Genomic DNA, 64,369 nt, shown 5'->3' with positions numbered 1-64,369 from the left:
ACATTTTTTTCTTATTTATTGGCCTTAGCTAGATCTAGCTACCACGAATCAATGTCATTATATTTGACAATTTATTTAAGGAGCTTTGTCCGACAACAATTCTAGAAAAATCTCCCTCTCTCATCTATAAGATTAAAGAAAAAATTTAATGACGGCTAGTATTATAACTTGAAAACATTTGAAAGGTTACTTGAGAAAAAAAAATCAACAACTAATTACATAATTCCAACTGGAAGAATTGAATAGAAAAGAGTAGGTTGATATATACCAACACTTAGAAGGGAAGAGAGAGTGAAAATTCTAGCAGAGAATTCGAGTTTTATTTTTTTTTCTTGTTAAAAAGGAGAAAAAAAAAGTTGATTATCCTTAACCAATTCCTTGATGTATCATTATTATTATTTTTTTTACATAATGATGTTAGTTCATATGAAACAATAAGATTCATAAAAATGAAAATTTTTTTAATACAAAGTAGATTTGAAACTTAAGAAAATTTGAGGGATAAAAAATTAGTATTCTTTAGTTATTTGTAGATGACTTTTCATCGTGTAATTTGACCTATATGAATCAACACTATTCTATCTATTACACAGTTCCAATTGCTCCACTACCAAATAATCATAAATAGTAAAAAAAAGATAATCATAAATGGTATGAAAACCATATTTTACAAAAAAATTTCAAATTTTAATATATTTGACTATAAAAAATAAAAACGCCTCATAATGTTGTTTTCTTATTCATTTCTCTTCTTCCCCACCAATAAAACCATTTATTTGTAAAAATATACATATTTCTTTTCAATTAGGGGGGAAGAAATTGAAGGGTGAGGAAATCCAAGCCATGTGAACGGGAATCTTAGACAAATGTGAAAATAGCGTTGACAATTTACAACTGATAGCTTATATACTCGTGTCTTATAAAATAATTTTTTTTTATATTTATATTATATTTTATATAAAAATTATGTATTAACTTATATTAATATAAAATATATTTTTAAAATTTTATTAAATTTGTATAATTTTTATTAGAAATTTAATTTGTATCAATTTTATATTTTTTTACATTATTTTTTATCGTGTTTTAAATTATATACTTTAATCAACATGATATGGGAAGAAGAACAAAGCGGCTGTTGTGATGATGTGCACGTGTGTTCATACTTATCATCATGTCATGTGGAAATAGTGCATCGTTTGCCATCATTACATTACCCACCAATTTTTTTTTAGTATATATTTGATTGACTCAATGCCCCCAATGGCGTTGCCCGTTGCCCAGCCAACAGCGCAAAACAATCATTCATCACATCCATGGGGACCACTCTCTCACCCATTCATCAAACTCGCTCATTCATCCATGTATCTATACGTAGATTTAACGATTTTTGTTTTTATATTATATAAAATATTAAAATTTATATATTTATATTATATTTTATATAAAAATTATATATTATAATTTATATTGATAATAAAAATATAAAATATATTTTTTAAAAATTTAAATTATATTATTTTTATATTATATTTATATCATATTATTATATAATACTTTAAATTATCTATTACACTTACAATAGAACCCTCTTCTCTCCGTCAATATTTAAATCAACAAGCACATATTGAAATAAGAGACAATAGCATGAATAAACATGAACAATTAACAAAATAAATAAAATAATTTATTTTTTAAATATAATAAGTTTTGGGTATATAAATGGAAGTAATAACCACCAAACCTATTTACAGATAGGTTACCTCTCAAGGCTGTTAGCTTGCTTGACCGACTTAAGCCTAGCTTTAAGCATGCTTTTTTTTTTTTTTGGTCTCAAGCTCAGTTTAACTAGAGTTTTTATATTAAATATTTAATTTAACTTGCAAGTTTTTATTAATTATTATCAATTTCTCACTTTTGTGTTTAGTTGGTGCTTTGGTTACTTATTTTTTGTTATTTGTTTTTGCTTTTTAAAATATTGCTCTAAAAGCAGAAAAAGAAAGATAAAAAAAAAAGTAAAATCATAATTGATTTTAAAAAGGTGAGAAATTAAACTTTAAGATCAACTATAACATTAGTAGTTTATACATTGTTACCTAACAATGTGTATAATCCATTAAAAATATTATTTATTTTGTATGAAATCTGCTTTAAGAAATAAAAAAATAAACCAAATAGAGTATAAAAAGAATATTTAAATAGTCAAAAGAAGAGGCAGAAGTTGATAAGATTAGACAACCGGCCACTTACACTATAAAAATGTTGGGTTTTATTTTCCATTTGGTAAAGCAACAAAGAGAATGGTATCAAGTTTGAAATTGCAAAGCCAAAGAGACAGTGATATTAGGCAAACACACATTGCTACTAGAACCAATGATGCCACGTGTTAAAATGGCACTCTCCCATTTGGTAAACTTCCAAAGAGACCGACAAAAGTTTGATAGTTTGGCAACAAAACATAGAAGCTCAATGTCAATTAGATAATTAAATATAAAAGAATTAAGCTTTCTTAAACAAAATTTGACTAAATCAAAACAATAATGATCAAATTTACAAGTTACAGCAAAATATCTTGAAAAAACTTTTAAATATTTTTGCATACGCAAATCAAATGAATAAATAAATACTCGTTCAATTAAAATTTTATATTAATTTTATCTTGTATGTATTTGATTTAATTTTATATTAAATTTATATCAATTATATACTAATTACCAACTCATTAGTTTTTTCATTGATTTTTTTTCGTTAAAAAAATAATTGTATTTTATATGTTGAGAATTATTTGATTGTAATTAAAGTTTTAGTATAATTTCATAAAAAAATATTAAATATATATTTAAATATATTTTTGTAATAAAAAATAAAGCTAGTTAAATGTTTTTTTTTTTTTTTTTTAAGAATGAGAGCATAACTTCTTGCTAAATTTATTGTTTTAAATTATTTAATTTAAGAAATCTCACAAACTTTTAGTAAAGGATTTTAAAGTGAAAATTCTTCTCTCTAAAAGCATATCAATAGTTATCAACTTTCTAAAGTACATTGTTTCAAGTCAATTATGATTAGCATTAAAATTTAGATGAAGTTTTTTTAAATAAAATCTGTGAAATTATTTTTTAAAATTTGTTTAATATAAATTTTAATAAAAAATATAAATCAATAAATTATAAAATTTAATATAAAAATTACTAATATATAAAAAATTTTATTAAAAATATCGTTAATAATTTAAATTTAATCTATATTTATTTAATAATAAAAATTTTATCAAAATTTTTTATAAATAATATTTATCTAAAAAATATATCAAAATATATTTATTTTTAAAATTTTATAAACTTGATTTATATAATAAAATCTTTCAATTTATCATTTTAATTTTTGATTTTAATTTTTACTTAATAATTGTTAATAAAAAATTTTATAAACTTCATGTCAAACTCTATTTAAATCTTTCTTTATTATTAGTGGGCGTCAATTAATTAGAAATTTTTTATTTAATGCGTTGAGAATATCATGTGTTTGTAATAGAGCTGACAAATCTGATGGGAATTGCAAAATTTTGTTCACATTCGAATTTTATTTTTTATGGTAAGAAAAAATTTGAAAATAGATAAATTATTTAATTTTTTAGATTAGAATAAGATGTATCATATTTGATAATTTAAAATAAATAATTGTAAATTGTATATTTAAGATAACTTCAATAAATAACTACTGATAAGAGCTAAATCTCATATTTTTTCATCAAAAAGAACGTTTTTAATCAATTGAATCAATCATTTATTGATAAATTTAATTTTATTTGATTAAAAAATTAAAAAATTAAATTTATTTGATTCAAATTCTAAATAATTAACTTTAAATGATTTATATAAATTTACAATTTAAAATTTAAATTGTAAAAATTTAAAATCAAATAAATTTAATGTCAAATTTGAATAGATAAACACAAAATAATATAAATTCAAAATAATCAGAAATAACCTAAATTTTCTTCTATGGATGCAATCTAATCCAATGGGTTGGATTGTCAGCTCCTGTTCATAATTTACGGACATTTTTTAATATTTTCAATAAAATAATAATAGCAATCGCAATGCTTATAAACCAAAAAAAGAAAAAAAATTGTATATAGCATTTTGACAGCAGCAGCAGCTGTATATTTTAATATTAATTAATGGAGCATTATAAAAAAGCAGCTGCAAAATTTTTTTTGCTTTTTATTATTCAAGTAAAACGTGCTTTTATTAATGGGGTCTTCCTCTTGCTTTAACCTCTCCCAACATCAATACCTTCACCAACAACAGCAAAGGTCAAACAATTCTCAAATCTCAATAAATCCCATAACTCAACTCAAACCTCAACTCCGCCTTTCTCTCTCTCTTCAATGGCGGCCAACAACACCAACAAGAAGACTAGTAATCCGCCTCTTCTAACTGTGATTTAGTCCCTTTGACATTGTAGCCTACAAGAACTGCAGCTTTATCGGTCTTCTTTTCATTTATTCAAACAAAAACAATAACCCCCATTAAACCTCTCTCTCGTCTCTTTATATATTTTCTATTGGCTTCGTGTTCCATTTCCACTTTTTTAAGACCCATTTTTTTTTCTCTCTCTCAATCTTTCCCATTCCAAAGAAAAGCTCTCTGAAAGGTAGCAACTTGACATAAGAATCAACTTCAAGATCCAGTTTTTAACTTTGGGTTTTTGTTTTCTAGTTCAAAAGATTTTTTTTTTTGAGTCAAAATGGGTAGTAAATGGAGAAAAGCAAAGTTGGCTTTAGGCCTGAATCTCTGTGCTTATTTGCCTAGAACTTTAGATGATGATGATTATCGTTCACTTCCTTCTGGTGAAAGATTATCTGATGCTGCTTTGTTACCTCCTTCAAACTGGGAAAATATGTCTGCTTCTAGGCCAATGACTCCTTTGCCTTCTTCTCATGGTCTAAGGTTGCCTAAAAGTTTGTCTAGAAGCTTGTCTAGAAGTGCAAGCAAATCATCCAAGGTTTGGTTTTCTCCTTTCTTAAAAGTTCTTAGATTTTGTAAAAAAATTTTCTTTTTATTTTGCCTTTGAGTTGTTTGAGTGTGCTTTGTCTTCCCTTATGATAAGTGAGGATTTGTTGAAGCCATTAAAACTTTAGTATTTTTTTTTTCCTTTGGATGGATTCTAGTTGTGTGTTTGTATTTTTTTGGTTGTTGATAATGGAGGGAAAAAAAACAGAGAGCGGAGGAAATTTCTTAAACCAGGTTGTGGTTTGAATGGGTTTTTGCATTTTTTTTTTTGTGTTTGATTGCTTGTTATAAATTGTGGGGAGGTTGGATGAAGGAGATAAAAAATTTTGAATGTTGCTTTTATTTGTGTATTTTGATTTTGTTAGCTTTGTGTGTTTGAGGGCTTTTGGTCGTTTTAGGCCGTGTCGAATTTGTTGTTGGGAGATTGAGTTGGAAAAGGAGGGAAATGAAGTTTTCGCATTGGGGGTATTAGGCTTTCTATTGTTTTTCTACTAATAATTTATAAATTTGAGGGGGTACAGTTGTAGTTTTTGTTTGGTTCCTGAGAAAAAAACATGGGTTGGAAAGAAAAGGTTATGTAGTTTTTGGTAATTGGAATCGTGTTTATTGAGAAAATCGAAAGTTAAAGTCAGCTACCTAAGTTAACATAAATATTATATATCTGTCATTGTTATTAGTATTATTATATTATTATTTGCTGAGCTTGTGATTTTAATTATTGAGGCTGATGATGCTGATATTTTCCGCTTGTGGTTTGTTAGTTATTAAGAAAGAAAAAGGAAAAAGAATAATTTTTTCTGTTCCTTATTTGAATAATGAAGATCTCTACTTGGTTATGCTTTATTACCTAAACGATTGCTGGATTGGATTGGAGACTTTCTGTTTATCGGTTGCCAGAAGAAAATCTATCTGTTTATTTTCCAACACCAATTATATTTAGAGCATAGTTTGTTTATTTTCCCTTTGAAAGCGGTAGAGGTGAAGCCTCTGAAATTTCTCAATGTTCTCTTCATACTGTTTTTATTTTGAATGCCTGTTCCGTCAATTATGACCTTGTCTTTGTTTTTATCCACTGCTGATGCAATTGCATAAACTTTATTAATCCTTTCTTGTATGGTTGGCGCAATTGAAAACATATTTTCTTGTTTATCCAGCTATAACATCTTTTCCCTTTTATGTGTGTAGGAAAATGCCTAATTCAATAATTAAGGTTGTGCTGTGGTCTAATCATTCCCGTCTTATTTTAACGTTTATTGATGATTAAATGGGTTTATTGACCTAAGTAGTTGAGCTTTAGATTTTTTCGTGGTTAATGCACAAATCCCTTTCGGGACCACTTTTAATTGCCTTACTAGTAAAGGATGACTAACAAGATTAACCTTTGCCTTTTATCCTTCCCTTGTAAGGAAGAAAAAAGCAGCCTTGCTTGATGGACTCATCTGTTGACTGTTAAAATTGCAACCTTTCTAGCAGTTAATTTCTTCAAAGAAGTAAAGAAAAAGAATGGAAAAGAAATACCTAAAAGCGTAATATGAATTTTTTTTTTTTTTTTTATGGATGGGGCTTTCAATGTTTGTCCCCAGCTCTTCTAAAGATCTGGTTCATCTGTATAGGTGAATAGTTGCTTGATAATTTCTCAAAAGTTACTTCTTTGATTCTCAGCTTTATTTGCATGATATGCCCTTTATTTGTTGGATACCTAACATTGACTTCTTTTTTAGATTACTAGGCTGATTAGTTACTCCTCGATTTTTTGTCTCCCTTTTGTGGCGATGCTACTTTTAGGTCTGGCCCAAAGTAAAATTCATTCACACCTAAACCTTTATATTCCCAACAATTTTCGTTATTTCTTTTTGGCTAGAAAAAAAATGGTGATGATTTCTCTTTCACTATTTCTTATTGAAAACGAAAAAATAAAGGGCATACCTAATTCCTTCCATTGCTATCCTAGTATTTGTACAGTAGAACAGCAATAGGTGGTGTTGCTGCGTATAATTATCATTAGCACCCTGTATTGTGCCTTTTGGGTTTTTCATTCATTGATGATTAAAAATACAACACAGCAACTGTTGAAATGTGTTAGGTTTATATATATATTTTCTTTGCCTTTTCTTTTTTTTTTTTTCTGATTGGTTTCCAGAGATTTTCATTTAAAAAAAAAAATCCATTTTAGCATATGCTAATTTTGTTTGTTATATTTGTTTCAGCAAACATGTTCAATATGTTTGACCAAGATGAAACAAGGAGATGGTCATGCTATTTTCACTGCAGAGTGCTCACATTCTTTCCACTTCCATTGCATTGCTTCAAACGTAAAGCATGGTAATCAAATTTGTCCAGTTTGTAGAGCAAAATGGAAAGAAATCCCCATGCAGAGCCCTAGTTTGGATCCTCCCCCTGTCAGGGCAGCAATCAGCCCTGTAGGTTTGCCACAAAGTGATGATTTGATGACTGTAGTCCGCCGGTTGCCTCCACCTCGTAGAGATTTACGTCGGCGACATGTTGTACCATTATTTCAGGCTCCTGAACCAGGTGTTTTCAATGATGATGAATTGTTGGATCACCTACCTGTGAGTGATGAGAGTAGGATTTCCTCAGATAACTCGTCTCTTAGAACAATAGAGATCAAAACATACCCAGAGGTTTCAGCTGCACCAAGGTACAGTTCTTATGATAATTTCACAATTCTTGTTCATCTTAAAGCTGCTGCAACCGTTGCAGTTCAAAATCCCAGCAGAAATCATGCTAGCTTGCCACAATTTTCTCAAAATCCCCGTGCTCCTGTTGACCTAGTCACAGTGCTTGATATCAGTGGTAGCATGGCTGGCACCAAGCTTGCACTACTAAAACGGGCAATGGGGTTTGTAATACAAAACCTTGGCTGTAATGATAGACTTTCAGTCATTGCCTTCTCTTCAACAGCCCGCCGCCTCTTTCCCCTTCGTCGAATGTCTGACGTAGGGCGGCAGCAGGCACTTCAAGCTGTTAACTCTCTGGTTGCAAATGGTGGTACCAACATAGCTGAAGGCCTGAGGAAAGGTGCTAAGGTAATGGAAGACAGGAGGGAAAAGAATCCAGTTGCCAGCATAATACTTTTGTCGGATGGGCAGGATACTTATACTGTCAATGGTGCTGCTGCAAACAAGTCTCAACCAAATTACCAGTTGCTTGTCCCTCTGTCTATGCACGGGGGTGACAACCCAGGATTCCAGATTCCAGTGCATGCTTTTGGTTTTGGTGCAGATCATGATGCATCATCAATGCATTCAATTTCAGAGATCTCTGGGGGCACATTTTCTTTTATTGAAACAGAAGCTGTAATCCAGGATGCATTTGCACAATGCATTGGTGGCCTTTTAAGTGTTGTAGCTCAAGAGCTGCAAGTGGGTGTTGAGTGCATGAATCCAAGTCTCTGCCTTGGCCCACTTAAAGCAGGCAGTTATCCAAGCCGTGTGACAGCTGATGGAAAAACTGGATTTATTGAGGTTGGAGATCTCTATGCTGATGAAGAGAGGGATTTCTTGGTATCAGTTAAAGTACCATCAGAGTCCTCTGAACGTGAAACATCGTTGCTAAAGGTGAAATGTGTTTATAGGGATCCCTTGACTAATGAAATGACAACTTTGGAGAGTGATGTTGTTAGGATTCAAAGACTTGAAGTGGCTGGGCAGGAAGTAGTGTCAATTGAAGTAGACAGGCAACGCAACAGGTTCCAAGCAGCAGAAGCAATGGCAGAGGCAAGAACCACGGCTGAGCAGGGAGATCTAGCAGGTGCTGTTTCAATCCTTGAAAATTGTAGAAGGCTGTTGTCTGAGACTGTTTCAGCCAAATCTCATGACCGACTTTGTGTTGCATTGGATGCTGAGCTCAAGGAAATGCAAGAGAGGATGGCAAGCAGACATGTGTATGAGGCATCCGGGAGAGCATATATCCTCTCAGGACTGAGCTCACACTCGTGGCAAAGAGCGACTGCAAGAGGTGACTCCACTGATGGTTCAAGTCTGATTCAGGCATATCAAACTCCATCAATGGTTGAGATGCTTACTCGATCTCAGGCAATGTTACTGGGTAGTCCATCAACTCAAAGGCTTGTCCAACCACTATGGTCACTTGGATCACAACCGAAGCCAAGGTAATATTTTGAAAGTAATATGGCAACTATCATCAAATAGTTTTTCTGGAGCTTTTTCCCTATATTCTGCAAAATTTTGTTTGGGGAGGTGATAAAGTGGAGGGTCTTACATGTGAAAATGAATAAGAAATTGGGAAAAAGGCAGAAGAAAATATTTTGGGAGTAGAAAAGAGAAGCAAGAGTAGGTAGGGTTTACACCATTTTGTATTTTTGTTTGCGTTGTTGGGGGGTGTACATAAAGAGAAATGGCTTTTTCTCTCTGGGGTATATGTTTGTAATTGTTGAAATGATTGTGGTGAGCTCTTCACCTAATCTATAATTATCTGCAGCAATTCTTTTTACAAAGTCTTCTGTTACCATCTCCTTTGCTAATCTCTTTCTCTCTCTCTCCGACAACAACACGTATATTTATGATCTAGTGCATGAATCTAAGGTAACAGGAAGTTGATTCTGCCCCTGAACTGCAGTTTAGCAGACAAGATTTGTGCAAATGATGTATTCACCAAAGAGTGCCAGAATCGAACATGATCTAATGCTGTCTACTCATCAGTCTTGCATGGTCGAAAAACAACTTTATTTTCTTTGCTAAATGAAGGCCCTATCAGTATATTTGTTGCTTGTTTGTAGTTGAAATTTGAAAACTGCACCTAGATAAGAGAATAGATTTGAAATATATAATCAACGCCCTAAAGTGTCTGCAAATTGAGGTTCATGTCATCCCAGCCAGCACCAACCCATTTTCTCTTTTGGCACGGTTTTGTGTAAGGTTGCTATAAAGAAATAATTGAGTTTAAATCACCCTAAATGGCTAAACCCATTGTTAAATGCTCTCAACGAGAAGTTTGTATACTGAAAAAGCAAAAATTCACAAGAAAATCTCACATTTGATTACTCAGATCAGTACATATATTGGTTGAAAATAAAAAAAACATAACCAGGAAAAGCTAAAGACCAGCCTACTAATAAGCCCCACCCCCCCCCCCCCCCCCCCCCCAAAAAAAAAAAAAAGGCTCCAGCATGCTTTCCTGATGGTTATTGAAATGAAAACCAATCATAAATGATAGGGAAACACACTAATAGCAAGGTGTCGAAAAAGAACAACTTAAGCTAAACAATTCTTCCTGACCAAAAAACCAAACCTCAAATCTGTGATAAGCAGCACCCAAATCATTTTACCTCCCAAACTTCATAAAAAGATGGAACCACCAGGCACCGCCTGATGCTACACTGGCTCCACAAGATCCAACAGCTCCAGGACTTTATGGGCCCTTGCGGTCATGGGTAATAGTATGCTCATTGCTATCTTCCATTTTAACAACGGTTTCAAATCAGAAAAACTAATTGTGATTTGTGTCTTTCACTTCCGGCATCTGGTTTCAATGTTGCTATGGTCTATTCACAAGCTGTTATCCTGTGCTCTTCTTAAAAGCACTCCCTCCTCCCCTGTGACATCTTTGGTTACACATGCATGCATGGATCCTAAACTAATGCATCGTGCAATGACTTTGGGAAATTTAGATTAACATAGTGCCCTCTTTTAGTTTTCTGTTCTCGCTATTATGTACAATGAGCCTCTCTCTCTGAATAATGTATGCAACAGGCTTTGATAATTTAATAAGTTCTCAAAAAGAATACTAAATCATCGGCTACAATATCAATCTAAACTATAAAAACTGAGCAACATGAGTGACAGATTCCAACCAGATAACACCAAGTATTTTTCAAGATGTATCTACCAAAATACTAATGTTTATTGCAACTACCAAAAAAAAAACCTTTTGGATAGAGAGCCCAACGCTAGCGTGACTTGCCTTCATTTGGCCTAGGAATTCTTTTGTAGTCATAGTTGTTTATGTCAACGTTCTCTTGCAAAGCCTACAAAACAGAAGAAAAGGCTAGTAAGTTACAAATTGTCTTTTTTTTTTTTTTTTTTGGCCAATAAGTTACAAATTGTCATGAGCTTGAGGTTGCATATAAAACCACTATACCTTTAAGTCTTCCTCCAACGAAATCTTTTTTGGCTTATATGCATCGATGGGTCCTGTTCTTGATAATGCTTTCCTGGTCTCAATAATTTCCCAGTCTTGATCATCTTTCACCTTTGCAATATCCTTGCTGAACTACAAAGTACTATTATGTTTTAGAAGAACATGGAAAAGAGCAGCAGGAAGAGGAAAATCAGTAGCAAAAAGGTGATGATAACTATTACCATAGACTAGAGGTGTTGCAACAGTAATTGAAACTGATATTGCTATTACAAAATAAAAATCCAAATAATGATCAGAAATTCTCTAGTGAAGCATCAACGGAGGATACATACAAAGGTTCTTCATGTAAAGTCTAGATATACAGAACTTAAGCCATAATAAGTACTCTTCCTTCAAGCAATAAGGCTCTGGAAATATTAAGGCTTCAATATTGTTATCTACCTATAACTAGTGAAACTTTTAGATCAGATCAACGATATAAAATTCTAAAGCAAGGTAAACAACTTATTCCAGAACAAGGTTTCATTCTTGTAATACTACAGGTCCCTCTCCAATCATTAGGAACGGACCATGAACAGAACTAAGCCACTTATCTACAACATAACACAGTTTGTCCCTCAAAGTTAACATGACATTTGCTGTTCTCTACCCAGCAGATATGTTCACTCCCAGATGAAACAAAAGTCTCATCAGCTAAAGTGGTTCCAAAAATCTATTTGCAAATTAGGCAATTAATGGAGATCCAAGTGCCAGAACTAACCTGCCTTGCAAGAGATGACCGAGGCCGACTGCCCCAAACACAGTCAATGAAATCATTGGAAGCCCATATCTGATAAATGGATACTTCCTACCCCACCTTTTGAAGGATGAAGCTGAACTCTGAACATTAGCAGTTTTAGCAGCCAGATTACTAGTTTTCTGAGGCTGACTCATATTTCCCTCAATGGATGCCATTGTCGCAAATCATGAAACAACCTGTACAAGAGTGTCAGTTTCAAGAGAAGTTCATGCTATTTTGACTTGTCAATCCAGTTTAGATAGCCGAAAGGGACTAATTATATAGTTAGGTCTTTATTAAAGATGTAATATTCATTGCAAAATTTAAACTTTTTTCCTTGTAATTTGTATAGATAAGTGACTATTCTTGTTTTGATCACGTAGATAAGTGACTATTCAAGGAAAACATAGAAAATCTATCTAAATCCTAGGCACCAAGCACCCTTTAACATTTACATCTAACACAATATACCAAGCTTTTCCAAATTCAACTCTACTTCCAATGCAACCATATCGGATTAAGTTAACCAAGAATCAAAAAACCTCATGAGTTGAAACAAACTCCAACTGAAACATACAGGAAAAGATACAGACTTCAGTTGAGCTTATTGTTTTCTCAACAAACAATATAAAAACTAATTTAAAAGTTTGGATTTGAATCATAAGAATCACTTCAAATGTGACATCCTTTACCCATTAGGCTAAAACAAAAGCAAATTTTGAGTTAAAAACCATCCACAAGATTTCACCAATATTCTCTATAACATGAACCATCCACAAGATTTCACCAATATTCTCTATAACATAAACCATCCACAAGATTTCACCAATAATCTCTATAACATATTTTTACTTCTTATTTTGTAATAACAACCCAAATAATGGAAAAGAAAAAACAATTTCTTTTGTTCAACTAATCTCAAATTGCCCCTTTTCACATAGTAAATAAAAATTTACAACTTTTTGCTAAGTTGATATTTCTTATTCCCACGTTTCTCAACTCATCAACAAATTAAAAAACCAAATCGAATACTAAAAATTCCAATTTTTTAGAAAAAATAGAAAATAAACAAAATTTGAATATAACCTTTTCACATAATAAATCAATACACTAACACATTTTTAAAAAAGAAAAACAAATTGATTACTGAAAATTGCATTTTCAAGGGGAAAAAGATAAAATTTGTACATAGCAATATAAATAGAGATACAAGAAAAAAAAGGTATAGGATATGATTAGATACCTTCTTCTTTAGGTGGGTGTTTGGAATCTGCTAGGAGTTTCTTGATTAAAGTTTTGATTTCAAAAAACAGTTTAAAAGAAAAATCAAAGCTTGAAAGAGTTTCATTCGGGAGAGAAACGAAGAACAAGAAGAAGATTGAGACGCCGCCAGAAAGTCCCGTCCTTTTTTTGGTCACAAGCCCATTTTAAAATTAAAAGTCTAAGCCCAAAATCTAAAACCAGATTAACGACAGTCCTGTCCTTTTTATTAGTTAAATGCCCATTTTAAAATTAAAAGTCTAAGCCCAAAATCCAAAACCAGATTAACGACGTCGGTCCATTCAGTTCGTTTAGTTGAGAAATTTCTTTCTGACTTTCCCAATCATTTCCCCTCTTTTTTTATTGGGTTTAAGCTTATTTCTCTTTCTGTTATTAGTTTCTTGCAATTAAAACCCAAATGGATTTTTAACTCCAAAAAAAAAAAAACCAAATGGATCGTGAAAGTTGCTTTCGTTTAGGATTTGAAAAAGTGGGTTTGTTTTAAATTGTTCAAACGAGTCAACTTTTGATTTGGGTACTGAAAATGGAGTAATTTAAATGGCCCAGATTGTTTCAAAGAAGAAAATTTAACAATTTTGATTGATTACAATTTTTGCCGTGTGCAATTCCTTATATAAACCCCATAAAACAAGTGCATCTAGAACTAGGAATTGTTAAATCCAATTTGGATACACCTCCACAACTAATTTTGATTACCATAGATCAATTTGAACTCTCACAGTTCTGAAGGAATCACAGAGTGCTTAAACAAAGGACTACAAGCCGTATAAGAATTTTGAGCTCCATGGAGTTTCAAATATCTGCTTTAATGGTTAAAAATAACTGAGAAGAAGCTATCATGATCTAAAAATGTCTAAACAAAATTACAGCAACTATAAACTAACAAATCATGACTAGCTAGTATCCAGAAGGAAAGAGATGAAACATTAAACAAAAGGGCTTGCCCATTTCAGTTTTCTTTCAAAACTTGTAATCCAGACTCACCATTGTTGTGATTTTCTCTTCCATTTGTGAACGAAGCTGCTACTGATGTTTTGGAATCACAGGGCTTTGATTTTTTTGAATCAGAAGATTTTGCTGTTTTTGGATCAAAGGACTTATTAGACTTTGATCTAAAACCAAATTTTTTCAAGAAAATGTTCCCACCACCCTTTGTTTTCACCACCTTTTCAAGTTCTTCTTTCATGCTCAAACACTCTTTCTCAAGCTCGGAAACCCGCTTCATTATTTCATCTACTTCCACAAAGCGGTCTTCAGTAATGCCAACATGTGCAGACCCATTATTTCTGGAGATTCCAAGATTCTCACTTGGATTTTGTGAGTTTTCAAGGTTGTCAGAGACAAAGAAACAACCAGCAATGGAGGTGCGGAGACGGAGTTGTTCAAAGAATAGAACTTGGACAATGACTCGAAGTGGTAGCCTCTCATTCTGGGTTGCATGAGTTCTGGCTTCCAATGAGAGTTTCTGGCAGTTCATGAGGCAGCATATTTGTTCCTTCTCAGAGTCTGTCAGCCAGGGATGTGCCTGAAGTTGAGGAACACAGTATTATTTTGCAGGGAGAGTGGAAGGACTACTAGCCTAACATGCACTTTGAAGCATCTTCTGAGAAAAATGGGAAAAGAAACTACTTTTAATGGAAACTAAAACCTCTGTACCAGTCTTTTATCTTGAAAATGAGATGAACTGTAATGAAAATATCAAGATTATAAATAGTTTATTCTTTCATGGACTGTTTAATAAACAATCTGAGATAAGATGACAAATATTCTATGCCATTACCTCCGTTTCTTCTCTAAAACATCAATAAAAAGGTCTTTAAAATTCAAAGAATAAAGGACTGGAGAAATATGTCAAGAAAATTCACAATTGGGGGCATTAAAGGTATCTTTCCTTGATGCCATCCCCAACTGCAAACCATACTGACAGCAGTTCTCCCAATCATTGGTATGAATGCATAATTATGGTCCAAATGAATGATTGATTTTGGCAATGAATGAAGTACCAAGAAGAATCTTACCTTAAGGTATATGTCAATTGCACGGTAAATTCCATCATCTAATGGTCTGGCATAGTCAGGAATAGCAGCAGCAAGTGACCGAAATTTTGACAACTTCAGGTTAACATCAGGTGCCACTTCAGCCAGATATCCATCCACCAGGTTAGCTACCATTGTCATTGGGGTCAATGGATGGGAACCTCCCATCAGCTGCCCCTCACCACCTATATAATTAGAACTACAGTCAAGTGCCTCATGATCTACCCGAATAAAGTGATCAAGAATCCGCTGAAAGCAGTCAATGTCATAAAGGGTTTCCAAGGAGTATCCCACATTTGGTATCAGAAGATCTACCAAAGCAGCTTGATCTAACTGAGCCCCAATCTGTTTCTCTAACTTCTCTCGACATGATGGCATAGCATGCAAAATCATGGATGTTCGTAGAAGCCTCAACAAAAAATTTGTTGGGGTGGCACCCTTTTGATTCGGTATTAATGCCACTATTTCTTCGAGGAGATTTCTTTGATCTGCATGGGATTGGATAGACACAGGAGATCCAGGGCCAGCATGGTTCCCGCCCTGGAAGCTCAACTGCCTCCCCAACAAAGGAAGATGCCTCTTTGCATAGTGAACAAGAGAACCAGCAATCCTCTCTGGCTTTATGCCACTTGATTCAATGGCTAGAATCAACCTTTTATACAGAGATAATCTAAGGAAAGACACATCCTCATACCACCAATCCTCACTCAGTGCTCGTGGTTTGGCTACTGCACATAGTCCATTCCATAAGACGTGAGTGCCTTCTGCACTTTGTGCATTACCACTTCCTGATATAGGCCAACTGAAAAAACTCAGATCAGCACAAGCTTTCATTGCCAAGGAATTGATGCATCGTGAAATAATATGAAGCTCTTCTGCATATGGTAGAACTTCTTCGCAAGTTTCGAGAGCAGTGATTGTGTCTGTCCACTTACCAAAGATTTCATTCAGGAAATTTTCTGTTTGTGTTATGAGATTTCCTTCCCCATGATCTTCACTCATTTGAAGAAACTCTGCAGCACACCTAAGACTGACTATATTTAGTGCTGTGAGTTCTAATCTGATGCCATAGCAGAATTTGGCTACAAGCAAAAATGCTTTGGCTCCACCAGGTATGTCATGAAATTGCATAACACACTTTTTCTCATCCTCACCAGAATAGTCCTTAATAATATTCTCAATTACTCTGCTTCTTGACAGCAATGGAAACTGATAAACATGACAAAAAGGAGAAAAGGTAAAATACAATCTGATTAGCAAATAATAAGCATAAATCTTTCTCCTTTACTGAACAATGCCTAAAATAAAATAACAAGAAGCAACTAAGAAGGCTGAGCGTAAGGGACTCCATATATCTTCAATGAAAGTAGGAAATATTCTTGTACACAATATGAACTTACTAATCATCTACAAACTGGTTTCATTCACCAATCCTACCAGACAGTATCCCACAAAGTAATCGATAAGAAACTATAAACTGAACTTGCACTCAATATTTTGATGAAGTAATAAGATAAATTACCCAACTTAGATATACGAGTATGAACAATTTTTTTTGTCAATTAAAGTTTTATTTCAAAACGAGTCCAATATCTATTAGCTTATCTATTAGTTCCAAAAGAAAAGTAGTTGTTGTTTCTGTGATGAGAAACAGCCACGTGTACCCCAAATAAAATCTCCAACAATCTTATGTACATTTTGGAAGGACCTGAGCTGAAGAACATTTTAAAAGCAACATACAACTTAAGCCCTCTGATTCCCCATACTGTGGAGATATGCATGTAACAAATGGATGACAAAGTCTGAGTAACATAACACAGAGCCAAGGATTGACCGAGTTAAAAGGACCTTGTGGAGATGGAATGACATTTCTCCTACTTCAACAATGACATCACTTGGAAGACCAGTTGAACACAACCTGGAAGAAGGAAAAGGAGATTATATAGTAATATGACATGTGAAAAAGGAAAATTGAAGGTCGAAACACTGAAGAAATAAGCTGCCACTTAAATGAAGGAACTAATGCCAGCAACAAGAAAAATTCAGAGCTTAGAAGAAGTCACACAAGAAACATACAGGTAAACCAGCATCCAAGATAGTGAAGATTCAGTTAAAACACATTTTTTTCAAAAATTGTAATGATCTTTATAGATGACTATATTCTATCTTCACTTATTTTCTATAAAGAACTATATCAAATAAATCCATTAATTCCATTTTTCTCCTTCAAATGTTTTTATCTTCCCATTTTGATGCCTTCTAGAGGGAAACAAAAATTTCCCTCAGATTAATGAAACCATGTATTTGAAAACCAAATACAGTGTTCAAATATAAAACTAGTAGTCAAGTTATGTGCCTATTTTTAACTAAAGCTATCAGGGAACAACTTTAAGTCTTTAACCACATAGCAAGTAGGATATGAGACAGTTTGACAAACATCATCAATTATCAGGCAAAATTTGTCAAGTAATCAATGCTTATCCCAAGTGACCATCCCCCCTCCACACCCACCCTTTTCAAACCAAAGAAAACAAGTAGCAAATTGGGTCTCAGTGCAGATAACATGAAAAGCTGAAAGAAACATAAATTAAACTAAACTCAAACTAAATTAATCCATAAACCCAATCTAGTTGCTGTCATTTGCATGAATTTTTTGTTGTTCTCCATTACATTTACATCAGTAGTTCATAACGGGATTCTCACCAATCACACATGGTAGTAAGTCTATGGTCAATGAATCAACTTCAAGAATCATTGCCATCGTTTACTAAGCTTTTTGGGCAGACCTTGAAAATACTTCTTGCTTTTAGAGCTTAGGTGACCTAATTAATGGAATGAGTTTCGTTTCAATACATGGTAGGTGGCTTCAATACCAAAAATTTCGCACTCTAAAGTTCACTCTTCAAAGATAAAAATAATTTTCTGACCGCAGGCTTCAATACCAAAAATAATCTCAATACATATAAACATTCATGAACCCCTAATTTTACATGTATAATTTACAACCTAGAAAAAGATAAATTCCAACCCTCATTATTTTACTCTTTTTTTCATTAACAGCCAAACCAATTTATCCATTTAAGAATATTCCAATCTCATTTTTTTTTGTTTTTCCATTGGGACGCCTAAGAGTCAAAACTCAAAATTCTGACTTAAAAATTTTTTCGGTTAACAAAATTGGGTTTAACAAAATAAGAATTATGGACCGATGAAAGAAAGTTACGTGCATGCAAGAAACAAGATATCGTCGTAAACCCATATTCTAAATTCATGATTATTTTAACATATTTAGATCCCAACTGAAACAATAAATTAAGGAAGAAGGAAACAACAAAAAGAAAAGAAATGAAAAGAAACCAGGTTTGGCCATCACGGTGAAAGGTTTCAGATTTAGATCCCAGCCTCATGATCATGCAGGCCATGTTTTTCACTTGAAAACCAAACGTTTCCTTTGTCACCATAAAAAAAGAAACACAAAGAAAGAGAAAGAAATAAACAAACAGTTACTCTCAACGTTACGCTAAAGAATAAACTCTAATGGGAAAATAATCGATGACATTCATGAAAACATAATGAGTAAAATACCATGGGATTTTTTTTTTATTGTGTCAAAAAGCAAAGTGGAAACAAGCATGGGAAATGGGGAGAGTCCCGAGTCTAAGGGAGATGAATATCCTTGCTGTTACAACTTACAAGAATTCCTGTTTTTTTTTTTAAAAAAAAACTGCATTTTTGTTACTATTTAATTAAAATTTTTACGTTTGTTTTAGGTTTTTTTTTTACGTTTAATAGTCCAGTAGGTTACTGTTCTTAGCTGACTTGTCACTTGTGCTTAGATCTTGTTGGTTTTTTTTTTTTTGTTTTTTACCCAGCATGAAGTCTTTATAGGGCACAAAATAAACAAAAAAAAAGGCCTTTTTGGGAAAAAAAAAGCTTCAATGTGTTTTTTATTCTCTTTTTCTAATAAATAATTTTCTTGTTTGCTTTTAAAAATCATAAAAATTAACAATTTAGGCTCTCTTTAATTGCTTTTTTTTAATAAAAATCTGAGGTTTACAATTTTAAATAACAGTATAATACTAACATAAAAAAATGTAAGCATTTGGCTTAAAAAATTGGGTTTGGGTTTTTTTTTAATATAAAAATTAACATAAGAAAAATATATGTTAGTATGTACATTATGGATATATATTGTCAAGTTCTAATAAAGTCCAATAGAGTTAAGCCGACCAACAAATTTTTTTTTTATTTTGTTGGATCCTCCCGGACATTGGCCAAAGCCGAAGCCAGTGTTTTACTCTAGGAGTGATCATAATATGATTTTAATAGAATTAATTTAATTAAATTAATTTTGATCAATTAATGAAAATAATTTTAAAAGAATTTAAGTTTTTTATTAATTCAATTTGAAAATTAAATTAAACAAAAATTTAAGCAAAATATAATATAATCCAAATATAAAATAAAAAATATTTAAAATGAATAATTTAAGTTCATAAGTTATTAGAGTTTTTAACATAATATTTTAGTATTTGAATATTTTACTGAATAATTTTATGTAATTTGTTTAAAATATGAGAAATTGAGAATTTAAAATATAATTTAACTTAAATATATTTATTATTTGATTAATCAAAAAAATTAATTGAACCTGCTGAATTAAATTCGATAAGTTAATTTTTGAAATTTATAAATTTAATTTAATTAACGAAAATAAAATAATGTAATTCGATTAATTCAATTTTAAATAATTTGATTTAAAATTAAATGAACCGATCGAATAAACACCCTCATTTCACTCTATAAGTCAACCCACCAAGGTTTACGAGCTTGGCCTAATAGTTATTTTTTTTTGAGCTTGAAGTAAAGGCGATAGTTGGAAATATAGTTTTGTTGTATAAATAAGAAAAATAATTTGATATACTAATAGTAATATTTTTTAATTTTATTAGTGGAGTTAAGAAAATAATATATATTTTTAAATTAAATTTTTTTATTTTTTAAATATATATTAAAAACCATGTATCACAATTTTAATTCGAAATTAAAAGATTCCACTGTCAATGTATTTAATAATTTTTTTTATAAATAATACATGTATCAATAGAATTTTAAATATATAATATTTAAAATAAGAGAATTTTAAATATATAATATATATGAATAAGAGAAATTGTTTGATACATTAATAGTAGTATTTTTTTTAATTTTATAAGTGGAGTTAAGATAGTAACACTTATGTTTATTTTTTAAAATTAATTTTTTTTTTTTTAAATATACATTAAAAGACATGTGTCACAATCTTAATCCTACTTATGGAGTTAAAAAATTTCATTATCAATATATTTAATAATTTATTTATACATAATACACATATCAATGGAATTTTAAATATATAATATAAAAAATTATTTTTAATATATAATTAATTTAAAATTCATGTGATACACAAGAATAAATTTATACATTGTAACCCAATTTTCTAAATTGAAGTTTAATAAATTAATAATATTTTATACATATTAGAGTGCTTAAACGAAAAAAAAAAAATTTCTTATGCCAAAATATATTTTTGAGTGATTAGCTTTTTATATCATTTTTATTTTATTTTATTATTGATTAAATTAATTACGAATAAGATAAAATATTAAGTAGTTAACAGGGAATAAATGAAACTATTTTAATTTAACTAATTATTTTTAAGTAATAAAAATATTTCAGATAAATAAAATACATTTATTGAAGATATATGATAACTTTTTTAAATTTGTATAAAAAATACAGACTATTCACGTAAGATTATTTTAATTTTTACTAAAAATTTAAATTTTATATATTTATGTAAGATATAAGATATAATCTTATTACTTTAACAGTAACAATATAAAATCACTTATGAAAAACAATATAAAATCATATATAAATCTTAAATACTTTTTAAAATTCAAATTTGATGATGCTAAAAGACAAATGAAAATTCAAGAAAAAAAATTCACACAACATTAAATTAAAATATTCAATCAAAGAATTAGATATACCAGAAAGAATGCATATACAGGTATATAAAATATAAAAAATATTTTGATAGAATTTTTAAATTCAACAACGAAGTTTAATTATTTTAAAAATACATTTTAATTATAATTAATAAATTAATAAATAAATTTTTATTAACGAGTGTCTTGAAAACGTTCTTTAAAATTAGATAAAGTATTATTTATATCAAATATAATAATTAATAATTAATTTGATGAATTTTGATATATCAAAAATTATAATTTATCTTGTATTGTAATTGTTGTTAGCAAAACCCTTAATAAATTAACATAATTATTGTATTAAATAAATGCGGTTGTTTGTAAATTTTTAAAAAATTTAGAATAAAAAGTTCATATGTGCAGCGCGTGTGTTATCTTCACAAAAGGCACATGTGACATGCCATTGTCCTAAGAACTATTTGCTTCTGAAGATTCACCTTTGCTTACTTTGTCTTAGTAATAAAAATTAGGGTAACTTTTATCTAAATCCTTTATATTTAACTAAAATTCAACTTAAATTTAGCAGTTTAAAAACTTAACATCCCACTCCAAAATTATCAATTTGATCCAATAAATTTGTCCTGTCATTAACCCAAAGTTAAAAAATCTGTTAATAAGGTGTTATAGAGATCATTATGCCTTTGAAGAAAAAGAACTTGAAATACTCAATTTGAAAAAGGAAGATATGATATTTTTTATAAAAAAAAAAATTATGAAATTTTTTTTATTTTTTAAAACGGAAAGTTCAAGATAAAACTTTTTTAGTTTATTTTCTAAAAAAATAAAATTAAAAATTAAAAAACTTTTCTTTCTGTCATTTTAAATGATTTTTTTATGATCTTGTTAAATTTAATAAATTTTTTTGTGTTTTCTTAAATTTTTAATTTTTAATTTTTTTTAAAAGCTGCATTATAAAAACATTCAAAATTTTTTTTTTTAAAGATAAAAATTTTGTATTGTCAAAATAAAATAAAAAGTTAATTATTTTCTTTCTTAAAAATGCTACTTTCTTTCATTTTATTTCTTTTCTTGAAAAAAATAAAAATAAAAAAATCCATTAGTTTCTTTTTTGAAATCTTCATTGAGAAAAAATCTCCTTAAATCGATTCTCATTTTCTTTTTCTTTGTTGAGTTTGAATTATTTTTTGTTTTTAAATTTTTAACTTCATATTTGATCAATTTTGTAATTATTCAAATTTGGTTAAGGATGTTAACTATTTTAAAGTAGAATGTTCAATTTGAAATTAATGGACTTGACTTTTTGTTAAATCTGAAGGAGTTAGATGCAATTTAACTTAAAAATTATTTTGATTCCTTCCTTCATAGTCTCTCTCGAAAACCAACAGCCAAAGAATTTCCGGAGATTAAAGGGGGAGAGAGTCGGAGAAGTGAGGAGGCAGAGAGACACCAAGTCTCCTAGAAATGCGGAGCCTATCGTTGGGTACTTCAGTTACAGTTTCTCCCACAACTACAACAACTTCGTCAAAACACTGTCTTTCTCCTCTCGTTCTTTTAAAAAAACAACCACCTTTTTTTCCTCCTTCCAGGGCTTCGCATGACTCATCTCTTTCCAAATTAGGTAAAAAAGTTTAAAAAAATCTTTTCTTTAATGGGTATTATGAGTACTTCTTTAATGAACATAAGTTACTGGATTTGAACCATGTCTAGATAATTTCTTTTTTTAGAGAGAAAATTTGGGTTTTGGTATTTGTCAACATGTGAATTTAGTTGTGCATGAATTTTTTAGATTTGGGTATTTTTCTTGTTTGCATTGACTTTGCCAATTGCTTAAATAAAATATCTGTGTTCTGTTTGGTTCTTGAGACTTTTGGGGGGGGGGGGGGGATTCTTGTTTTTTTTTTTATGTGAATCTGGGTTGATTTAATCTGCTTGTTGGTGAATTTATGAATGATTTTGTCTATTAAAGGTTGACTTCACATTGAGAAAGCACCCTTCTTTTTCTGACACTTGTTGTAAGCGATGGAATGTGGGTTCGTTTCGTGATTTTTGGTATGACATTTCCAGGGATAATTTAGACTGGAGATGCTACTTTCATTGAGTTCATTGCATGTCTGGTTGTCCATTATGTTGATAAAAGAGATTATATTATTATAAGTCCTATTTTTAGGAAATGCGGATGTTGATGGTGTGTTTTGGACATGTTGGTATTTGGGTGTAGGAGCATGCAAAGCTACTCAAGTTGTTGATCTCTTTCCAACTGTGTCTCCTGAGATTTTTGTTCGGGAGGCACGGTTAGAGGATTGTTGGGAAGTGGCTGAGACTCACTGTAGCTCATTCTTTCCTGAATATTCGTTCCCTTTGGATTTTGTACTGCGAGTTGACAGATTGGTGGCAATGCTGTCAGGAATCTCTGCTCCACCTGGTTGCAGGAGAACTTGTTTGGTTGCTGTAATTGGTGGTTCAGTTGATGATATATTGTTATTTGGAAGTGATGATTTCAAAATTGGAGGTTTTGATGGGAAATTTAGTCTTAATAGAGGTTATGTGACTGGTATTTTAACTGTGGATACTGTTGCTGATTTTCTTCCTAGGAAAGGACCACTCCGCCAGAGAAGGTGAGTTAAATTGTTCCAAGATATTTATACTAGTTAAATGTCATTTAAAGACACAACATATCAGTTGCTACTTACCCTGGAAGGAACTTGTTTTATCAACTGTTAAATACTTATTCTGCGAGATGAATGTGTTCGAAAATTTTGTTTTATGGTTGCAAAAGTTGTTGGTCATCAAATTTACCCCAGCTTTACCTTTCATTAATTACATATTATATGTTACTCCTTTCATGTTATCAGTAAATATTTTACATGCTCTATGTCTTGGGAAGCTGTTGATAATTCCAAAAAGTTGTTGTGTTTATCAGTATTTGTGGGTTAAGAAGTATACAACCTCATAATTTTCACTTTTTTTTTTTTTGCATGTGAGTCGAAGCCTTCCTTGCCTTATAGTACCTCCATTTTTGTGTGATGCTTGCTGCATGTTATGTTACTTTAACTAGTTTCGTTTTTCAAATTTGAAAACTATGTTAGTTGAGTAAGGTATTAGCTGGATTGCTCAACCTTCTCGTATAGTTTGCCTTTGCAAGTTTACAGCTGTTTGTTTCAATGAAGCTTTCTGCTCTTCAAATTGAGATGTGTATACCTAATCAATGCATTTTTTATGGGGCTTGAATATTATAAAGCTTTAATGCATCATAAATTTAAAATAGAAGATGGGAGTGTACTAATTAATTTCACCTGCTCTAGGCTTAATGTGATAAACCAAATAGAAAAACTTAAAAATCGGTGCATCTATCTTTTGCTGGTTCGTCTCCAAGTGGATCATCTGGATATTTGTGGCTTTGATACCAGTAGTTTGTCTGTATGTGTGTAATGAGAAACACGGCTAACTTGGAACTCAGAGCTGGAAAAATCCTTTGCCTAGAGAGTTACTGGTTGTCTTTATTTCTTCCAAGTCATATGGTGATCCGTCCTTTCATCTCAATGTTAAAGCTGCCAAAGCAGATTGTTGTCAGAAACTCTTTCCAAAGCCATTGGCAAAAAATGAAAATCCCTTACAAAGCCATTCTTTTATGAAAGGGAAGAACTGTTTGTTTTTAGAGGCCTAGAGAAGTTAAGGCTTATAGCTGATTAAGGTTGAGTAGTTGTGATGCCTATGTGCTAGTTAACTTGAAAATAACTATTCTGAGACTGTATAATTGGATTTCAAGAATAGTAACAGACAATTTTCAACCCCCTTTGTTTGATCAATAAAACCCAGAACCTATCCTCCATAAAATGCCAAGAAAGGAAAAAGATAAAAGATGTTGAAAAAACAAAAGAGGTTTTCTCCTTTACTATCCCTTCTTTTTGTTCTGATTTTTCTTTTTCAATCCATAAGCAACTATATGTGGTCTTGCATCTTACAGTTATATCTCAACTCATTCAAGATTTTGTAACAGAAGTGAGTTTGAGTGAAACAAAATCCTATCAGATGCTGTATATGTAGCAAAGTTTCCATATTATAATTCCACATAACTTATGTTGTCTTGGATTGATAGATGTTCAATAATTAGAATGATAATGTTGAAATCAATAACTGGCAGAACAGTTATATGCTACTGTGAGATGTTGATGCATGGAAAAACCTTCAGGGTAAGAGAAGCTCACTTAAAACTCTTGGTCCTTTAATGTTATTTAAGTGAAGTACTCAGATCTTCTGATTAGGAGAGAATACCAGGCAAATGATTGCGGGAAGGATGAAAGAGGGAGTGTGAGGTTGTCACTTGTGAGGAAAAGCTGAGAAGGTGTGAAACCCTACAATGAGAAAAATAATGATTACAATAGAGAATGGTGGAAGATGATATTCATTGTCATGGCACAGTTGTTTCACTCAAGGCTTTTGAGTTACTTTTTTCTTCAAGCTGTGGAAGATCCTGCTAGGTATCTTGAAAATGACTGCCATCAGCAAGCTATCGGAGATTGATTTGAGTTAAAGGCATAGCTGTTCTCTCATCCCAAATTGTTAAAGATTTTAGGAGTGGAAAATTCTGTTCAAGTTCCATAGATGGTAGAATTCCAGTAGGAACCGGTTGTGGTAGACTGGATCTGCTGGAAGTGTTAAGAATTATGCAACAGTGTTTGTCAAGTATGGTTCTTATTCTGAAATTAACCCTTTACTAACAGAATATTGTAACTGCATTGATTCTATTCATTTTTGATAAGATGGTCAGGGGCATCCCCGAACTTTGTTTGGGCCTAATCCCCTCCTGGGACGATCTTAAGTGCATCCGGCCTAGTGCATTCAAGATTTTACTCTTGGAATACTCCCCACAAGGATCGAACCTTGGTTGAAAAGAAAGGGACTTCTCCCTTACCAACTGGACTAACTCCTGTGGGATTTAACCGCATTAGTTAGTAGTTTTTCGAAATGAAAAATGTCCATCATTCCTTTCTTATACAACCTTTTTTTCATTTTTCTGGAATCTTTTAACGTGCATTGTATTCAGCTTCTGATGAAACTAGTAAATACTCTTATCATACAAATGACACTTGGGCATCTTTATCACAGGACTGGAATTGCATACATATCAAATGTTGCAGTTCGAGAGAGATATCGTCGGAAGGGAATAGCTAAAAGGCTCATAGCCAAGGCAGAAGCTCAAGCGAGGAGATGGGGCTGCCGTGCCATTGCTTTGCACTGTGATTTGAACAACCCTGGGGCCACAAAACTGTATAAAGGCCAGGGTTTCAGAATCATTAAGGTGCCAGAGGGAGCAAACTGGCCACAGCCCAAGACCTCGCCAGATGTTAAGTTCAACTTCATGATGAAGCTTTTAAACACCCCTACCACCGCATAAATTCTTCACAAAAAAAAAAAAAGATAAGATAATTAAAGATTCAAACATGTAGGATGTCTGGAATTAGTTGTATATAAGTTACACTGATGGGTTCAGCTTCAGATATTTGGTGCTACTGTTTTTATTGTTTCTGCAATGTTAATGTTACAAATCAGTTGTCTGTATGTTTATGGACACTTTTCTCATTATATAAAAATTCTCTTATTCCATGCAATCAGGAATATCCAAATTCCAAATCAATTCTAACATTAAAAAAATACGTCCCCTTTTTATTCTGTATTATGCAAAACTTTTGACAATTACCCTCCCATTCCTTAAGATAATTAATGGGAAAATGTACGAAATTGCAAATAAAAAAATAAATGGATAATAGCATAATTATTAAGTTTTAAAAAGCTCAAATCAAACTTTAATTAATAATTTTTACCAAAATAAAAGCCTCCAATTTACTATATTTTACTTCACAAACCTTAATTTATATTAAAAATAAACGAAACTTACTTCTATAATAAGATTTTGGGGAAAAACGAAGGAAGGATAAATGAGTAAAATCAAGCATAAAAACCCCCGAATAAAACGACATCGGTTCCACACACAAAAGTCAATATTAGTCAAAGGGTAATGATCGGCTTAAGTTGTTAGGAATCCCATAAAAAAGTCCACCCCGCTCTTCAATTCTCTTATTTTTGAGGATTAGCGAATTTGGGAATTAGGGTTTTCTCTGAAATTTTAGAAAACCAGAAAAAATCGAAGATGATCGAGGTGGTGTTGAATGATCGACTAGGGAAGAAGGTGCGCGTGAAGTGCAACGAAGATGACACGATCGGAGACCTGAAGAAGCTGGTGGCGGCACAAACCGGTACCCGAGCCGACAAGATCCGGATCCAGAAGTGGTATACGGTTTATAAGGATCATATTACCCTCAAAGATTACGAGATCCACGACGGCTTGGGTCTCGAACTTTACTATAATTAAAATTTTATAATTATTAGTATTTTATCTATGTTATTCTTGAATGATTTTTGTCTGAACTAGGTTTAGTTTTATGTGTGGATGTATGATAATTGTGGATGATGGTTCTTCCCCATGTCTCAAGTTTGATAAGAGTTTATATAATCAAAGCTTTGAATATTTTCTACTGCTTGATTAACCGCCCTTTTCTCTGTCAAAGCTTCAACCAGCATAAGATCAAAAAATTCGGTTCTTTCTTGTTGCTGCACATCGACCATGCTACTGTCTTGATCCCATATGGCCTCCTCCCTAAGTTTTCCCCATAGGTTTCCAGGATATGACTTGATAGGTTGCTTTGTTAATATTTGAGATTCGAACTTGCTCATTGATATAATGATTTTAAGGCAAAAGTAGCAATTTGTGCTGATAAGTATCGTGTCATTCCTACTACACTAGAATGCCCATTCTACAGAGAAAATTCTTTCAACATCTCCTGCCTCACCTAGATGGTGCACTCGATACGCCAATCTAGCTGCCTGTAAGATACTCTGGAAACTTTGCTTTCCTTCATGCATCTTTTGCCCATAAACAGTCTCTCAAACATGTATAGTAACAATCTAGGCCTGACATTAATGATAGGTGGGTTGAGGTTCAAGGTTATCTCCTCATCCCTCGAAATTAAATGTTTTCTCAATCGCAAATCCGCATCTTTCTTGTCACATATTCTACACATCAGGTTAGCTGGCACACCTCATAATCTTGAACTCATGGCTGTTAATCTTGTTTGACAGAATGACACTTCATATCATTTACGGCATAATTATTTCTGAGCATCCTCGTCACTTGAAGAAGCACCATTGTCATCTGAAACATCAACTTTACTACCCTTTGGTATGCTTTGCGCATTCATAAAGACGTTAGATGGCCCTTTTAATTTGGTATTTAAAAACAACAAATAACAAACTAAATATTATATCTCATAATTCTAGAGTAGGCTATATAAAAGACCAAAAAAAGGAATCATGTTAGTTCGGAGTTTTGAATCTTCTTGCATTACTCATTTCTATCAAAGACAATTTTTTCATCTACTTTTTTAACCCCATATAATTTTTTAATACTTGCATCCACGTCTTTCATGGTTTATCTCAAGAAGTTTTGTTGTCTCTCAAATTCAAAACTCATTTTTCTTAATCAGTGCACAGATAAATTTACATTTCATATGTCAAACTATCTCAAATAGTACGTTCTCATCTTTTCTTCAATTTGAATTCAACCCAATTTTTCTCGAATCTTTTTATTTTTGATTTTGTATATTCTAATTTTATAACACATCTATCTAAGTATTCTCATCTTAGTTACACTTATTTCCTTCCCATATTGCTTGTTAATAGTCTAACAGTTAGTCTCATATAACAATGCAGGTCTTATAGATGTTTTATACAACTTTGCCTTTAACTTTAAAGGTATATTGCAATCACACAAAACACTTGATGCATTTCGTCGCTTGATCTATCCTACTTGAATTTTATGATTTACATCCCTTTCTATTTTAATGTCGTCTTGAATAATTGATCTCCAATACCAAAAATGATTATTCTTTGGTATCACCTTATCATCCAACTTAATCACATTAGCACTCACTTTCCTATAACTACTAAACTTACATTCCATATATTTAGTTTTATGTATACTCAATTTAAAATTTCAAAACTCCAACATATGCCTTCTAAATTTTAATTTCATATTAAGATCATCACTAGTTTCAGCAACTAAGATTATATTATTGGCAAATAACATATACCATGGCACATTGTCTTAAATATATCTAGCGAACTCATTTATAACTAATATAAAAAGAAATTAACTTAGCGCTGAGTCTTGATGCAATCTTAAGGTAATGAGAAAACTATCAATCAAGCCCTTAAATGTTTTCACATTTGTTATAACTCTATCATACATTTCTTTAACTATATTAATATACTTTAAAGGAGCATTTAGTTCATAGATTTTTAGATTCTGGAGGAAAATATGATCTCTAGAAAAGTGTTATACCAATGAAAAATAGTTATTTTTAGGGCATTCGGTTTTTAGAATTTTTTGTTTGGTTGGGAAGAATTTGCGTTTATTAAATCATGTATTTTTACCATAATATTATTGACAATCTTGGAAAAAAAACCTTTGATTTTGATTTTAAAAAAAAACACAACAAATAATGCCTTTATCATCAATCGAACGAAAAATTTTATATTTTTTTATAAAATTAAAATTGTACCAAATTATAAGAATACCACAAATATGACTTGCATATAAAAATTAAAAATATTCAATTATGGCGTTTAAATAAAAAAAAATGTCGTAATTGACTTGGATTTAAAAATTGAAATTAGTTAATTGTGGTGTTTGGTTAAAAGAAACGTCATAATTGCTTGCATTTAAAATTTTAAAAAAAATCAATTACAGCGTTTAAATGAAAGAAATGTTGTAATTGCTTGGATTTAAGAATTGAAAATACTTAATTATGGCATTTGGTTTAAAGAAACGATGTAATTGTTTGCATTTAGAAATTGAATATATTCAATTACGACATTTAGTTAAAAAAAAAGTTGTAATTGCTTGCTTTTCAAAATTTTAAAATACTCAATTATGACATTTCGTTTAAACAATTAATGTAATTGAGTGTTTTAAATAACATAAACCCTTTCACTTTCCATTATGTTTTTAGACACCTAAATGGCTAAAACCCTAAAACCAATAAACGAAGTGCTTGAACCACAATAATATATAATCATATCATCTGACTGCCTTCATTGCTTCATCTTTCTTGTCGTTAAAAGCCTTAACTGTCACCACCGTTGCACATTGTCTAACTTTGATAAGTGGTTTTTTTATTTTTTTTTTATTTTTCACTTTTATTCGTGGTTGGATCCTTTATATTTTTTTCCTTTTATATTTAGTTTGTTTTTAGTATGGTTTGAGTTTTATGATTTGCCAAATGGTGGATTGGAAAATGGGTGTTTAAAGAGTGTGATTTGCGTACTGCTAATTATTGTGTGGATTTGCAAAGAGAGTTTGGTTGAAAGCACCATAGTCTAGTGGAATCATCTTTTTTTTTTTTCTCTTTTTGTATTGCATGGACTTTTATTATACGAGAAATAGAGATTCATAAACTATTTTTTAAGACAAGTAATTATGCATTAATAGTAATTGGTTGAAATGATTATTTATGAATGCAATATCGTAAGTTTTTGTTATATTATAATTGGTCGAAACATTTAAATCATTTGCACAAGAGGAAACCTTTGTATTAGATTATATTTTATTGCCAATAGTTCAATAATAGACATTGACATTGCTCAATAAATCATTCTCAGCAAGAAATGTGAATTATTATGTTGATTTTTTGGCAAATTGGGAACATATTGCACGTACTTACCAGAGTACTCTTGACATGTATTCTCAACATATTGACATTATTGCACATCTATTCTCAACATGAAATTTTTTTTGTTTCATGGATATATATTTTGCATGTAAAATATTTTTGTTGATTTGATTTATTTGTTACATCTAATACAATTATGATCAAAATCACAAGATAGTATGGCTTCAGAAGAACATATATCTCCCTTTGTTGAACATGAAGAAAAAGAAGTCTCAATTGACACACTCACCTTGAAAAAAAAATCTATAGGACATGAGAAATCGTTTAAAACTACTGAAAAAAATTCATGTTAAGTTCAATCAAGATGGGCAGCCTGTGTTAAATGGAGGTGCAAAGTGGGCTTGCTATATTGGAGTTGTCATTCCAACAGACTATATCCATTAATTACTCTAGTTGAAGGAAAATTTCAGATGATAAGAATGGCAATATATGGAACTCAGTTGTAGTAAGTTTTTTCAATAAATCCAAAGTAATTCATCTTTATTGTTTATTATTTATAGAACGCAAATACGATGTTGACTTAATATAATTTAATCATTTTTATAGGAACTGTTTGACGTTCTATATGAGTATAAGAAGTTTGTATTACAATCTACTGGGATCAAATACAAAGACTTTAAACGCAGATTAACAACCAAATATATTTTACCATTCACTGACAATTTTGAATTGTTGTCTCATCATTCAACAACATATTTAGATGCTAGTAGTGAAGCAGAGTGGTCGCAGTTTGTTGAAGATCATCTATCAGTTGAATTCTCCATATGTATACAAATTTTTTTTTTGTTTTTATAATTTATTAATCAATCTAATTGTATGTTAATATGTCATTGATTTCATTTTTTTGTAAAAAATCAAAGAACAACAAAAGAACATACGAGCCTAACAAGTGTATCACCATCGAACATCGAAAAAGGGTTATGCAAATGTGAAGCATGATCTTGTAAGTATTCAAATGCTATTATTATACTCAAGGATGAAGATTATGAACTTCATTTAATGAAAATTAGAAACTTATATTGATTTATGGTTTCAAGAAACATCTAACTCAAATACTAAAACATCGTAGGACAAAAGGCTCAGAAGATTGTAGGTTTATTTTATTTTTATATCACTATGCTAAATGTGCTTTTACATATGAATAACTATTGAATTTAGTTACTCACCATCATGCTGTGTTTTAGGATAAATTTGCTATGAGATATGAATTTGATGAGTCACGAACTAGTTATTTCAAAAATCTTTTGCTTTTAGCTTTAAGATTAAAAGAAACCTGGTTATATTCGGAAGGTTAGGAGATTTGTCTCTCCATCACAGTGCTTTAAGAATCAACTGAAACCTCACTCAATTAAAATGTCGAACATAAAGCCATAATAGAGCAACAGCAACGACTTGCAACATTGAAGGTAATATTGGCAGCAATGCAACCTAATATGGCTCAGGATTAGTCTTTTATCGACATCCAACTTGAAAACAAATTCGCAAATCAAGTCTTACATCATACCCCTTCTTCAATAATCATCATTCTAGTTATTGAAAGTAAAATTGAGTTATTTTTAAATTTAATTTATGTTTTTTAAATTTGTTAAAAAGAATGATAATTTATATTTGTTTGTAACAGTATGTTCAGCCTCAGATCACACATTTACGTAAATTGCCATGAATGTGCTATCCACTTATGCGAGTGAGTGTTTATTACATAACCATAGAGGTTAAGCATGGATTATTTAATTATCCCTTGACTATGTTCATAGAGCAGTTAGAGATTGACACATTTTGTAGGATATAGAAGATATCGGTTGCTAAAATTGTTGTGTATATAAGATTAGCTTATAATTTAATTTAATTATTTTCTATGAAAATTTTTCCTATATTATTTATAACAGTCTAATACTTTTCATTTTCATCATGCAGCTTCTTGTATAGAGGGTTGAAGGAGAGATAATTAATTGATAGATACAAATTCATTTACCTATATTTTATTAGTCATGATTCTAAGACTCTCACTAGTCGTGCTCTTTATATGGGTCAATCATTGCAAAAATAGTTCGAATATTATTTAGTACCTTATAACTCCAGGTAAGTTCATTTCATAGTAATAATTTGATTTATGTATGATATCAAAATCCTATAGTTTTTACATGTAATATATTTTAACTTTATCATGCATATTATTTTGTAAGGGTCATTGACAACTTGTTGTGATTGATATGATTGATATGAATATGTTTAATCATTACTTATTGAGCTCTGAAAAAAAATGTAATGCCTAAACCTTAGCTTACCAATATAATAAAGAGGTATTGCATTTACATATAAAGTATCATTTTATTAAAATGTGTTTTTGTGTAATTACTAGTATTTATATTTATAAGTTCATTTGTGTTGATTCGAGGGAATGGGTACAATTCATAAAAATAGAAATTTCAAATAGGTGACATTACTAGTAAGTGTATAATATATTCTTTTATACTAAATTTGTTTAAAAAGATATTTGACTATCGATTCAATTTAATTTTTAAATTTCTCATTAACCAGGACTTGTAGAATGTAGATATTATATCTTTCGTTTCATAAGAGAGATTGTTATTTATGATCTAATGAGAATGCCATATACGGTTAGTATAAAATATCATCTACTAACTAATATGTTTCTATTAAACATATATATATATAATGCAAATTGATTGTCATTGTGTCTTTATATTTTGTTAATAATGGTCGAACAAGGATAACTTTATACAAGAAAAAATTGATGAAGTTCGAAAAGAATAGTGTGACTACGTTACCACATTTCCACATTGAAAATTGAGGACAACTTATATTATGTAAATTTATACAATAGTTCCAAATTCTTTGTACTTCATGTGAATGTATAGTTGTTAAATTTTATAAAATCATAATTGTTTCAATTAATACCAATCTCAATTGTTTCAATTAAACATTATCACGACCATTTTTTTTATATACAGTAATTCAATTAGAAATTGTATGATTCACATAAGTATGATTTTTGTTCTATAATATACAAATATGAAAAAAAAAGTCATATGCACAATATTAAATATTAAATTCAATTTAAAAAAACAAACTTACAACTTGCTAATCTATTTGCAATAAAAAAACCCTTTTAACATAATTAAATGAATATAATAATACATAATATATGAATGCAAGCATTACATTCGTTTAATTGCTTTCATATGTAGTCCTTTCTAAATACATGTGGCAGTGCAAAGAAAAACTCTACTTTGTGATTTTTTTTTCAACATATGCTCACCGACGACAAGCATTTCATCAGTTAAGAAATTGTTAAGTTGCATTATTTTATTGAAAAATGATATTTTTCTATCACTATTCTCAATTTCCTTATTGAAAAAAGCTGAAATACCTTTCCTTTAGCTCACAACCTTATCATATGTAGCTCTAAGTTTGCCTATTTGCTCAACCAATTCAGCAATTGATCTATTTTTGCTCTAGCACGCTTCTTACCTAACAATATCCTAATGTTGCTCAAAGTAGGGGAACCAATTTCTTTTTTTACTTTCTCCATATTTCCTTCATGATGGGCATCGAACTCTAGAGGCAAGTAAGCATCCTTAGTAACATTCATTGATTCAATGGCATCGGTTGTTGTTTTCGCTCTTTAACTTGTTACTCTATCGAATCCGAAAATCACTTTAAAATCATAAAAAAAAGAAATGTTTGTTCCTTAACCCATTAACATATGGATAAGTACATAAAAGTTAAAATAAATATGAATCAAATAAGAAGAATAGAAAAAACATAAAATAAGTAAATTAAGTGATGGTTTAATCTTAAACAACTTACCTAAACTCATTCATCAAAAACTTTTTTTCTCAACTATGATATAATTATCTTGATCATTTCACGCAAATCACACTTGTATTTTTCATATCATAAATAGCATGATATTGACTTTTAAGTAGCTTAACCCTTACCTTGATATGGGGGTGGCTTTAAGTTGGGAATTGAAAATGAGTTGCTTCTGTATATGTTCAAGATACCTAGATGTCCAACATGGAATGTTTCATTATTCGCTCTCTATATAGGATTATCTATCAAAACATGTAGGCATTGAACCAGATATGAATCATTCTCCCTTGTTCATAAATGGTTACTTATCGTCGAGTTTTTTATTTTTTTTTGGGTAGGCTTCATATAGATTGAGAAGGATTGGCACGAGATGAAAATACGTTGATTTGCTAATCACATGGTTAAACATCATGCAATAATATCAATATAGTAAATCAAAAACCAAATAAGAGTAAAATGTATGGATTAGGGCATAAAGTAAACCAATAGACATGGAAAGAAAACAAAGATTATTGTAAACAATTGTCATGTACATCAGACACTTAATAAGAAAAGAAAAATCAAATAAATATATATTCAATAGAGGTAGAAATTATTAGAGATTTTTAAAATAAAATATTGAAAATAATCCCACAATGGAAAAGAAAAAATAAAAATAAATAATTAAATCTGTTCAAAACAGAGAGATAAGTCTGTTCAAAATGAATAATTTCAACTATTAAAAACAAACAGTTTTGGTTTATTCAAAATAGATAATCATATCTGTAGGAAATGATACTTATCTATTTATAAAAGCCTCTTCTGGTTTTTTAAAAATAGATAGAAACAATTCTTGAAACTCTCCCTCTTTTTTCAAACTCTAGATTTTTTTTATAAAAGTTTTACCATAAAAAACCTATATAGAAGTTTAGTGATCTTATGATACGTTGATGATTTCTTGATGGATTAATTTCATCAATGCAAAATGTAATCAATCATTGAACTTTATTGTATCCTCAAAATTTATTGCTTGCAACCCTTTTGCATACTTGCTAAGAAAATAATATGATGGGAGTGAATAAAACCTTAAAGAAAAGTGGCACTGTTACATGCCTTAGAACTTTTCCTCAAAATTTTAGATTTACCAAAAGTAGTAATTTTTATTTTTCAATGTTTGTCCTAACAATCTTAAGGTTTTATTCAGTTCAACAATGGCTACTGAAGCAACGCTCAATGAATTGGTTTTTAGTTTTGTCAAATTGGATCATTTTGATGATGGCAATTTTTGAAAATGACATAAGAAGATGTAGTTTTTACTTTTAACCTTAAAGGTTGTATATGTTCTAGCTACTCTTAGGTTAAAAAAAAATGAAACAGAAGAATATGTTATTGTAACAAGAAAGAGATAGAAATGGGATAATGTAGATTATATGTCTAAATGCCATATTTTGAACAATCTGTTTGATAGCCTATTTGATACATACCAAAACAAAGCTATTACAAAAAAGTTATGGGATAAATTGAAGACTAAGTATATGATCAACAATGTAACAAATAAGAAATTTTTTGTTAGTCATTTCAATAATTATCATGTGGTTGATGGATATTCTATGATTGAACAATTATGTGAAATTGAAAGAATGTTTAATCAATTTAAACAATATAATATAAGTGTGGATGAAACAATTATTGTATCCTCTATAATAGACAAACTTCTTCCATCATGGAAATACTTTAAATGAAGTTTGAAACATAAAAAAGAGAAAATCACTCTTGAGACTTTGGCTAATCATATTCGAATCAAAGAGGAATACAGAAAGTAAGAATAGAATTCTAGTTTTGGTGATGCTAAAACTTATGTTTTGGAAGAAAGACAAACTACAAAGCTTGACAAAAAAAAAATTCAAATTCAAGCAGATTGCTAATGGGTTTAAATTCAAGAAGAATGAAAAAGATTCATGTTACCATTATGGTAAGTCAAGACATTTCAAGAAAGAATGTTGTTTGGTACAGAAGAAAAATGATTCCTCAAAAGGGGATACTTCTAAAAAAATTTGTTGCAATGATTTTTGATATCAACATGCTTAAAAATGATGAATCTTGGTGGGTTGATTCTGAAGAAGCAAAATATGTGTACAAGGACAAAAGCATGTTCACAACATCCAAACCAAATGAATATGGTAGTGTTCTCTACATAAAAATTCTTCTATAGCAACAATCAAAGGCAAATGGACTATTAACCTTGAATTTACTTCTAGAAAAATTTTAAACTTTAAATGATGTTTATTATGTACCAAAAATTAGGAAAAACTTAATATCTAGAAGTTTGTTGAACAAGTTTGGTTTTAAACTTGTATTTGAGGTAGATAAATTTATTCTATCTAAAAAAAAATTTTTGTTTGGAATGGGTATATGTATGAAGGAATGTTCAAACTCAATATTATTAATAAAAGTAAGATGTTGTTTCTACTTACATGGTTGAATCTTCATATTTATGACATTATAGATTAAGTCATTTGAATTATACAAAATTGTATAATATGAGAAAGCTTCTGTTAATTCCTAAATTTAGTCAAAACATTAATAAATGTAATACATACATGTCGACTAAAATTATCATAAATCTTTTTTTTAAGGTTAAAAGAAATACAAAGTTACTTGAGTTAATTTATAGTAATGTTTGTGATATACATAGTACTCTTACATTATCTGAAAAGAAATATTGTCATATTTATAGAAGATTATACTAGATATTGTTATGTTTATCTTTTATATTTCAAAAATGAAGTACTTAATAAGTTTAAAATATATAAATCTAAAATTGAACTTCAGTGTGAATCTTTTATCAAGTACTTGAGGTCAGATAGGGGTGGAGAATATTATAGTCTAAGTTATTTTGAATCCATCAGAATAATCCATTAAGTTACTGCTCTTTATACATCACAACATAATAATGTAGCTGAAAGGAAGAACAAGGTCTTAATAGAAATAATAAATGCAATGTTGTCATATTTTAGTCATGGATAAAGATTTTGGAGGAAAGCTTTATTAACAGCTTGTCATATACTAAATAAAATTCCTAACAAAGAAACAAAAATAATCCCATATGAGCAATGAAAGAAAAGAAAACCAAATTTTAATTATTTAAAAGTTTGAAGATATAGAGTTGTAGTTAAAATTCTAGAACTTAAAAGGAAAAAGTTATGTGAAAGAAGAATAGAATGCATATTTATAAGATATCACAAAATAGTAAAGCATATAGGTTCATGGTTATTGAACCAAATCATTCAATATTGAATCATAAGATGCAATTTTTGAGAAAAATATATTTAAATCTATTTCAAGACAACTACACACAATTCATCCTACAAAGTGGAAAGGAAATTTCAAATCCATTAAAACAAACTGAAATTAGTGATGAATCTTATCAAGAAATAAGGACAAGCAAAAGGGTTAGAAAGGTAAAAGATTTTGGACTAAATTTCTTTATGTGTTTTGTGGAAGGAACTGGTGAAAGCATAAATAATAAAATTTCTTATTATTTTAATGCAAAGTCTAATCTTGTTACATATGAAGAGATAATGAAATCTCAAAATTCTACTTTTTGAAGAGAAGTAATAAATGATGAAATGGACTTAATAATGAGAAATAACACTTAGATTTTGGTTGACCTTATATCAAGTTCTAATCCAATAGGCTGTAAATGGATTTTCAAAAAGAAAATGAAAGTGGATGGAACCATAGATAAATTTAAAACAAGGTTGGTAGCCAAGAGCTTTACACAAAAGTAAAGGATAGACTACTTTGATTCTTATGCTTCGATAGCTAGAATTGCTACAATTAGGCTTTTAATTTCACTTGCCTCTATTTATAATTTGATTATACATCAAATGGATGTAAAGACGACATTTTTAAATGGTGAATTAGAAAAGGAAGTATATATGGAAGAACCAAAAGGATTTATCATTTCAAGTCAAAAGCATAAGGTTTGTAAGCTTGTAACATTTTTCTATGGACTTAAGCAAACACCAAAACAATAGGACCAGAAGTTTGATGAAATCGTTCTTGCTAATGGTTATAGAATTAATGAGTCAGATAAGTGCATATATAGCAAATTTGAAAATGGCAAAGGAGTCATAATTTGCTTATATGTGGATGATATGCTAATATTAGGCACTGATTCAGAACAAGTTAAAATAACAAAAAAAATTTTATCATATAACTTTTCAATGAAATATATGGATGTAGTAGATATTATTCTTGGAATTAGAATAATCCGGAATGATAGTGGCATAACCTTGTCACAATCACATTATATAGAAAAAGTACTTAAAAAGTTTATCTTTTCGATTGTATTCTAGTATCTACACCCATAGATTCTCAACTGAAATTAATATCTAATATTGGTAGAACAATCGATCAATTGCAATATGCAAAAGTAATTGGTTGTCTGATGTATAAAAATGACTTGTACAAGGTCAAACATAGTATTGTTATTGGAAAGTTGAATAAGTACACAACTAATCTAAGTAACTTGCATTGGCAAGCAGTTAAAAGAGTATTTTGATATTTGAAGAAAATAATCAATTACGGATTATGTTATAGTAGATATCATTTAGTTATAGAAGGATATTCTAATGCTAGTTGATTTCTAATATGAAATATTATACTTCTAAAAGCGGATGGATCTTTGTATTTAGTGGGAGTGTCATTTCTTAGGATTCCAAGAAACAAACAAGCATAATAGATTCTATCATGACAGTCGAGTTTATTACATTATCCACAATAACTGAAGAAGTTGAATGGCTAAGAAGTTTATTATATGAAGTACCTTTATAGCCTAAACCAATTTTCTCAATTTCTATCTAATATGTTAGTGAAGCAACTTTAGAAAAGGTATATAGCCAAGTATATAGTGGAAAGTCTAGATATATTAGATAAAACATAGCTATAATCGATAATTAATTTTAGATGGAGTGATCATTATAAATTATATGAGGTTTAATGAAAACTTGGCAGATCTTTTAACCAAAAGTCTTACTACAAAGTTGGTAAAAAAGACCTTAATAGGGATGAGGCTCAAGCTCATGAAGTAAAGTTACCCATGATGGAAACTTGACTCAACACTTGCTATAACATTAAGTCTTGAGTTCAATGAGATAAAGTACATCATCTGTATGTGACTGCTACCACTATAGTAATGTTTAATACCATCTCAGGAAAAGTACTAGGTACTCGTAATGGTAAAAAAAGGTGAGTAATATAGTATTAATAGATCCATAACATAAATATGTTAGAGTGTTATAGTTATGAGAACACTCTTGATGAGAGCTACCTATGTAAGTGTGAAGTGTGATCATTTTTAAGAGCTTAAGAGCTTGGCTCTACTAGCACTTATAAAAAAAAGATGTAGACATATGACTATAAATGTGTCACTAGATACCAAGCATTCATTGGGTATTGAAATCATTGTATGAGATAAGTTTGATTAACCAAATGGAATAGCTGGTTCACAACATAGTTTACCATGTGATTTCGGTTAACTTTAACTTATTTTCACTAAGTGAATGTTCAAATCAGAAGATACCTTCATTTATGCCATTGATTTTTAAAGTCATCATAAATCTGAATTATTTTGAAAATAGTAGGGGATTGTTAGAGATTTTCAAAATAAAACATAGGAAATAATCCTATATTGAAAAAGAAAAAATAAAGACAGATAGTTAAGTCTATTCAAAATAGAGAGATAAGTATGTTCAAAATGAACAATTTCAACTGCTCAAAAATAGATAATTTTTGTCCATTCAAAATGGATAGTCATGTCTATAGAATAAAAATACTTATCTATTTATAAAAAGCTCATATGGTTTTTTGAAAATAGATAGAAATAATTTTTAAAACTCTTCTTTTTTCTTCAAACTCTAGATTTCTTTTATAAAAGTTTTGTTACAGAAAACCTATATAGAAGTTCAGTGATTTTATGATATGCTGGTGATTGCTTAGTGGATTAATTTCATTAGTGCAAAATATAGTCAGTCACTGAATTTTATTATATCATCAAAGTTTATTGCCTGCAACTCTTTTGCATCATAGTAAGTAAATAATACAGTGGGGGCAAATAAAACTTTAAAGAAAGTGGCACCATTACATGCCTTGGAGCTTTTTTTTAGAATTTTAGATTTACCAAAAATAGTACTTCTAATTTTTTAGTGTTTGCTCTAACAAAAACCAAATTGTGCATTTAATTATATGGTACATAAATCAATTAAAATGAGCTAACATTGTAAGAAAAAAAATCTATAATGTCCTTATCCCCATAATTGTAACTAATGGATAAACATCTTTTGTGCCAGATTGTCTCTAAACCAAGTCCAAGAATCAATTGGCTTAACATACATAATCAAATCTTGATGTTCAAATCCATCTGATTGGGTACTACTTCTTTCAACGACATTACCTTCAATAGGGTTAATTATTATCTCAAACTTAATAAAATTATAGAGACAATAGCAAGCAAAAATGATTTTACATTGTATTTTTATTGAATAAAATGACTTTTCCCTTAAAATTACCTATCTAGCTTTCAATATACCAAAACATCTCTCAATACAATTTCTTACTTAATATTGTTTCATATTGAAATATTCTTGTGAGGTCATAGGTTAGAGTCTTGCCCTCTAATCATTAAAATGTTATCTTTGACCTCTATAAAGTGCAAAAAACCTTCCATATTTATGTATTCGGCATCATATAATTAGTAATTACCTATTACAGTGGAACAACATTAATACCCAAAAAAAAAAAAAATTGAACCAAATTATTAAAGCTAATACCTTGTGAGATCCATAACCCAATCTTGTGTGTAATGACATCCCTTAGTACTCTTTTATTTACTGCAAAACCTTCCCAACCCAGTAGAACATATATGGATTTGCATATCTAGGGTACAAACACTAAGGATATTGGTAGTAATTTTATTTTTTCTAGTCCAGTATCTAGGCCTGTCAACTACGTCTACACTAACCTTAAAGTATGTCCCACCTAAGGCACTCACACAACTCTTAAACCATTTTCATCTATTATCTTTTAAATTCTCTGATATCAATTCAATTTTTTAAACAATAACGTATGCAGTCTCAAAACAAAATTCAACATAGAATGAAATTGTTTACTAATTATCTCTTTAGTTCTAGTTATTTGATGCTTCAAAAATTTATTTTTTGTATGATGGGTGCAAACACCTAATTTTGTCCAAAATTATTCGAGTTTGTCTAATTCTATGCTTGACTTGAATGATTTGATTTGGACCAACTTAATTTTTTAATTGGATTGACTCATTCAGGCTTATTTCAAATTAATTGCTTTTGGACCATTTTTGTAGGATAAAATCCAATCCAAATTTATTTAGGTAATGCCCAATTTAGTGTGGATTAAAATAGAATTTAACTATTTCAATATAAGGTCCAAAAATTAATTTAAAGTCGAAGAATTAAAGCCCAAAATAAAACATAAAACGTAGCCCAAAAGCCACAAAAGAAGAGGAAGCCCAAAGTCGAAATAGGAGCCCAAACTGAAAAAAATTAAAAGGAAAAACGTGGGCGTATGGCTTGTATTTCATGGCTTGGCTAAAAAAAAGGGTAATTAAAGAACATGGGAGCCCAATAAGCATAAGCTTTTTTCACGAGAATATCTAGTTCCCACGTGAACCAAAAGGAAATCTTAATTAAAAAAAAAAAAAAGAAGGCATAGGCTTTGCAAAAGGGGAGAGGTTGAAGCTGAGAAAAAAAAAAAAGGAAAGAAAGTGAACCATTCCCTTTTTACGTGACAGCATGCACGACATGCAGAAGGACAATCAGCTAATATGGAGTTGAAGCTACTACATAAAAACAAAGATGAGGCCTTCAAAGGGTGGTGGGGCGAAGAGGAAGAAAACAAAAAAGGGTTTGGGAAGGACGCAAGAGGTTCAGGGGGTTTATAGAAAGGCATTGGGTAGCTTTTCGAAGGAGGCTGCTAGGTTTGGAATTTAAAACGGGAAGGAAAGGCTGCCGAAAAGGAGGGCAGAGAAAAAAAAAACACAACCAAAAGGCAAAGCATTAGAGAAACCTAAAAAAGAAAAGAGGAAAGGCTCTAAAAGAAAGAAAGAATAAAAAAAAAAAAGAAAAGATTTAGGTAATCAGGAAGAGAGGTCGAGACGGAGTTTGTTTTTTAAATCATAAAAAAAAAAAGTCTGCCGAGCATTTAAGAAAGCTGGCAGAAGAGAGTTAAAAAAAGAAAAAGAAGAAGATTAGAACTCAAAACACACAAAAAAAAAAGACACACTGAAGGTTTCTTTTAGGAAACCAGAAAGAAGAAATGGAGAAGATTCCTTGGTGGTCCAAAAAGAAGGGAAGTCTGGCAGCTATAGGAAACTCAAGAAAAGGAAAACTTGAAGGAAAATTGGGAGCTTGATGAAGGAAAGGAAAGTTGCAGCTCTTGGGTAAGGGTTTTTTTTTTTTTTTTGAAAAAGTAGTTCCTTCATTTCCCTTTCAGTTTGTTTTCATAAGAACACTGTTGTTTCCATCCCTTTATGTTCACTTTTTCTTCATTTCTACATATAGTTGCGTAGTACATGCTATTTTGTTTGTTTTTGAAGATTAAAGTTTTGTGTTTTTTCCTACATACTAAACCTTAATGTAGCCTGTCTACTGACGTTTGAAACTTCATCCTTTGCATGGTTTTGTTGTTCTTCATTTCGATAAGTAGTCTGTGCGTGGAAAAGCTTCCCTTTTTCTATGTTCATTAGTTTGTTATGCAAATGCTATTTGTTTGTAGAAAGTGATCTATAAGTAGGAAAAGCTAGAAATTTTAGATGTTAATGGGTCTTCTTTACGGTCTAGTGATTTTAAATTTGTATTGTTTTGCAGACCCCTTTTTGTGAAATGGCTGTTTGTGAGAAACCCAGCCTCTTCTTGTTTCGGTTTAGTTGGTAACAGTGTTGACATCCTCGGTCCCTAGTCGTTTCTTTATTTGTCTACGAGTTTGAGGCTTCATAGCTGGTAATTTTAGTTTCTGATATCTTTGAGATTAAACGGTAATTCATGATTGAAGAAATGTGTATACTAACAACCTCATGTAAACATCAAAAAGGCCTGTAGTTTTTTGGGTTACCATACAAATTAGGACCTATCTTTCTTTTCATGTGTTATGACCATCAAATAGTAAAGAGAAAATAGAGAAGGTGGGGATGATTGTGTCATTTTAGTTGGAATATTTCCTTTCTAATTAACAAACCAATGCCTTAAAACTTGAGTCCATATATTCATTTATTAGTAGATTTTATTTTTATGCAAGTTTTGTATCATTTATGTTCATGCAAAAATATATATTTAATAGCAATTGAAACTTCATGCACACTTAATTTACTTTTTAACTTTCTATACTTTTAAAAAATATTTATAATAATAATAATACGAATGAAATTTTTAAAAGATAAAATTTTAGAGAAGTTCGAATAGCGATTTTTGAAAGTTTCTAGGTAATTTTTTTTAAAATGTACCACCGAAGTAATGAAATATTTAGGAAAATATTTTATACACAAATTTTTCATTCATCTTCTTAAAAGTATATTACCAGTTAAATGATTTTATAAAAAAAGAAAGAAAAAAAAGAAGTGATAATAAATAAAAAATAATATATAATTACTTTTTTAGTGATTAAATTCATATCATGATTAACTATTTGTATCTTTAAAAAAAAAGTATAATTAAAACATAAATATAATAATGATTAATAAAAGAATAATTAAAAATTAGAATTAGAATAAAATCAAATAAGAAAGTAAAAAAGTAAACGAAATCTCCAAAGATGAGATTCTAAGGAAATTTGAATAGAAATTCCGAAGAAATTCTTAAGTGATAAAATTCTTCTAAAAAAATACCGTCAAAGTATCTAGATATCAAAAAAAATTTTATAAAAAGATTTTCTTTACCTTATTCCTTTTAAAAATTATTAATAACGATAATGAAATAATTAGGTGGTTAAGACAAAATTAAAAAGAGTAACGAAAATATAACATAAGGAAGATAGGTAATAGGTTTTTTTAAATATGCATAATATGTTTTTTTCATATGCATATTGCACTTGTTATTGGCATTACATAGTCTTGAAAATAATTGGCATTTTTGACGATAGGATTTTGGAAAATCTAAGTAGTAATTTCTGAGAATTCCTTAAGTGAGAGAATTTTTTAAAAAATATTGTCGAAGAATTAAAGTATTTAGAATGATTCTAAATATAAAAAATTCTCCTTTATTTTTCACCTCTAACAATGAACTTTTATATAATATAATGGTATCACAAATTAATTCATGTGCATCATATTTTGCATTTATCAGTTATAAAAATAAACGAAATTTTGAATGATGGGATTCTGGGAAGTCTAAGTAGTAATTTTCGAAAATTTCTTAGGTGTGAAAGGATTATAAAAGTTACCAAAATATTAGAATATTTAGAAACTCTTTTCAATACAAAGATTTTTATTTTTCTTTAATTTGAATAATTTTTATAAAAAAGATAAATATATATAAAATATTTATAAGAGCATGTATTTTTTTAGGAAATGAATTTATTTACAGATAAGTATATTATTACATAACTTTTAAATATTAATAATTATTATAAAAGCAAACAAAAAATCTTCAAGGATGAGATCTTAAAAAAGTTCGAGTAGTGATTCTTTAAAAATCTCTAAATAAAAAAATTTATCTAAAATGCTACCAATGTATTGGAGCATTTAGAATAATTTTCAATAAAGATTTCTCATCTATTTTAATAAATAGAATAAGAAATGAATTTTTAGAAAAGACTATTTGAATTTTAAATTATAAATATCTTTTTTAATATGCTTGATAAATAAAAATATGAAAAATAAATATGAACCGCCGATGATAGAAATCTTAAGAATTTCGAGAAGTGATTTTTAAGAACTCTTTAAGTGAGAAAGTTTCTTTTAATATTACTAGAATATTGGAATATTTTTAGGAATTTTACAATATGCAAGATTTGTATTTATTTTTCAAGCAAACAACTAAAAAAATATTTTTTTATTACAATAAAGAAAATAAAAAAAATTAATTTTAGATACCAAAATTAAAACCATTTTAGTCACTATTAAAATATAACACATAATTAGTTAGTACCGTTTTAAATAGGTGTCGTGGAGGTACAAATCATTCCTTTCATGTAACTGACTTTCGAACCTAAACTATTTTCACATATCCAAAAATTATCTTTTTAATAAGTTTTAATAAATTTTAAAATTTTATTAAAAAGCTATGTTGTAATAGGTAGTCAATCACACCTAGCTAAAAAAGATTGATGGTAACTCATTTTTATTTTCAAATTCATCGAGCGAACCTTAAAACTGTTAAAACAGTTTAATGACTCTACTAGGAATGTTATTTTTTTAGAAAATCAAACCAAAGGTTAATAATGTGTTATCTTTAATTTTGGTTTAATGATTTTAATTGGTATTTAACCTTAATTTTCTTAATCTTAATCTTAATTTTATTTTATTTTTAATAATAATGATAATGATAATTATAATTATAATAATGACAACAAGAATAATGACAAAAGGGAAACAAAAAATAAAATTTGCATTTCATTTCAACCATGTCATTTATTTATTATTTGCTCATCTTTTTTATGTCTTGTATGTATTATTATCGTTATTATAAGGCACATAGAATTAGGATTATAATACTCCATTCCCTCATTCACACACAACACGTTCATATTATGTATGAGCTTTATATTCAGACTTTAATCCTTTTAGGAAAGAATAAAGTATCTATGCTCTCATAAGATAATAACCTCTGCAATAGTAAATAAAATAATCCTACTTAGATTGAACCCTTTTCATTTGAAACTTATAATAGATGAGGATTAGGATGCCTTGTCAGTCCTGTATAGATGCCAATGAGGAACAATTTGGGAGCTTTTTAGATAAGGTTAAATTCGAACAAAGCATATAGAAAATGATAAAAGTCGACCTGAGGTATAACCATGCTAACCATTTTGTACAAATTACCCAAATTAAGGCACAAGAGGAACGTCCCAATACAATCTTTATTTAGGTGTAGAATAGTGCAAATAAAACTAAAATTTTGAAAAAAAAAAATAAAAGAAGTACATTCTTTTAATAAATTTTCTTTTTGACAACCAGTTCAATTCGTCTAATAATTGTCCGAAAGTTGCATTTTCGAAAAAAATTTTCCAAAAAAAAAAGATTTTTTTAGTATTTTCCAACAAATAAACAAACACAAATGAATTTTTCAAAAAAAAAAAGGTTTTTATTAACCAAATAAAAAACAAAAGCATGTAAAAGAAAAGGGAAAAATTTTTTGAGTATTGATAATCTTATGTGCTTGTTTTTCTATAGAAAATGTTTTCTTGAATTATTATTTCTTTTTACAAAAAAAATATGAAAAAAAAATAATGATTTCAAAAAAAAAAAAAGTGGCAAACAGAAAGAGGTTTTCTTAAATTTTTTTATTAAATAAATGAAAGCAAAAGCATGAAGAAAATAAAGATTTTACCCCTTCTATTTCAACCCAAAAATTTTTTTGAATTTAAAATCAAATTGTTATATATTCATTTTGTTTTTGTGTTCTCAATTTTTTTAAGAAAAGTAAAAAAGAAATGTTTTAAAATTGAACAAGTTCTTTGGTGGGCTTTGCAAAAAAATGATCTCGTAGGAAATGCAAATTAAGAAGAAAAAAAAACAAAGATGTAATGAAAAAAATGAATAGTGATAAAAAGGAAAAAACGAAAAAAAGAGAAGTCGTTCAAAAACATTAGTTTACCCATTCGCATTGCTTTTAAAAAGTCTCATTTTACTAATTTTTCTAAGTTTTATGTGTTTTCTTAGTTTTGTTGCATGCATCATTTTTTTACGTAAAGATTAGAGACATCCGTCTTGGATAGTTTATCAGCAAGATTTTCATGGAACTTCGAGAATCGTAAATAAGCCGTGCTATTAGTAAGTTATCTTGGAAAGTCAAGGAATAGTTTAAAAATAAGCAACTAATAGAATAAGAATAAAAAAACAATGAAAAGAAAAAAAATATAAAAACAATCCATCCAATATATTTTCTTTGGGGCATATTATTCAATTGGTTTAGCGTTTGTTTAAGATTTGCATTTGTAAGAATTCATCCCTTACAGTTGTGATTTCAAATTTTATCCCTTACAGTTCTTTTAATCTTTTTTATGGCTACTTTCATCATGTTTTGCTTTTGAAAATAAAAAGTAGTACATACACTTCATCTTATACCCAAATGTTAGTTTCAATTTTATTGGATTTACATTGTACATGCATTGTATGTCATGCATAAAATATGTTAGTGCATATCATATAAATATGTTTTGTCAATCATATATGTGCCTCTAATTACTCGTACATGTAGATTCATGAATGATATGATTTTATAAAATGCACATTGTACAGATTGCATTTCATGTGAACACATCTCACCACCATTATAATATGATGTTGTGTTCTATTACATACATATTTACATAAGTGGTATGATTTTTGTTACTTAAGCATCGTATGTATGTAAATGTTCATCATCCAAGCATTTCTACATCTTAATAGTGTTTTAGCACCATTCATGCATCCCTGATCATGATAGGCATATTCATCATTATAAAAAGTAGAGCTAATCTTTTTTTTTTTTTAAGAATAAGGGTTCAATGGTGCTGATTTCTTGCTACATCTTTTGAACAGGTTTAGTTTTGTTCATAACATAAAAGATTGAAGGACTATAATAAAAAATATTGAACAGGCTCAAAAAGAGATAAGGGGAAAATTATAAAAATGTGATAAAGATATTGAAAGATAGTTGTAGATTTGAAATGGATATTGTCAAGGCTCTTAAAAGGAAAGTGAATTGCTTAAACACCTAGGGCAAGAGAAGAAGTTATTGTTAAAGAATCATTGTACCCACTTGGATCCATATATCCCCATGCTCAGAATTCTCATACAACACAAGCACCACTAGCAGACTACTAGCCTTGCAATTATACTAGTATTAAACTATCTTTGATTCAGAGAGGTTATCCTTTATGATCCCATCACAATACCTAACGTGGATGATCTTAAAGAAAAAAAAAGCTGAAAGGAGTACCAAAACTGGTTGAGAATATCAAGTTTAAAAGTAAGTACAATTTGTTGGAAGAAATACTTATGGTAGTAAAAAAAAGTGATGCCTTCAGAAAAATTGATGCTAATGAGCTTAACCTAGTTCCTAACCTGGTTATCCCTACAAAGTTTAAGGTTCCAACATATGAGAAATATGATGAAAACAAATGCCCTAAGATATATTTGACTCAATAGTGTAACAAAATGGTAGGGTGTGCCCATAATGAACAATTACTTATTCATATCTTTCAAGAAAATTTGAAGGGGGTAGCCACCAATTAGTATTATAGTTTAGAAAAATGCCAAATTCATACTTAAAGGAACTTATCTCCGGTATTTTTAAAGTAATATCAGCACATGTGAGAATAACCCCATATCGATTAACCCTTCAAAATATGAAAAAGAGCCTCAATGAAAGTTACAAAAAATATGCTGCTAAATGAAAAGAGATAAGATCACAAGTACGACCATCCATCACTAATGGGGAGTTAAATTCCTTATTTATGGATACTCTTCCTTTTCCCTACTATGAGAGGCTAATCGATAATGCCTCTTCAGAATTTGTAGATTTACCATTTAATATGGGTAGAATCAAGGAAGAGATAAAATTGGAAAAAATTATGGATGCTAGTGCAAAGATTCATAATGAAATGAATGAAAGTATTTTTGGTGAACATGCTTAAAAAATAACCATTGAAGGACGAAATAAGGAAAACCTCAGTATGATACATGAAGATTTGGTGGATAGTCATTGGTCACTACACCTACTTCAACTTTTTTACAATTTGTCACCTCAGGCCAATGACTTACCTTATCCTTATGTTCAAATGTCCTTTTCCTATAATCCTTTACCACAGGTATTCATAAAACAAAAGATTAACTCAAGCCATCCACGAAACCACAAAAGAAAAAGAGTCAAAACATATTATTCGCTTCCAATATCCTACACAAAGCTTTTCTTGTTACTTGTCAATAGTCATATTTCCTTTCTAATTGATAAACCAATGTCTTAAAACTTGAGTCCATACATTTATTTATTAGTAGGTTTTATTTTTATGCAAGTTTCATATCATTTATGTTCATGCAAAAATTTGCAATTTAAACTTCATGCATGCTAAACTTACTTATTAAGTTTCTATACTTTTTTTTAAAAAAAATTACAACAATAATAATATGAATAAAATTTTTCAAAGATGAAATTTTAGAAAAATTCGAGTAACAATTCTTGAGATTCTCTAGGTGATAATATTTTTCTAAAATATACTACCAAAGTAATGGAATATTAGGAAAAATATTCCATACACAAATTTTTCATTCATCTTCCTAAAAGTATATTATCAATTAAATGATTTTACAAAAAAAAAGAGAAAAAAATGAAGTGATAATAAAGAAAAATTAATATATAATTACTCTTTTATTGATGAAATTCATATTATGATTAACTATTTGTTTCTTAAAAAAACAATGTATAATTAGAAAATATATATAATAATGATTAATAAAAAAATTATTAAAAATTAAAATTAGAATAAAATCAAATAAAAAAGTAAGAAAGTAAATGAAATTTTTTAGGATGATATTCCAAGTCATAGTAGAGATTTTTAAGAAATCCTTAGGTAAGAAAATTTTTCTAAAAAAAATACTACCAAAGTATCGTGGTATGGAGAAAATTTTTCAATAATTTTTTTTTTTACTTTGTTCTTTTAAAAAATTATTAATAACATTAGTAAAATAATTAGATGGTTAAGATAAAATTAAAATGAGTAACGAAAATATAACATAAGGAAGATAGGTAATAGGTTTTTTTAAATATGTATAATATGTTTTTTCATATGCTTGTTGCACTTGTTCTTGGCATTACATAATCTTAAAAATAATGGGTATTTTCGATGATGGGACTCTAGGAATCCAAGTAGTAATTCCTGATAATTCACTAGGTGAGAGAATTTTTAAAAAAATATTGCAAAAGAATTGTAGTATTTAGAATGATTCTCAATATGAAAAATTCTCATTTATTTTTCACCTCTAAAAATGAACTTTTATATAATGCAATAGCATCACAAATTAATTCATGTGCATCATATTTTGCATAAATCAGTTATAAAAATAAATGAAATTTTTTATGATAGGGCTCCAGGAAGTCCAAATAGTGATTCCCAATTATTCTCGATGATTCCATAGGTGAGAAAAGATTTTTAAAAATTATCAAACTATTGGAATATTTATAAACTCTTTTCAATACAAAGATTTTTATTTTTTTTAATTTGAATAATTTTTTTAAAAAAAGATAAAAATATATATACTTATAAAATATTTATAAAAGAATGCATTTTTTTAGAAAATATATTTATTTATAGATAAATATATTATTACATAACTTTTAAATATTAATAATTATTATAAAAGTAAATGAAAAATTTTTGCGAATGAAATCCTAAAGAAGTTCGAGTAGTAATTCTTTAAGAATCTCTAAATAAAAAAATTTATCTGAAATGCTGTCAATGTATTAGAGTATTTAGAATAATTTTTTATAAAGATTTCTCATCTATTTTAATAAATATAATAAGAAATAAATTTTTAAAAAATACTATTTGAATTTTAAATTATAGATATCTTTTTTTAATGTGCTTGTTAAATAAAAATATGAAAGATAAATATGAACCGTTAATGGTAGAAATCTTAAGAATTTTGAGAAGGGATTTTTAAAAACTCCTTAGGTGAAAAAGTTTCTCTTAATATTGCTAGAGTATTAAAATATTTTTAGAGATTTTGCAATATGCAAGGTTTTTATTTATTTTTCAAGCAAAGAACTAAAAAAATATTTTGTTATTACAATAAAGAAAATTAAGAAATTTAATTTTAGATACCAAAATTAAGACCACTTTAGTCAATATTAAAATATAACACATTATTAATTGATATTATTTTAAGCAAGCGTCATAGGAGTGCTAATCCTTTTTTACGCGTAACCAACTTTCGAACCTAAATTATTTTCACAAATCTAAAAATTATCTTTTTAATAAGTTTTAACTAATTTTAAAATTTTATTAAAAAGATAAGTTTTAATATGTGGTCAATCACCCTTAGCTAAAAAGGATTGGTGGCAACTCCTTTTTATTTTCAAATTCGTCGAGTAAACCCCAAAATCATTACGACAATACGTAATAATGTGGAAGAAACTAATAACTAGTTCTTCTATTAACATATATCTATATGCCTGTAGTCCCCCTTCTATTTGAAGTAAATGACATAATTTTGTAAAAGTTATCCTATCCATTTTAGTATTATCTACACATTATCTATCACTCTAAAAAATCATTGTATTTAAGTTTAACTCTCTAATATATAACTTATCATAAGATGTTCCATCATAAGATACTCTATGTCATTTCTACAGTTCATTACAATTAAAGTCACAACAACAATAACTAACACATGTAACAAAATCTCCATTTAGTTTAAATGCAACATAAGCACTGTAACCAAATGTATTCTATCTTAGTGATAAACAAGCCATAACTGTTTAGAAGACAGATTATAATTAATGTTGAAACCATAACTGGAAAGCAAATCTTTGCATATGGTAGATGGGATCTATCAAACATCCAAAAATAAAATATAAATCAACAACAAAATATTTACGGATAAAGTAGCTAAAACCAAAATGAATAACACATTTAATATATCAACATATTATCAATCAAGATATAAAAGAGATCTAAAAAAATTAAAAAAAAAAAAGAAAACATTTCAATGCAATAAATAATGCAGAACAGATAATAAGGTAACAAATAGCAGACACACCGTTTATTGAAAAAAAAACATAGATAAACTTAACATGACGAAGCTTAAATGACAGATGTTAAAGCTAAAGTTGGTTAAAATAGGGAAATTATTTGTTTTGAGCTTTGTTATGCTGAAATAAAAATCAGAAAGCGGTATTTGTTATTGAAATATGATGAAGATATCAATTATGACATTTCATATGTAGAAACGTTGTAATTGATGTCTTAAAAAAATGTTTTTTTTTTAATTTAATTAGACATTATAACCTTCATAATATCAAAAAAATGATTTTTGAAAGAGAGAAAATATGAAATGTTACTATTATGACATTTTAACGAAGAAACGCTGCAATTGATTAACTCAATTATGGCATTTCTTGATTAAAATGCCGTAATAGCCATATTTCATATAATGCTTCTCAACTCAAATATGACATATGTTTAAGAAAAACATCATAAAAACCAATTATAGAATAAAATTGGAAATCGAACAAAAATGCACCAATTATTGCATTTGGATGCAAGAAACGTCTAATTGACTTAAAATAAAATTTAATTTTAGTTTCAAACTTACTTTTCAAACAGATAACTTAAATAGAAGAAATTTTTTATTCAGATCAAATTTGGAACTCAAGTAATTTTTTGTCCAAAATCCTAAAATACCATAGAGAGGTGGGTTTCTGATTTCGGGACTTTGGATACTATTGAAAATCTAACATTTTCCTCATGAATCAAATAATCTTAAACCAAACGTGAAAATCAAATATCAACAATCAAGATTTTGAGAAAAAATTTTTGGATTCCTTTGAACCAAACACATTATAAATGAACTTGTTTGTTCATTAAGGCCTACCAAAGCATTTCTCGAGAAACTTTATCATTTTTTTTCAAATCGATAAATATCATATATAGATCTTTCTATCTCACCCCATAATCTTCCAACAAAAGCATCAATAGGTGAATTACCTCTATTATAAAGCGTCCTGTCATAAACCTAAATTGATTTTCAAAATAGTTATCTCATGTTGCAACCTACATTCAATCATTCTCTCTCAAAGTTTTATAGTATGACTCATAAGCTTTATTCTTCGATAAATCGAACAATTTTGTATATTACATTTAATTCTTGTATAAAGGTATTAGAGTATTTTTCCTTCATTATTCTGACATTTTTTAAGTGAATCAAATTTTGTTGAAAATATCCATCAACCATTTTATCTCTATTTCATCTAACTAATTTCAAACTTTAATTAGGATTCCATTTGATCCTATAACTTTCTTTGCTTTCATCATTCTCAAAACCTTTTTAATCTCATACCTTTCAATATTATATTTAAGTAAAAGATTTGTTTCCTTGAAAGATATGTTAAGCCCACCTTCTTTATGCTCAAAATTATCACGAAGAGATTATCAAATTAAGTTAATATATAACTACATTTAAAAATGATAAACAAACCTGTTCAGGAGCATAATCAAGTTTAAAATATAAACATGCTTGTGCTTGGTCCAAAAAATGTTCACAAAAGGCAAAACCTTCACTGATAGCAGCAAGTGGGTTCTGTGCAAGTTGATTAGTCCATGCATGATGGTATTGGATCTGGTTGTGGTTTTATTATTAGTATTGTAATCATAATTAGTGGCCTAAGTCAAGCGGGTTTCTCAAATGAGTCATTCAGACCCCAAGAGACAGGTAACCCTTTTGGGCTTGATGTTGTTAATTAGTGGGCTAAACTCCAACTATTTGCACTCGAAAAAGGAGGTCTGAAATTTCCTTGTTATAATGCTTCTAATAATTGCTTACAAATTTTTAATTTAGATGGATATTTTTTACTAAAATTTTAAAAGTAAGGATATGGTGCATAACTTAATTTATTTATACAATGCCAATAATTATGTGGTTTGAAATAGTATTGGACTCTTAGTTTTAGTGATTAAAATTCAAATTCTAATAATCTTAAGTATAAAAAGTGAAATCCAATATATTTAAGGTTCAAATTATTTAAACCTCTTTTTTTTTTTAAATTATGATTTTTTTTATAGAAAAATATTAATCAGTATCTAATAATTAAGGTAATATTTTAAAAAAGAAATATGTAATTAATATATAATTTCTTTTCGAATTTAGTAAAATTAATGCATGAAATACAATAACTTTTTATTAAATAGTATTTTCTCTCATTTTTAAGTTATGATTTTCTTTATATAAACAAATACTAATCGGTATATAATAATTAAGGTAATATTTAAAAAAAGAAATATGTAATTAATATATAGTTTCTTCTGGAATTTAATAAAATTAATGCATTAAATACAATAACTTTTTATTAAATAGTATTTTACCCACTAACCCTATCCTTTTAAATTTGCGCATAACAAAACCACAACTCTTAAACCTAAATCAATTTAAGACATTTAAATTGGTTCAAATCTTGATGGTCTGATTGTGTTTTCCCATGCCACTTTGTTTATTTGCATGCATAAGAAACTTGAAAACAATTAGTGGGAGATTTTTCAAATCCCATGTCAGAAATAGTATAATTTTCCTGGTGGTTGACTCTGGACCATATATATCAATGGGAATTCTTGGATCCTGTTCTCTTAAACCAAACATTAAACATCAATGTCACCAATTTCATGCTATGGAAATTCACGATGAGTTATCGCATTCGTCACTTTGTCTAACCTAATAATTACCATTTATAAAGTCTTGACTAAGTTTTTTCCTTTTGGCTCTACAAAACCTACCCCATTTTATTTCTAGAAAATAAAAGCAAAAAAATTGATTAAAATCATCATTACTAATGAAGACTGGATTTTTATTAATGACAAAAAGAATTGATTGATGATTAAAGGGTATTTATAAACACTTGTTAAAATTAATTAAATTGATATTTTAAAAAATGAGTTATCATTTAACACTTTGATTTTATCAAATTAAAAAGAATACAATAATTATAATTTTTTCTTATATGTCACCTTTATGAGTGCTTATAGAAACTCTTTAACATTTTGCAAGGACAAATTTTCTTTTATTTTTTAATTTTAATCATTTTCATTTGAAGTTCAACTTCTAGTGAAGACATGTATGGAGTATATGTGTGGTCGGTCAAATTGTTATCTTTGTTTTGCTTGAAAAAAAAAAATTTATTTTTAAGTATGCCAATCTTGATCCAAGAGTTGCAATGTCAAAGCATGGCAACCATTATTTCTGTAATTTTCTAGTAATGTTTTTGGTGTAGTATAAACTGCATGTGACGTCTTATAATTAAGTGTCTGTGTGTAAAAAAAAAAAAAATACATCAGAATAATTAAGTTATATTATATATTTTACTCGTCTTGCTATAAACATATATAATAAAAACATAAAACTGTTGAGAAATGGTAACTTTTTTTAAATGAGAAAATTATCGGTAAATTTCATTCATTTTTACGTTAATTTATTTATTTATTATTATTTTAATATAATCATAACTTATATTTGATACGACTATATTTTCAAAAAAAGAATATTGCAGATACCATCTCAACCAGTATTACAAAAGCACCCTAAAATCTAACTTCAGGATTCCATAAAGCTGACATAATCAACAAAATTCCATTTTTTTTTTTAATCTAAAGTCTGAAAGGAATATGCGAATGATTAAGAAAGGTACTGCAGGGTAGGAAACGAGAAAATTAAAACCCGATAATATCAAGAGAAATTCAACTTAGCAAAACCATGAGTTCAAATTTTTCAGAATTTTTAAGAGAAATTGTATTTTTAGTCTAATATTTTTCTGATGTCAAAAGTGTGTCACTTGACAATAAAGTGGGGCCAGTATTCAATCTTTGTCTGCCTTGTGCTTGTGCAAGCGCAAGCGGTTCCTTGAAGCAAACCCTTGACCCCAGCAACTTGGTTTAATTAAACCACTTGTTTTGATTCAAATGCCAATGTTTTTTTTTTTTTTTTTCTATTTTATGTTGTTGTCTCGCACAAGAGGCAAACTCTAATGGCTGAAATTTTAAAACCATTTTTTTAACTTAAAATATCCCAACACTAAATGGTTGGTTCATAGTTGTGCACATGTGCATTGATTTCATCGTATTATTGTTTAAGAATGTGAATAAAATTTTATGTCAAGAAACAAAAGAATTTGAATGAAATGAAAGGAAAAAAAAAATCTAAGTTTCATTATTATCCCATTTAATGCAATTTGGATTCAATGAAGATTGTCATTTTTGGAATTTATCAAATTCTTTTAATTTGATCATAGATGAATTCAAACCCCAAACCTTGTTAAAAAGTGAAACTATATATGCTCCTAGTAACAAGAAATTATGGATGCTATTATATTCCAAAATTGACCTAAAAAATCATATACTCGAACGCCAAAAAAAATGGTGAAAATCACCAACTTAAGCATTAATCTAATCAAGTGCATGAGAGAGAGAGTATTTCATGGGGGTTGACTTTGTTTCAAATGCTTTGTTTAATAATCCCTTGGAGATGAATGTAAATGTGAAAAGATAATATTTGCACATCCAATGCCTTGAGACCCGGCTAGCTTGGCTCGTCCATCCATCCATCCATGTTGTGTTGTGTCATAATCTCAACAGAAATTCCGCAGAATCTTCACGCTTTGTTTCACAGCACTATCAATTTTCAAACCTGCCTCCTCTCCCTATTGTTTTGGTCAACATAGGATCCAAGTTTTACTCTATAAAATATTAAATGTCTGCACCTCATAACTCTTTCTTAGCTTCAATCCAAGACAACCCCCACTCCTGACGGTTCCTTCAAACATTTAAGGATGCTAACTTATATTATAAAACATTTCAAGATCCGATAAAAGAAAATGATTTTTGATTTTACACATTTATCGCTATTATTTATTCATATTGACGTGGCACACTTGCTCAACTAGGATCCTTTTCTGTAACAGGCTCCAGTAAAGTGAGGATGCGTTCTCTGTTTGATTGACATAAACATTAACTTTTGGGACCAAACGTTGTTTTAGTGGCATAGACATAATTGTCATTTTTATAACAAATGAAAGTAATCATTCCATGATTATCAAACACATTCAAGTATTTTTCACATAATCTTTAAATCAACTCTTACCAAATCCATATAAATTAATATTTTGTCATTTAAAAGTTGTTGTTGCCCAAACAACTTCCACACCCTTTGTAGTTTTAGATTATCGATCCAAGTTGTTGTAAACGGTCTAATTTTTGCTTCTCTAGCACCATGGTAGCCACTAAATGTGAAACAGATAACCATTTTCTTTGCAAGGTTTGTGGTTTGGTTTTTATCCCAATCTGAGTTGTTTTCAGACAGACATGATTAAAAAGCAGAGGGATTAGGATCTCTAGAATTGGGGCAAGTTATTGCATAATAAGACGTGGACAAAGACTCTCATTATTATCTGTCCTAAGCTGAAAATTTTTATTTAAAATCAAAGAAACGGGAAGAAAAAACTGATAAGACATTCCTATCTAGGCAACAGAAATGTCTCTCCCATCTATAAACAAACAACATAAATCCATTTCAGTCTATAGGTCTATGGTTCTCTTGAATTAAGTTATTAAAAGCTCTGACTTTTGTGCTTGCTAGAAAGTTATTTCAAAATCTAAGCTTAACAACAGGCGGTCGAGGATGCTTTTGTCTGATCCTTGCAATGTTCAAAGAACACCTTATCAGACCATGACCATTAAATGTTCAGACTTTCAATGGCTACCTCATCATGTTGAAAATGGTTTCATTCAATGAAAAACAAAAGGAGTTTTATGACTTTTTAAGTATAGTCCACATACACCGAAGCAACCAATTACGAATTCTTCATACATGTCTCCACTGAATCAAATGTCAGAAACTCCATGCTAAATGCAAAGAAGATGGCAGATAAGTCATGATAAATAACTTAGAAGTCATCTTATACGAAAAGTTTTCTCCACTTATTAGGCAGATAAGCCAAAAAGCCATAACTAGCAACATTTTATTCAGCATTTTGCGGCCATATACACTCCATGAGGAGCAAAATGACGGCCAGTGATTTTTCTGCCATAAGCTTACAGTTTCTAAGGACTCGAATTAGAAAATAAGATAATTTAAGCTAAGTGACAAAATGAGGTTTACAGTATCCCAAAAATGGGTGAAGTGGAGCTTTGCCACAACTACCAAGAAGAAATGAAATGAAAATAAAAACAAAAGACTTGAAAACTGTACAATTAGCGAAAATTCCTTGATCTCTATCTTCCTATATTGTCACTGCCTGAATCCGTAAGAATTGTTAGCCTCCTTGCTGTCTTCAGAAACTCACTGCAAAACAGGAAGCATTAAGAAAACATAATTAACATCAGACAAATCAAAATCAAATGTTTACTAAGCAAAAGGAAGTAATGCTAAGGAACCACTAGAACCTGAAGGGTTCATCTCCTGTGTGTTTAACAGAACCGGCAGCGTCACAATAGAGCACACTGCTCAGCATCTCTGAACTTTCTATGCCAAACATGTTGGCCAGCTTCCCATGCAGTTCTTCATATGATCCAAGAACCGAAAGATCAAGGGTTCTACCCACATTCTCTGATTCCATAAAAACTTTGCAATGACCAGTCTCCAAGCCTAGATCAGATTTTTTATGCCCTTTACACCAACGATACCCTTCATCTGAAGAATTCTCCTGAGCATTTTGATGTAATGCAGATCCCAAGCCATCCGAAGAAATTGCAGTCTTCTCTGTATTCCCGTCTGATGAACTGTTTCCAACTGTATCACCTGAGCAGCTTTGAGAACCCTGCTGCTCACTGAAAATGACTCGACCAAACAATAAGATATGGGGCGTCTTTATTTCATTGCTTTCTTTCAAACTGCGGGTAGGATTTCCCATTGTTAGCAAGGAAGATATATTCCTATTGTTCCCATTGTCACTGGAGAGTCTAGTAGGTCGGGCAGCATGATCAAGTTGATGAAAACGAAGTGGAAAAAGACCCGACTGCAGCTTGTTGGACTGGAGATCTGACGAAGATAAGCCGAATGTTGCATGCCTGGCTCCCTGTATGCCTCCAGGAATGTTGTCTGTAATGCAACATACGGGGCTGCTGGACCTGAAAGAGCTGCAGGAAAATGATGGCATTGGAATTTGGCTAAGCGGGGAAAAGTCTGGGTGTTGTGGAAGTCGCATCTTTTTCCTTGGTGGTGAGAAAGGATTAAGATGGATTGCTGGCATGTTTGTGACCAATTCAACCAACCATGGGCTAACGCGCTTCACATTATGGAGTAAATCTGGCTCATCCCATGCTACCTGAAAGATGTTAATTTGAGAAAGGATTATAGAAGCAAACCTATGAGCAGAACATAATGCTCAGAAAATATGGATGCAATTATTCTTCTATCTTTCGAGGACTAAGTTGAATTCTGAAGGACAGTAATCAAGGACATGGAGTTGCTAAATCAAAGACAATCTGCTAAGCAAAACTCTGAAGATGACTTATGAGAATATTCAAAATACCTGCAGAAGACGCCATGGAGAATCAGGCCAGAGGATGGGATCAACAACCTGAGCAGCAGATATTGTTCCCATGAACCAGCTAATCCGTGAAGAGTCCTCAGTTTCAAAAGCCATTTTGAACCTCATTCCAGGACACCACTGGATTTGCATTGCAGCTCTAACTGATGAGGCCTTCACACAGAACTCAGGAGTGCTTGCTCGCGGATAGTAAACAACCTCAAAGGGCTGCCAATTGGCAGCACGAGTTGCAGCTTTAATCACAGAGTCAACCCTTACTTTTCCCCTCAGATCCCCATTAGAATCCTTCCTCATCAATCTACTATCCTCCTCCCTCAAGAATGGAGAATAACCCCCAAATTGTGAAGCAGAGCTTCCACCCCCTGAATTCCAACCAGATGGATACTCATGCCCACTCCCAATTCCTCTCTTTGCCCTACGAATTCCCACACGAAGATCTCCATTCTCTGCTCGCAGAAACACAATTGAATCACCAGCGACAAGCTTCTTGTGATTCACAAAATTACTCCACCCTGTAGTCAAAAGATGCCTACGAGGTGTTCCCCTATATATATGCCTAAATTTCCAAACCTCACCATGCACATCCTTTGCAAGAATGGTCTGAACAGGAGGTTCTGCATTATAATCCAGGCTAGGAAATATAGTCTCTGCACAATAGCGCGGAACTGAGAAACCCCCACCATTATTAGCGTCGGATTGAGTCAATGTCTTAGCAAAGGAAGCTGGTTTTTCAGGATTCTCCATCCCACTATTTCCATCAAAATCATCATCTTCATACCCAAAATCATTCTCTCTCAAAGGAACCAACATAATTTTAGAATAAACCTCATCAGTTTCCGGATCTGCCATATACTTGATGGCAGAAATTCTACATAGGATAAGTGAAGGAATCGGAAGACTCCCGAAATCTACATTTCCATTGGCATGTTCAGCATGACCCTGAGGGAAGTAGAACACCTTGGAGTTCACTGACGGCATTTGTACCATGCCACCAGCACAGGCATGCCATAGTTGAGGATCTAAGCATTTTTCTGAATTCTTCGGGAGTTCTTTCCTAGAATCCATGACTGTTATCATTTACCAATTCCGTTGGTCCAAAGCATCAAACAACTACCCTTCCTTTGCTCTGTTTTCTCACTTGATAATGATTCTGCTTTAATGAAAATTAAAATCTTATCTTAGTAAATAAGTAAAGCAACAAATTTAAATATATCTACCAAAAAAATATAAAAATTATAAAAAACTGATAATTTTTTTTTTAGTAAACAAAAATTGTCAATACACTACTTAAATGGACGAAAATCATTACATAACTAAAAAGCAACCAAATGCGTCAGATAAATTGGCTAATATTGAACAAAACCAAAAAACAAAAAAAAAATGCAAAACAAACAGAAACAGAATCTTTCATAGTTATGTTACACCATATTCTCCACAGAAAAAAAAAAAAAAAAAAAACCATCCAAAGAATTCACCTTTAAAGAGAAAAGTGCAAATAGAAAAGAATTAAAAGACCTCACCTTTCAACAAAAGGAGATATTTTTCCACCAAAAGTAAGACAACCCAGATTAAAATGAACCCAAATAAGCACAAAAATACAGGAAACTGAATCCTTTAAAGCCAAAACAGAAAATGAGAGAGAGATATATCAATTCAAAGACTTTGAGAAGGGAAAGAAAAAAAAGAGAAAACCCAGTTTCAAAAACGAAAAAAAAATAGGGTCGTTGAGTTAAGGGAGAGTGAACAGAGAGTGAAAGCTTTAAAGAAGAAGAGAATAGAAAGAGAAGACAGATTTTAACAATGAAGATTTTGTGTTGATTGCCGACCTAAGACTGAGAGACAAACAGACTGTGAATAGGAAAAATATAATATAAATAATAAAAAAGAAAGAATTTTTATTTATTTATTTATTTTTTGGGATGAGAACTTGAGAAGGAAACAGAAAGGTTTTGTTTTAGTGGATATAGAAGGCAAATAGTCCAAGACCAAAGAGAAATTCAGGTGATTTTGGTTTTTTTCTTTTGGATATTTTTTCATTCATGTTTTTTTATTTTTTCACTAGAATTAATTCTTCTTCTTTTACTTTTGTTTTTTATATGTTACTCTACTCTCCATTACCCAAGAGTGAGTTACACTATTTTAATTATTTCAAAATAAATCTCGACTTTTTGTATTTTTTGATCTCTCAATTTTGTTCCAAAAAAAAATTCTAAACAAAGCTTTTTCATTGAATATGTAATATTTTCAATAAAATCACATCATATATCAAATATGTACATGAACTTGAAAAATTATGAGCTAATGTTGAATTTGAAATTCTAATTTATGACAATTTTCCAAGATAATCTAAGAACTCCATTCAAATACTTTTATTGAACTTACCAATGTAGTTATTTTATTTAATATATTGATGACAAAGTAATTTAATTAAATGTAGTAATATACTGTTCCTTTAAACATTATGATAATCAAACTTTCCTATTTTAATAAACTTCACTCATCTTTATTATATATTTGTTCATACGACAATTTTTGCTAATTTTTAACTATAGAGATTGAACATCTCCATTAATTTTCTTAAAAGAAATTAAATAAAAATGGATGCTTTCTTTAAAACTCTACTTATCTCGTAATCTTAATGTTTGATTTTAGTAAAATTAAAATATGTATGTCACTTAAGAATTAAAATTCAGATGATTAGAATTAGAACCTTTTGCAATTTCTTTATGTCATATTTGTATAATTATTTTATTTTCACTTTTATAACCCAAAAACAAGAAAAAAAATTACAAATTACAAAACCTAAAATACAAGTCAACCAGCACATGGTTGTGGCCTCATTTTGACAAGGAGTGTCCACCACGCGACAAAGAAGCAAGTGGGAACATATATCCCTTATAAATCAGAAAAGGAGACAACCAATTAATAAAAATTAATGAGAATTTATTTTTATATTTAATAAATCTCTGTTAAATCAAATAATTTGGATAATCCCAAAAAGAAAGATTTTTTGTTTCTTCAACTTTAAATATCACGCTATTTTGCTGGAAGATATCACGAGTTTGTTGTACAATGAGATCAAGGCTGACTACAGTAAAGTTTCATCTTGTCCGAGGCCCTAACTCTTCGGGACTAACCATGGTTAATTAACTCTTTGGTTTTTTAATTAGCTTTGGTTAGGTTTTTTAATTTGCTTTAATTAAACCCACTAATTAACCACGGTTTTTGTTCCTTGGTCAACACCATGACTCTTCTTTCACTGGTCGTTAGTGTGTTTCCTGATCTTTTGTATCGGTCATAGGGACATGATTTGATCCTTGGTTCTCGGTTAGGTTTAACATTAAAAAACAAATTTACTTAATTTAGAATATAAAATTACAAATTCACCCTTCAAATTTACACACAGATGATTTCAAAGCTCTGAGCATGTTTAAGCTTTAGTTAGATTAGACGGGGCCTTAAGTGTCACAAATCATTTTATTGAAATTTTTTTATGCTTCTATGAACGTGGAGTTCATAAAATTGAATAAATAATCGATTTAAAGTTATCTTTTTAAAATTTTTTAATTAAACAAATGTAAATTTTTTTTATTACGTCAAAATGATCAAATCCTAATACAAGTAAAAGAAAATAAAAAAATTTAATTCGAAATCAAGTCATTAATATCTTTTTAAACATATTTAATCACTAAATCAAAAGTTTAAGGACAACAAATTAAATTGAGTTATCTTATTATCAAGTATAAGTTTTGCAGGCGATCAAAGCATGCACGCTATTATCTTTAAGCTTTGTCAGTTGGATATTTTGTCTTAGTTTCAATAGAAATGGATGTGCTAATTTTGATTATAGTTGAGAGATTCAAGCGAGATACTATGCTTGAATTAGGGAATTTTAGTTGGTAATATGACGGTGACATTGAGATTAAGGACAATTTAATCTGTTTGATTACATGCGTAGTATGAAAAAGCCAAATTATTCGGCACCTGATTAGGACCTTGGTCGGTCTAGTTTTAAAGCATAATTTTAGGCTACCAAAATTTGAGACGACAAAGCAAAA

General features: G+C 29.8%; 5 protein-coding genes and 1 pseudogene across 5 annotated transcripts; 3 read left to right on the top strand and 3 right to left on the bottom strand.

The window, feature by feature from the left end:
- The first annotated feature begins 4,228 nt into the window (after positions 1-4,228).
- On the top strand, positions 4,229-9,492 carry LOC111293687 (E3 ubiquitin-protein ligase WAV3-like). The gene is made up of 2 exons (XM_022886554.2): positions 4,229-5,007; positions 7,223-9,492. Exons 1-2 carry the CDS (start codon positions 4,750-4,752, stop codon positions 9,149-9,151), a joined length of 2,187 nt encoding a protein of 728 aa, XP_022742289.2. The 5' UTR covers positions 4,229-4,749; the 3' UTR covers positions 9,152-9,492.
- A 1,236-nt stretch (positions 9,493-10,728) lies between these two features.
- Positions 10,729-13,315, bottom strand: LOC111293688 (uncharacterized). Its single transcript, XM_022886558.2, has 4 exons — positions 13,157-13,315; positions 11,896-12,110; positions 11,136-11,262; positions 10,729-11,022 (listed from the first exon to the last, which is right to left on the bottom strand). The coding sequence occupies exons 2-4, from the start codon at positions 12,087-12,089 to the stop codon at positions 10,945-10,947; spliced, it is 399 nt and encodes a 132-aa protein (XP_022742293.2). The 5' UTR covers positions 12,090-12,110; positions 13,157-13,315; the 3' UTR covers positions 10,729-10,944.
- Positions 13,316-13,973: 658 nt separating this feature from the next.
- On the bottom strand, positions 13,974-19,240 carry LOC111295027 (BTB/POZ domain-containing protein At5g03250-like). The gene is made up of 4 exons (XM_022888370.2): positions 18,588-19,240; positions 17,079-17,148; positions 15,213-16,439; positions 13,974-14,719 (listed from the first exon to the last, which is right to left on the bottom strand). The coding sequence occupies exons 1-4, from the start codon at positions 18,689-18,691 to the stop codon at positions 14,144-14,146; spliced, it is 1,977 nt and encodes a 658-aa protein (XP_022744105.2). The 5' UTR covers positions 18,692-19,240; the 3' UTR covers positions 13,974-14,143.
- A 3,242-nt stretch (positions 19,241-22,482) lies between these two features.
- On the top strand, positions 22,483-26,838 carry LOC111294113 (GCN5-related N-acetyltransferase 4, chloroplastic-like). Its single transcript, XM_022887291.2, has 3 exons — positions 22,483-22,847; positions 23,448-23,844; positions 26,336-26,838. Exons 1-3 carry the CDS (start codon positions 22,691-22,693, stop codon positions 26,622-26,624), a joined length of 843 nt encoding a protein of 280 aa, XP_022743026.2. The 5' UTR covers positions 22,483-22,690; the 3' UTR covers positions 26,625-26,838.
- A 422-nt stretch (positions 26,839-27,260) lies between these two features.
- LOC111294101 (ubiquitin-like protein 5 pseudogene) lies at positions 27,261-27,755 on the top strand (annotated as a pseudogene).
- A 30,997-nt stretch (positions 27,756-58,752) lies between these two features.
- On the bottom strand, positions 58,753-62,157 carry LOC111294165 (auxin response factor 18-like). The gene is made up of 4 exons (XM_022887363.2): positions 61,832-62,157; positions 60,294-61,461; positions 59,206-60,086; positions 58,753-59,104 (listed from the first exon to the last, which is right to left on the bottom strand). Exons 2-4 carry the CDS (start codon positions 61,386-61,388, stop codon positions 59,035-59,037), a joined length of 2,046 nt encoding a protein of 681 aa, XP_022743098.1. The 5' UTR covers positions 61,389-61,461; positions 61,832-62,157; the 3' UTR covers positions 58,753-59,034.
- Between the last annotated feature and the right edge of the window lie 2,212 nt (positions 62,158-64,369).

The sequence above is a fragment of the Durio zibethinus genome, chromosome 14, assembly GCF_047325235.1.
Source record: "Durio zibethinus cultivar Kanyao isolate XHJ-2024 chromosome 14, ASM4732523v1, whole genome shotgun sequence".
In the NCBI taxonomy this organism is placed as follows: domain Eukaryota; kingdom Viridiplantae; phylum Streptophyta; class Magnoliopsida; order Malvales; family Malvaceae; genus Durio; species Durio zibethinus.
The sequence above is the reverse complement of the archived record's forward strand: the minus strand, read 5'-3'. Positions and strand labels throughout refer to the sequence as shown.

Bases quoted from the DNA above. Each gene is read 5' to 3' on its own strand.
- LOC111293687 (XM_022886554.2), top strand. From the start codon at position 4,750: ATGGGTAGTAAATGGAGAAAAGCAAAGTTGGCTTTAGGCCTGAATCTC. The intron at 5,008-7,222 runs GTTTGGTTTTCT...TATTTGTTTCAG, and splicing joins GTGCAAGCAAATCATCCAAG to CAAACATGTTCAATATGTTT.
- LOC111293688 (XM_022886558.2), bottom strand. From the start codon at position 12,089: ATGGCATCCATTGAGGGAAATATGAGTCAGCCTCAGAAAACTAGTAAT. The intron at 11,263-11,895 runs GTTAGTTCTGGC...TTTGTAGTTCAG, and splicing joins GGTCATCTCTTGCAAGGCAG to CAAGGATATTGCAAAGGTGA. The intron at 11,023-11,135 runs GTATAGTGGTTT...TCTGTTTTGTAG, and splicing joins CGTTGGAGGAAGACTTAAAG to GCTTTGCAAGAGAACGTTGA.
- LOC111295027 (XM_022888370.2), bottom strand. From the start codon at position 18,691: ATGGTGACAAAGGAAACGTTTGGTTTTCAAGTGAAAAACATGGCCTGC. The intron at 17,149-18,587 runs GTTTCTTTTCAT...TCCTTCTTCCAG, and splicing joins CACCGTGATGGCCAAACCTG to GTTGTGTTCAACTGGTCTTC. The intron at 16,440-17,078 runs GTCCTTTTAACT...CATGTTTATCAG, and splicing joins TGTCATTCCATCTCCACAAG to TTTCCATTGCTGTCAAGAAG.
- LOC111294113 (XM_022887291.2), top strand. From the start codon at position 22,691: ATGCGGAGCCTATCGTTGGGTACTTCAGTTACAGTTTCTCCCACAACT. The intron at 22,848-23,447 runs GTAAAAAAGTTT...ATTTGGGTGTAG, and splicing joins CTCATCTCTTTCCAAATTAG to GAGCATGCAAAGCTACTCAA. The intron at 23,845-26,335 runs GTGAGTTAAATT...TCTTTATCACAG, and splicing joins GGACCACTCCGCCAGAGAAG to GACTGGAATTGCATACATAT.
- LOC111294165 (XM_022887363.2), bottom strand. From the start codon at position 61,388: ATGATAACAGTCATGGATTCTAGGAAAGAACTCCCGAAGAATTCAGAA. The intron at 60,087-60,293 runs GTATTTTGAATA...AACATCTTTCAG, and splicing joins CTCCATGGCGTCTTCTGCAG to GTAGCATGGGATGAGCCAGA. The intron at 59,105-59,205 runs GTTCTAGTGGTT...CCTGTTTTGCAG, and splicing joins ACAGGAGATGAACCCTTCAG to TGAGTTTCTGAAGACAGCAA.